This window comes from Monodon monoceros, unplaced genomic scaffold (assembly GCF_005190385.1).
Source record: "Monodon monoceros isolate NGI ecotype Baffin Bay Population unplaced genomic scaffold, NGI_Narwhal_1 Super_Scaffold_20, whole genome shotgun sequence".
NCBI lineage: Eukaryota > Metazoa > Chordata > Mammalia > Artiodactyla > Monodontidae > Monodon > Monodon monoceros.
In genome coordinates this window covers 85,431,009-85,502,715 of record NW_021703777.1, presented here as the reverse complement: position 1 = coordinate 85,502,715, position 71,707 = coordinate 85,431,009, and the positions used below count along the sequence as shown (strand labels likewise).

Below are 71,707 nucleotides of genomic sequence, written 5' to 3'. Positions count from 1 at the left end.
AGAGACTTACCCTGGTTCAGGAGAGAGGGAACATTTCCTTGAGGAACTAATATTTTAGCTGAGATCTCAAAGATGAAAGCGAATCAACCAGAGAAGTGCAAGCCTCTTAAGAGCAAATATCATGTTAATCTCATTGAACTCCCAGTGCCTGGCTCATGGCAAGGGCCCAGTAAAACTTTGTTGAATTAATAAGTAAGTGAATGAATGGTGAAAACCCCAGGGGAAAGTTTGGCATGTCTGAAGCAGGAAGTGTTGGAGTGAAAAATCTCAAGGTTTACAGCTGGAGGGGTAGGCGGGGGCTCGATCAGAAAGTCCCATAAACCATAAGAAGAGGTTTGGACTTTATCTTGGGGTCAAGGGGAAGCCACTAAAAATTAGGCAGAGCAACAAATGGCATGATCTGTGTTTTAAAAGGATCACTTTGGCTGTAAGATGGGATCAGAGGCGGACGGGAGGTTGGCGCGCAGCAGCTGTGTGATGGGGCAGGAGTGATGGCAGTCTGCTTCAGGGAGTGGAGAGATGAGGATTATCCAGGCAGAATGCATTGAGTCTAGAGGTGGATTGAATGGATTTGGGGTGAGAGAGAAAGCGAGGCGAGCCCTGGGCAGATGGTTTAGGAAGCTTACGGTTGGCGACAACATTCAGTGAAGCAGGAAGTTCTGGAGGCAGAGCAGGCTCGGGGTAAAGATGCAGTGTTTCTCGTCAGCCATGAGCTGTGCTGAATTTGGGCGGCCCTTGGGCCATCGAAGCGGAAATGCCCAACAGGCAGCTGGTGGCTGTGCTGGGCGCTCAGGAGAGACCTGAGCCAGGGGACATAGAGGGGACATTTGAAGCCATGGGAGTGGTGAGGTCACTGGAAGGATTGTGTAAAGGGAGAGGGGGACAGACTGAGTTATTTCACATTTTGCAACAGCCTTGGCCACAGTCAAGGGGCCTGCACAGCCCCACCCTCACACGTGGGATGCTACCTAAATCATAAACTGACTTTTCAGACTTGTTAAATGCTTTGACTAACACACATAATAGCTACCATTTACCGAACAACAAAACATGTATGAGGCACGCTGGCGTTTGTTAGCTGTGTGGCGTCAGGGAAATCACTTAGCCTCTCTGATTCTCAGTTTCCTAACCTTGAAAATGAGACTAAAAGCATCTACTTCGTAGGGTTGCTGTGAATGAGTTACTATATGTAGGCTCTTTGGACAGTTAATGGAACATCCTAAGCACTTATCTAAAAGTTACTCTTTTAGTATTTTATTATTGTTGCTATTTTATTCTTCCAATTTCTCTGCACAGTAGGAATCAGTAACATCATTTTCAGGATGAGGAAACAGAGGCTCAGAGAGGTAAAACAACTCGTCCAGGAGCTACCCTAACCTATAAGGACTCTTGGTCATAGGAGATGGAAATCCACTCCAGCTCACTGAAGTGGGGTGTATACCTGATGTCTCACGGAACCCAAGCACATGTTTTAACTGCAAATATCAATCAGGACTTCTTACTTGTAAACAAGAGAATGCAGCTCTGGTTTTGCAAAAATGAAAGGAAATTTAAAGGAAGAGTGATGGGGACACACAGAGCTTATGGCTGACTGCAGTTGGGGGCAAAGCCCAAGGCTGCCTGGAAAGACAAAAGCAGGAGGCCCAGCGGGGATAGCCTGGGCAGGCAGCCACCATCCAGTCCACTAGGGTGAACGGTCCCTGTCAGCCACTTGCCACTGTGTTTGTTCAGCTCAGGACATACGACCATACATGGCGGTCCCTGGGAAGAAGGATCTGGCTCCTCAACCAACACAGTGAGGCAGTGCCTGGAATGACGTGTCCCTGCAAGGTGACACAGTGGAGAGAGGCCACTCCTCCAAAGGAAACAGGGGCATAATTTGGAAGGCGATGGGTGCTGGATACTGAAAACACAAAAACCTGCTCTTTGCCAGCTCTTGCACATGAACTGACCAGAGACAGGATTGCCCACGGGACTGTCTCCAACTCCCATTTTGAGCCCTCTTTATATTTGTGCTTCGTTCATTTCTCGCTTTCCCTGAAAACTGACTTTCTCTGCATCCTAGGTAGAAAATGGCTGTCCACAGCCTCAGGATTTCTTGACTGGTCCAGCCACAGCTGGACTGAATCTCTTAGCACAATTTCAATTTTCCAGGCAAGGAACTGATTGGTCCAGCTCAAGTCAGTTGTCTACTTTGCTCCAATCAGTTGAGGCCAGAGGGGCGGAGACAGTCTGAACACTACCAATGTGGATTTGGAGAGGAGAGCACTTTGCAGGACAGGCTTGGGGACTTTCCCTAGGATATGGGTCCCAGTCTGTGGAATTTGTAAGTCCCTGCCTGTATTAAACTGCCTTCAATAGTAGTGCAATGCTTTGACGTCTCCAGGCCCACCTTGGGGGGCTGGCCTAGCCTGGGGTCATCTGTAGTACCGACAGTCTTCAGACAGCCTCGCAGCTCAGCAGGACCGAGATGGCAAGACACTTGTCCTGTGAGGCCAGAGGCAGAAGTGACTGCCTCATTGGTTGAGGCAGCCCCGGAGATGTTGGAGGAGGGTGGGGCGAGGGGGCCGGAGCATGTGCAGAATTTGGGACTGTGTGTTCTGTGGGAAGACGTACAAAAGGAATGAAGGCCCCGTTCCCTGCGTTGGGGAGCCGTGCCCCGGAACACAGCCAGGTAGGTAGGACTCCAGCTCTTGGGGTCCAAGACGGTGAATCCAGGGAGGGAGGAGACAGTCAGAGGACAAGCCCAGAATGAGGTGTGAGAACCCAGGAGGAGACTGAGGGACATCAGCCCAACTCCCCTACCACAGACTCAGAGGTTCCGGAATATGGTTGGTAACAGAGCCCGGACCTGCCCTTAGGTCTCTGGATTCTTTGCCTGGGACACTCCTCACCTCATAACACCATCTCTTGTGTTTTAGTTTAGAAAAATCCTTTATTCTGAGTTTCTCACCCAGCCAAAAGGAAGGACGTGATCTTCCCTCAGAAGGGCTGTGGGTCTGGTGTCACCTTGGATTCTATAGTTAATCCCAAATGTGAGCTATTGGCTGCGGTGTTCCTTTTTCCCCTCCAATGAACCGAGAGAGTGGTCAGGCCAGTTACAGCTCTTCTGCATTCTTCGGGAGCTGTCCTGTGAAGCTTGTTCTTGAGTCTGGATCATTTGGGGCCCTGAGGAAAACCTTCTGGGCCCACTGTCACTCCAGGTCTGTCTGTCTGAGATTAACAGAAACTCATATATCCGGGGAATCTGGAATGCGGCCCAAGGGGTGAATTAACCCGAGAGAGGGTGGTTCCCCTCGCCAGCCAGGGAAGGCTCTTCTGGGGGACCCACCAGAGATTTTGCTGAAACCGACCTCGTTTAGGGGCTAATCCACTCTGGGATTCTCTTGAAGATAATTCGTAAGTCTTCTTTTTGCTTTTTGAACTTTAATATTAGCATTTATTTTGGAATAGGTAGTAATGATATTCAGATGGCTCAAAGTTCAGAAGTGCAAAAGGGTAGGCAGTACGATGTTTCCCTTTTCCCCAGGCAGTCAGCTCCATCACGGAAAAGCAGCCAGAGGTAATGGGTAATTTGCATCCTCTAGGGGAGAACCTGCCTGATGAACACTAGCTGTTGTTGGTGTCAGGAATTTTCTGTAAGACAGTATGAGCTGGGGTTCATTCCTCCTGAATCCTAGCTGCTCTGGGCACCTCCCAGAGCTGCCGAGGGGCAGTGGGACGAAGATCAGCTCTGAGGGCAGGTGTGGGATCCCTAATCTGTCTCTCGCTCCTTGTGGGATCTCATCCAAGTCCTGGCCTTGCACTGATTGACCCCGTCTAAAAGATCTGGGGGCAATGAAAGAACCTCCTTTACAAGTGGGTTGGGAGGTTGAGAGGGTGACATGACGTCACATGCGTCTATGGGACATTCTCAGGCACGTGTGTTACACAAATAATTCTTTTTTTCTTTTTCTTAAACTTGAGTTTAAACTTCATTCTTTTTTTTAAGTTAACCATTTTATTTATTTATTTATTTTTGGCTGCGTTGAGTCTTTGTTGCTGTGCGTGGGCTTTCTCTAGTCACAGCGAGCGGGGGCTACTCTTCACTGCGACACGTGGTCTTATTGCGGTGGCTTCTCTTGTTGCTGAGCACGGGCTCTAGGTGTGTGGGCTTCAGTAGTTGTGGCACGCAGGCTCAGTAGTTGTGGCTCACAGGCTTAGTTGCTCCGCAGTGTGTGAGATCTTCCCGGACCAGGGATCGAACCCAGTCCCCTGCATTGGCAGGCGGATTCTTAACCACTGCACCATGAGGGAAGTCCCCACAAATAATTCTTGATATTACCTGTTCATGGTCTGACTTCCCCACTAGAACCCAGGCCCCTGCAGGGCAAGGCTGTGTCTGTCACCAGCACCACTGGACGCACTGTCCCCGGCACAGAGGTTGGTCCATGGCAGACACTCAATGAATCACCATCACTGCTAATATTTTGAAGCATTTGCTATGTGCCAGGCTCTGTAACAAGCTCATTACAGATGAGCTCACAATTGCCACTCTCTGAGGTAGTTGCTGCTCCATTCCTGCTGTGTAGATGAGGCCGTGGAGACTCAGAGAGGTTGTCCCTAGCTACAGAGCAGCCACACCAGGATTTGATTTCTGGCAGTCCAGGGCTGACCAACTCTTCCCAATTTTCCCAGGACCATCCTGGTTTGAAAATGGAAGGATCCACCTCCCAAAAAAGCAGAAGGTCCAGGCCAGGGTGAAATGAGTGAGATACTCACCTTGGGCACAAAGTTTAAGGCGGGGGCCGTACACTCGGTAATCAAGAGAAATAATATTTTAATGCAGCATTTTAAAAATAATCAAAATTAGTGTAAAAAATTCAAGATGAACAAAATAACACAATTTAAATAAAGAAAGGATCAGTGTCAGTGAGGGTCACTACTCCCCTGCTGAGGGAAAAGCATGAACTGCTCCAGGCAGGTCAATGGAGACAGGGAGGCCACCCCTTCTCCCCCTCCCACCAGTTGGGACCTGGGACCTGTCCTTCTGGTCTTACTTTGCTTTGGGCAGGTGGGCGGGAAATCTCTAGGAGAAGTAGGAGTAGCTGCTGCAAAGCAGAAGGAATGACTGGGCTTAGAGGAATTCCAAGAAGTGGTATTCCCTCCAAGAGAAGTGCATGGCTAGCAAGGGGAAGGCTGTAACAGGAGACAAGAGAGTGTTTTCTCTTAGCATCAGCGGGAGAGAGGACCATCTCTGTTGAGCAATGCTTCAAGAAGCCCGCTTGCTGTACAGGCTGCAGACCCAGAGCATCACTGACAGCTGGAGTCAGAGAAAAGGGAAAGCTGTTGTCCAACAGAGGAAAGGGCGCTGAATTGGAGCTGGGCTGGAGGATCCTGGAGGGGAGAGGGGAGACAGAGAAGGATGCTACTGTGGTAACTTGATGTGACCCCTCCCTATGACCTCCCATCTTCATCTTGAATTATATTGGCAACCATCACAAATTGTTGGGGGTGAGGTCTGTCACAGGACTGCAGAAGCCAGGGTATGTGCAGCCCCCAGTCCACTTCTGGACTTCGTTAACGTCGCATCTGCAGGAAGTGGATGCATTCTCTTGTTCTCGGAAGGTTGGCTCACCTGTGACTGTTAGCCGGCAATTAAGCAATTTCAGAGTGATTTTGCTATGGACTGGATGCCTATTTTTGTATCCACTTTAGTCCTCTGTAGATATGGGATATCAGTAGTTCTCTCCCAAGTTATTATAGTGGTTTTGCCACTTGGTAGAGATTTATGGAGCTCATTTTGGGGTGCTCAGAAAGTCAGTCTCTTGATTTTATCCCTGAACTTGTTTCTCTCTCATCCACCCTATCCCAGTAAACGGCATCACCATCTACCCAGCTATTCAAGCTAATTCCTGGCAGTCTCTGTAGATTTCTCTCTTTTCCTTCCATCCCATCCATCAGCGAGTCAGGTGGTCTTGCCTCCAAGCATGGTGGCCTAGGATGACCAACCACCCAGGCCAGGGATTTTTCCATTTTAGCACTAAAGGTCCCATGTTCTGGGAAACCCCTTAGTCCCAGGTCAGCTGGAGCAGTCGGTCACCCTAATGTGCTATGGCCACTCTAGTCCAGTTTGCACTACTGCATACTCTCCTAGCTGGCCTCCCTGCTTTGCTCTGGACCCACAGCCATGCTCCATACAGTGGCAGAGTAAGCTGACCCGGGATAGCACCTTCTGCTTGACACCCTCCAATGCACTTGAACCCACAGACAGCCCTCAGTACATCCTCTCAAGGCCTTGTATGATGGGCTGTGGCCTCAGTCTCACCTCTCTGGTACAGCACTTCCTCAGTCACCAAACTGGGACCACCACCTCATTATGACAAGTCCCATCACCCCACGCACATCTGCCCTCACTGTCCCCTCTTCCCAGGATGCTGTCCCCAGATCTCCACATGAGGCCTGCTTCTTATCATTCATGTCTTGGTGCAAATGTCACCATCTCAGAAAGGACTCTCCCACCACCCAGATCTATACTGGCCTCCCCCCAAAATTGTCACGCTTTATCCCATAACTCTGTTATATTCTCCTTATGTATGTGTCACTACTAAAGCAATTGTATGTGTTTTTGTTTATTTATTGCCTTTCACCTCCTCTCTGCTCCCCCCAAGACGAAACTCCTTGATAGCAGGAACTTTCTTTCCCTCATTCTCCCCAACATGTAGAACAGTGCCTGGCACACAGTCGGTGCTTAATAAATGAGTGGAAGCAGGGCCTCCCTTCACAGGTTTCAAATCTGCAGAGAGAATAGTTTCCATCCTCCAGGAGCTTTGAGTATTTAAGGGCTGGAGGACACAGCAGCAGAAGGAGGACATGTGATTAAGTATTATCTGAGTCGTTCAAAGGAAAAGAGGGTCCCCGAGTAGGCTGAGTCCTAAAGGAAAATGGGATTTCCAGAGGCAAAGTTAAGGACACTCCAAGGGCATTCCCACATGTGGAAGATGGAGGTGGGAACAGCTGCACACAGGAGTCTGCCCTTGGCTTGACTTTCAGAGTTTGCATAAAGTCACCAAATGCCTGGGTGATTAAATCTCTACTGGAGTAGCAGGGAGCCACAGAAAGCTCTAGAGCAATGTACCTGAGAGCTTTTTTGGAGAAAGTCACTCGGGATGGCAGGGAGAAGCATCGATCTGATGCAATACTGATGCTCCTGTGAGGACTGGGAGAAAGGAAAACGCAGGGAACACTCAGAGGGAAGAATCGCTAGGGTTTTGGGGGCAGTTTGGATCTTTGTGGCAAAGGGGAAATAAATAGCCAACTAATTACATAATTCTATTGATTCGCAATAGAATCAATTGGAATTGATCAATAGATCAGGCAGCTGCAGAAATCAATAGGCTAGGGAAAGCTAATAGAGAGATCAATAGAATTAGGTAAATGGTTGGAGTTTTTGGTAAAGAAGAGGGCCCATGAAAGGTGACAGCATCTGGGTTGCAGAGTAGAGAGGGATCTCTGTGGGAGGGACTGGTTTGGGAGGGTCTCTGATAAAATGGTTTTGCAGACTGTTGCATATGGGGTGCTGGTGGGGTGTCCAGGTGATGCTCCAGGGCAGCCTTAGGATCCATAGGGCTGGGAAAAGAGATGTACAAGTCACTCCTTCCACAGGGAGAGATTCTTAAACTTTTGGGGTCAAAGACCCTGTGGATATGAGAAAAGATGGGACCCAGTCCCTAGAAAAATGCACAGATCCATATACTCTGGAAAAACTTGCATTCAAGTTCAACTCAGTTGTCAAATGAGTGTTTTTTGTTTGTTTATCTTTTGTGTGCCCTAGAGACTGGCTTTTGTGTATGGAAAGGATTATTCTGAAAAGATTTCAGTCTTTATTTTTATTTTATTTATTTATTTTAAATAAATTTATTTATTTATTTTTGGCTGCATTGAGTCTTCTTTGCTGCACACGGGCTTTCTCTACTTGCGGCGAGCGGGGACTACTCTTCGTTGTGGTGCACGGGCTTCTCACTCTGGTGGCTTCTCTTGTTGTGGAGCACAGGCTCTAGGGCGTGTGGGCTTCAGTAGTTGTGGCACACGGGCTCAGTAGTTGTGGCTCGCAGGCTCTAGAGTGCAGGTTCAATAGTTGTGGTGCACGGGCTTAGTTGCTCCGTGGCACGTGGTATCTTGCCGGACCGGGGATCGAACCCGTGTCCCCTGCATTGGCAGGCGGATTCTCAACCACTTCGTCACCAGGGAAGCCCGATTTTTGTTTTTAAAATCTCATTTTAAATTTGTTCAAGTTTCAAATTTTGAAAACCCTTCTTTTTGCTCATCTTAAATTCAGTTTATAAATATCTTTTTACTATTTATAAATCTACCAAAGTTTAAACAACTAATTTTAAAATCACTTTATTTATATTTTAAGCTTCATTTATACTTGCAATATGTTTGGTTTCTTTAAGTTATTGCAATTGTCAAATATAACAAACCTTCCAAGATATTTACGTCATTTTTATAAATGTAACAAATTAAACCTTAAAATGATAGATTTTAAGTACTCTTAAGTGTTCCAATATGATTTACGAACTGAATAAAATTTCAGTTTTAGGGACTTCCCTGGTGGCACAGTGGATAAACTCTGCACTCCCAATGCAAGGAGCCCGGGTTTGATCCCTGGTCAGGGAACTAGATCCCACATGCCTACCGCAACTAAGAGTTTGAATGCCACAACTAAGGAGCCCACGTGCTGCAACTAAGGAGCCCACCTGCTGGAACTGAGACAAGGTGCAACCAAAATAAGTAAATAAATGTTATTTAAAAAATTATTTTTAAAAAAATTCAATTTAAACTCACAAGTCTAAATCAATTATGCAATTACCTACTTTAAATTAAAATCTCTGGGTTAACCTATTGAAAATACTAATATGCTAAATTGTATGTAACACTTCAAGATATTAAAAGAACAGATAGGTACAGATTATTTCTAAATTTATCACAGAAATGTTGCTATTCTAGGTTTGATTTACTTTGCAGCTCTTCTTAATTCTGAACCTCCCCCAGGGTTAATTTTGTTTACCCATCAAGGGAAAAAAATCCATGTCATTCCAGTCCTGAGCTTTTTTTCATAGTCATTATCTTACGGGCTCCAACAATCTAGAAGGAGTAATCCCAGGAATCTGTATCTCCACCCACATTGCTACATTTTAAGATTACATTCTTTAAAAAATCTGATTTGATTTCCTGAACTTCAGTTTTTGTGTTCTCAGGATACTTAAATACCTTTTCTGTTTAACCGCAAAGAAGACCTTGAACTTGATGGAATTCTTTCTTCTTTCACGTGGTCCACTCTGGTGGCACCCCACAGCTCACAGGTAGTACCAGAATGTCGGATGGGATCCCTCAAGGCTCTGCCGAGTCCACAACAACCTTGGGCCACGCCCGTGACAGCAGCAAGGCTGTAAGAGGCCCGCGCACCCCAACTTATGACCCCCAAGTGGGGTTGACATTGAATTTAGAGAAAGAAGAGAGGAGAACTTGTTCAAAGGGGATGAATGAGTCGTGGGGGGCAGGGGTCAACCAGCACAAATTGAGCCAGAACAGTGCAATGTCATAGAAGCCACAGTCTCAAGAAGGGAGCATTTATCAGAAATGTCAATACAACTAGAAAGGTTGAGATGGATGAGGACTTAAGAACAGAAATCGCTTGGATTATCAGAGCTTGGTTTCCAAAACTGACCATTAGCTGAAGCTTCTCTGGTCCCAGGCACAAAGGTCAGCAGCCTTGCAGGAGGATGTTTGGATATATTAGAATGCTTAGGTCCCACATACTATATTATAGTCCAAGAGGCAGCCTGAATGTTTCCACACAGGCTCCATATTGTCATATCAGGCATTTCAAATTTCTTTCAAACTCCCTTCATCTGTTACCCTGGGTTCTGGAAGAAGAAATTGATCGTTTGACCTTCCTTCAGGTCACTTTCCTATGTCTCTCTTCTTTTAAAAAATAAATGTATTTATTTATTTACTTATTTTTGGCTGCATTGGGTCTTCGTTGCTGCGCGTGGGCTTTCTCTAGTTGCGGCGAGCGGGGGCTACTCTTCATTGTGGTGTGCGGGCTTCTCATTGTGGTGGCTTCTCTTGTTGTGGAGCGCGGGCTCTAGGCACGCGGGCTTCAGTAGTTGCAGCACGCGAGCTCAGCAGTTGTGACTCGCGGGCTCTCGAGTGCAAGCTCAGTAGTTGTGGCGCACGGGCTTTGTTGCTCCGTGGCATGTGGGATCTTCCTGGACCAGGGATGGAACCCATGTCCCCTGCATTGGCAGGCAGATTCTTAACCACTGCACCACCAGGGAAGTCCCTCCTATGTCTCTTGAAGTGAGCAATTAATTAATCTTTACACTATGAGCCTCCTAAACAGGAGTAGAGACCAGTGCCACATAGTAGATGGAACAGAGAATTAGGGAATAAACTGCAGAGTGGCAGTCTCCATTCATTTTGAAGAAAACAGAAACACTCTAGCTTGGGATTTCTCAACCTTGGCACTAATCACATTTGTGGCTGGATCATTCTTCGTGGGGGGCTGTGCAGTGCAAGCTGTTTAGCAGCAAACCTAGACTCTACCCACTCCGTGCCAGTAGCATCCCCTCTTCCAGCTGTGTTTAGCGGGGGAGCTGGCATGAGCGGGGCTGTTGAACGCTGAGGTGGGAGCCGGGTAGAGTAGATTTAGAGAGGCTGAAGGCTAGGCTACATCTTGGCTTACCCTGTGTAATGCCTAATATCTTCCTCGTTCTCAGGTGGCAGCAGTTTCCAGCTCTTTCCAATTGCATCCTTCCCTTTACGAAGACAGCTGTGGTTTCCTTAAGTCCTGGGTGAACAGAGCTGGTCTCAGGGTCGGTGGAGGAGGGTGAGGTGTCAGGGGACCCCATGCTTGGTGGATAGTGATGAAGGAGGTCACAGTGATCCATCAAGCAGGAAGTAGAGCAAAGGGGAGAGTCCCTGTGCCTAGAATAACAGTGGTGTTCTTGTCTGTCACTGAGCTCCTCACTGGGGGACACCTGTTCAAGAGCTTGTGTCCCATTGGAGCAGTAGTTAATCTGGGTCTGAATTCTGATTGGACCGGAAACTAACTTTGTAACTTTGGGCCAACTATGGAAGCCTCTCTGAGCCCAAGCTCTTCATCTGTAAGATGGAGATTAAATGACTGAACTGCTTAGGTTATGAAAATTAAATGATGAGGCTTGTGGTTTGTCACAAAGTTTAGAGATGAAAAGCAATAGGTTTTGGTATCCTGGGTTCCTGTGCTTTGCCATTACTAGCTGTGTGATTTTAGGTACTCTGCAAAATGTGGATGGGATCAAGTTTATAAGTCGATGATGAAGATTAAATGAGATAAATCCAAACCCTGGGCCATCACATGTTACTCCACTCTTGGCAAATATGGTGATTTCAGGAGCCTCGGGGATATTCTATTTACTCAGCAGATGCTCATTCCCCACCTCCCCCAGGCAATGTGTGGGAAGGGCCTTGCCTGAGTTGGAGTCTTGGGGATGCCCCTGGCATTGCCTCCAGAATTACATGACCTCCTTTCCCCACCCCATCCTAAAGCTTTTGGAGATTTAGGATAGGAGGGGAGGGTAGTCCTCCTTAGGGTGTTCAAGGCCACCTCATCCTTCGGGAAGCACTCACAAGACCCTATTAACGCAGGAGAGAACCACCTAGCTCCCCATACACAGCTCTCTTTTTGCAAGATGCAGGGCAGTCTGGAGAGGGAGGGGGAGCTCTCAGCAAGATTGGGAAGAGGCATATGCAAGTTGTGGCCTGAATAACTTCAAAGAAAATTTAATGACAAAGAAAAATGCTCACAACATAATAAAGGGAAAAATAAGAAAATCAAAGCTTCTGTAGAGCGTGATAACTGTTCTACTAACATCTCCATAGCATCTCATTTCCATGCCAGTGGTGCCCAAGTAACCTTTGTTTGCAAGGTCCCCTAATCCAGTGCCATGTTTAAGTTACATATCAGCTCAGATTCTCCCAGTAGGCAGAGGGCAGCTTGAGAATAGGAAGCCTCACTGAATCTGAAGTTCTGAAATTGTCTTGCCTTCAAGTACATAAATCTCAGTAAAAGCTGGCTTTGGTTCAAAGTAGAGGATTTATACTAATATACCATCTGGTGCAGGGTGGGATGGGTAAGCCAAGGGCCATCACCTTGCCCCTCCTTCCTGACTGAAGTTTCCTCCAGATCTGCTCTTCTCCACAGTTGCCAAGCGCTTTTCTGTGTTTCAACAATTCAATCCACGTAGCCTCTACAGGGCCTCATAAAGAATTCCTATTTCAGGTAGGAAGATGACCCCTGTGCTAGGTTCAGAAAATCCTTGACCTTCCCTGGCTTGGCCCCAAATTGCAGTTACCCTGGACAAGTCACTAAAGTTTTGAACATCAGGTTGCCACAACATAATAAAGGGAAAAATAAGAAAATCAAAGCTTCTGTAGAGCGTGGTAACTGTTCTACTAACATCACTGTAGGCCATCTCATTTCCATGCCAATGGGGCCCAAGTAACCACATTTACATTTGTTTAATGAGGAAGGTCTCAAAGATCTTAAAGATCACAACTCTAACGTTCTCTGAGTTTTAAAATTTAGCCCCCACCCCTCCCTTGGTAGCCTGTTGAAGGATTCTGGTTTTGTCATCACAGTGGCATTTTTTGTTAGATTAGCTTTGATTGCATGTAAGCTTCTCTTTGCATGAATATTTTAGGGCAGGGCAAGCTCTAGCCATTTCGCCTGTAGCCCTACTACTCCCTTTCATCCTCCAGTGGCCACTCCTACATTGACCTGCTTGGAATGGAGCCATTTGAATATCATTTGTTTCGATAAAATTCATCAGATTCCTATTGGGTATCAGGAATTTACTAGACCCAGTGAACAAGATAAACCCTCCCTCATGGAACTTATGGTCTATAGACAATGGAGAAAGTAAAAAATATACAACAATGTTATGTGGTGATGAGCATGAAAAAAGGAAAACAAGACAAAATAATGGGTTAAATAGCCCCCAAGTGGTCAGGGAAGCTTTCTCCGAGGAGATAATATTTGAGCAGAGATCTGAGTGAAGCAAGGAAGCAAGTTGTACAATACCCGCGCCATGCAGGAAGAGGGATCAGCAAGGTCAGTGGCCCTGGGATAGGAACATATCCAAGTTTATAGAACAGCAGGAGGGCTGATGTGGCTGGAGTGAAGGAAATGAGGTTAGACCAGCCACATGTGGAAGGCCTGGGAAGACTTTTTTATTTATTTATTTTTTAACATCTTTATTGGAGTATAATTGCTTTACAATGGTGTGTCAGTTTCTGCTTTATAACAAAGTGAATCAGTTATACATATACATATGTCCTGGTATCTCTTCCCTCTTGCATCTCCCTCCCTCCCACCCTCCCTATCCCACCCCTCCAGGCGGTCACAAAGCATGAAGCTGATCTCCCTGTGCTATGCGGCTGCTTCCATCTAGCTATCGATTTTACATTTGGTAGTGTATATATGTCCATGCCACTCTCTCACTTTGTCACAGCTTCCCCTTCCCCTTCCTTGTATCCTCAAGTCCATTCTCTAGTAGGTCTGCATCTTAATTCCGGTCTTGCCCCTAGGTTCTTTTGACCATTTTTTTTTTTTTTTTTTAGATTCCATATATATATGTGTTAGCATACAGTATTTGTTTTTCTCTTTCTGACTTACTTCACTCTGTATGACAGACTCTAGGTCCATCCACCTCACTACAAATAACTGAGTTTCTTTCCTTTTTATGGCTGAGTAATATTCCATTGCACATATGTGCCACATCTTCTTTATCCATTCATCCGATGATGGACACTTAGGTTGCTTCCGTGTCCTGGCTATTGTAAATAGAGCTGCAATGAACATTTTGGTACATGACTCCTTTTGAATTATGGTTTTCTCAGGGTATATGCCCAGTAGTGGGATTGCTGGGTCATATGGTAGTTCTGTTTTTAGTTTTTTAAGGAACCTCCATACTGTTCTCCAGAGTGGCTGTATCAATTTACATTCCCACCAACAGTGCAAAAGGGTTCCCTTTTCTCCACACCCTCTCCAACATTTATTGTTTGTAGATTTTTCTCATGATGGCCATTCTGACCAGTGTGAGATGATATCTCATTGTAGTTTTGATTTGCATTTCTCTAATGATTAATGATGTTGAGCATTATTTCATGTGTTTGTTGGCAGTCTGTATATCTTCTTTGGAGAAATGTCTATTTACGTCTTCTGCCCATTTTTGGATTGGGTTTTTTGTTTTTTTGATATTCAGCTACATGAACCGCTTATAAATTTTGGAAATTAATCCTTTGTCAGTTGCTTCATTTGCAAGTATTTTCTCCCGTTCTGAGGGTTGTCTTTTCGTCTTGTTGTCTTGTTTATGGTTTCCTTTCCTGTGCGAAAGCTTTGAAGTTTCATTAGGTCACATTTGTTTATTTTTGTTTTTATTTCCATTTCTCTAGGAGGTGGGTCAAAAGGATCTTGCTGTGATTTATATCATAGAGTGTTCTGCCTATGTTATCCTCTAAGAGTTATATAGTGTCTGGCCTTACATTTAGGTCTTTAATCCGTTTTGAGTTTATTTTTGTGTATGGTGTTAGGGAGTGTTCTAATTTCATTCTTTCACATGTAGCTGTCCAGTATTCCCAACACCACTTATTGAAGAGGCTGTCTTTTCTCCACTGTGTATTCTCGCCTTCTTCATCAAAGATAAGGTGACCATATGTGTGTGGGTTTATCTCTGGGCTTTCTATCCTGTTCCATTGATCTATATTTCTGTTTTTGTGCCAGTACCATACTGTCTTGATTACTGTAGCTTTGTAGTATAGTATGAAGTCAGGGAGCCTGATTCCTCCAGCTCCATTTTTCTTTCTCAAGATTGCCTTGGCTATTCAGGGTGTTTTGTGTTTCCATACAAATTGTGAAATTTTTTTGTTCTAGTTCTGTGAAAAGTGCCAGTGGTAGTTTGATAGGGATTGCATTGAATCTGTAGATTGCTTTGGCTAATAGAGTCATTTTCACAGTGTTGATTCTTCCAATCCAAGAATATGGTATATCTCTCCATCTATTTGTATCATCTTTCATTTCTTTCATCAGTGTCTTATAATTTTCTGCATACAGGTCTTTTGTCTCCTTAGGTAGGTTTATTCCTAGGTATTTTATTCTCTTCTTGCAATGGTAAAATGGGAGTGTTTCCTTAATTTCTCTTTCAGATTTTTCATCATTAGTGTATAGGAATGCAAGAGATTTCTGTGCATTAATTTTGTATCCTGCTACTTTACCAAATTCATTGATTAGCTCTAGTAGTTTTCTGGTAGCATCTTTAGGATTCTCTATGTATAGTATCATGTCATCTGCAAACAGTGACAGTTTTACTTCTTTTCCAATTTGGATTCCTTTTTCATCTCTGATTGCTGTGGCTAAAACTTCCAAAACTATGTTGAATAATAGTGGTGAGAGTGGGCAACCTTGTCTTGTTCCTGACCTTAGTGGAAATGGTTTCAGTTTTTCACCGTTGAGGACGATGTTGGCTGTGGGTTTGTCATATATGGCCTTTATTATGTTGAGGTAAGTTCCCTCTATGCCTACTTTCTGCAGGGTTTTTATCATAAATGGGTGTTGAATTTTGTCAAAAGCTTCCTCTGCATGTATTGAGACGATCATATAGTTTTTCTCCTTCAATTTGTTAATATGGTGTATCACGTTGATTGATTTGCATATAATGAAGAGATTTGCATATAATGAAGATTGATTTGCATATAATGAATTTGATTGATTTGCATATAATGAAGAATCCTTACATTCCTGGGGTAAACCCCACTTGATCATAATGTATGATCCATTTAATGTGCTGTTGGATTCTGTTTGCTAGTATTTTGTTGAGGATTTTTGCATCTATATTCAACAGTGATATTGGCCTGTAGTTTTCTTTCTTTCTGGGAAGACTTTAGATTTTGTTGTAAGTGGGACGGGGAGACATGGGAAGGCTCAAGTAGGAAAGGACATGATATAGTTCATGTCAAAGATTTCTTTGGCCGCTGTATTGGAGAATAGACTGTAGAGGGATTGGAGCAGACCCATAAAGCCCATTAAGACACTAGAAATAATCCAGTGAGAGAAGAAGATGGGCAGGCTAGCATGGTAACAGAGGGGTGAGAAGTGATTGCCTTGGAGGTTTTTTGTTTGTTTGTTTGTTTTTTAATATATTGATCTGTATGAGTTCTTTACATATTTTGGATATTATCCCCCTTATTGGACATGTCATTTGCAAATATCTTCTCCCATTCAGTGGATTGCCTTTTCATTTTATTGATGGTTTCCTTGCTGTGCAAAAAGCTTTTTAGTTTGATGTAGTCCAATTTGTTTATTTTTGCTTTTGTTGCCCTTGCCTGAGGAGACAGATCCAAAAAGATACAGCTAAGACCAGTGTCAAAGAGCTTACTGCCTATGTTGTCTTCTAAAGTTCTTATGGTTTCAGGTTTTGATATTTAAGTCTTTAATCCATTTTGAGTTTCTTTTTATATATGGTGTAAGAAGGTGGTCTAATTTCATTCTTTACATGTGGCTGTCTAGTTTTCCCAGCATCATTTATTGAAGAGACTGTTTTTTTCCCCATTGTATATTCTTGGCTCCTTTGTCATAGATTAATTGACCATATAAGTGTAGGTTTACTTCTGGGCTCTCTATTCTGGTCTATTGATCTATGTGTCTAATTTTGTGCCAGTACTATGCTGTTTTGATTACTGTATCTTTGTAGTATAGTTTGGAATCAGGGAGTGTAATGGTCCCAGCTTTGTTATTCTTTTTCAAGATTGCTTTTGCTATTTGGGGTCTTTTGTGTTTACATACAAATTTTAGAATTATTTGATCTAGTTTTCTGGAAAATGCCATGGGTATTTTTACAGAGATTACTTTGAATCTGTAGATTATTTTGGGTGTATAAACATTTTAACATGAGTATGGAATATCTTTCCATTTATTTGTGTTGTCTTCAATTTCTTTCATCAGTGTCTTACAGTTTTAAGAGTACAGGCCTTTTACTCTTTGGTTAAATTTATTCCTAGGTATTTTATTGTTTTTAATGCAATTGTAACTGCTATTGTTTTATTAATTTCTCTTTCTGATAGTTTATTATCTGTGTATAGAAATGCAACGTATTTCTGTATATTAATTCTTATTTTATTTTAGAGTATAGTTGATTAACAATGTTGTGTTAGTTTCAGATGTACAGCAAGGTGTGTATATTAATTTTGTATCCTGCAACTTTACTGAATTCACTTATTAGGTCTAATAGTTTTTTGGTGGAGTCTTTAGGGTTTTCTATATATAGTATCATATCATCTGCCAATAGTGATAGTTTTGCTTCTTCCCTTCCAATTTGAATGCCTTTTATTTATTTTTCTTGTTTGATTGCTGTAGCTAGGACTTCCAATACTATGTTGCATAAAAGTGGTGAGCTGGGCATCCTTGTATTGTTCCTGATCTCAGAGGAAAAGCTTCCAGCTTTTCACCATTGAGTATGATGTTACCTGTGGGTTTGTCATAAATGGCCTTTATTATGTTGAGGTGTGTTCCCTCTATACTCACTTTATTGAAAGTTTTTATCATCAGTGGATGCTGAACTTTGTCAAATGCTTTTTCTGCATATATTGAGATGATATGATTTTTATCCTTTGTTTTGTTAATGTGATGCATCATGTTGATTTGTGAATATTGAATCATCCTTACACCCCTGGAATAAATCCCATGTGTTCATGGTGTATAATCCTTTTAATGTGTTGTTGAATTCAGTTTGCTAGTATTTTGTTGAGGATTTTTGCATCTATTTTTATCAGGGATATTGGTATGCAATTTTCTTTCTTTTTTTTTTTTGTGGTGTCTTTGTCTAATTTTGGTATCAGAGTAATGCTGGCCTCATAGAATGAGTTTGGAAACATTCCTTCCTCTTCAGTTTTTAAAAATAATTTGGGAAGGATAGGTATTATGTCTTTTTAAATTTTATGCTGTAAAGTTTTTGATCTGAGCAATTGAGTGACCCATTACTGAGATGAGTAAGACTGGGGGAGTCAGGAGTGCAGCTTAGGTCAGGTCAAGTTCGAAAGCCTGGCGAGATATGCCTATAATGGGAACTGTTGAGAGTCAGTTGGAAATTCATGTCTGAAGGTCAGGTAGGTCCAGCGGGGAGATAATGTATTTGGGAGTTGTCAGTATAGAGATGGCATTTAAAGGCATTTAATGACAAGGGCATGACCTGTGACCTAACGGTGGTCCTGACCAGCATTTTTAAAAAAAGAAAATAGATAATAAAAAATTTCAGTTTGTTGTACATAGTAAGGTTGGTCATTGTTTTGTGAAATATTTTATTTCAGTTGTGTTTGCGTACATGCACAAACTGGGTCAGGATATAAAATGTATTTCTTACTGTGAGTCATGGTCAAAAGTTTGAAGGTCATTGATCTAAGGGCTGAGTGGAAGAGAACTGAGGACTGATCCCTGGGACACTTTGACATGTAAAGGTCAGGAAAGGACTCCAACAAGCGACTCATGAGAAGGAATGACTGGTCATGATGTAGGAGGAACATTAAGAAAGAAGCTAAGCAATCAAACATTCGAGTCAGAGACAGGGTTCATGTGCCTCAAAAATGCTATCACAAGGTTAAGATGACCAAGCACTGAACATGGGATTAACATGGGATTAACAACATGGAAGGTGATGGTGATCTTGATAAAGCTCTTTTAGTGGCATACTGGGGGCCAAAGCCTCGCTAGAATGGGTTCAAGAGAGAATGGGTTGGAGGAAAGAAGTAAAGACAGAATGTGGATGACTCAAGGAATTTTGCTAAAAGAGGAGCAAGAGAAATGAGATGGTAGCTAAGAGGGGGTTGTGAGGTCAAGGAGGAGGATGGTTTCAAAAGATGGCAGAAAACCCAGCAAGTTGTATGCCAATGGGAAAGATTCCCACGTGTGTGCCAATGGGAAAAATCCCCACTGAGGAAAGAACTAAATGAGGCAGGTGGGGCTCGGGGCACTTTCAGGAAAGTTGTCCTGGAGCAGGTGACAGGGGAGAGGATCTAGTAAAGGGTTGTCTGGGATAGGAGCCAGGAGAGGTCAGCCATGGACAAAGAAGGAATGCAGAGTATATGGGTACAAAATTCAGGGAGATGAGTTAATTTGATGCAGGCATGGGAAGGTCTGTTCTGAGGGCCTCCATTTTCTCATCAAGATTAAAAACATGGGCTTCCCTGGTGGTGCAGTGGTTGAGAGTCCGCCTGCCGATGCAGGGGACGCGGGTTCGTGCCCCGGTCCGGGAGGATCCCACGTGCCGCGGAGCGGCTGGGGCCGTGAGCCATGGCCGCTGGGCCTGTGCGTCCGGACCCTGTGCTCCCCAATGGAAGAGGCCACAACGGTGAGAGGCCCGCGTACGGCAAGAAAAAAAAAAAAAAAAGATTAAAAACAGTATCATCAGCTGAGGGTGAGGTAGGGTATTAGGGATCCCTGCTCCCTTGCTCAACAGAAAATGAGAAAGCCCTCCGGTGGTCTGCAGCCTGTCCCTGGAACGCTGCCCACCTTCCTCCCCCGACCTGTGGCTGAATGCTTGGATGTCCATGTGGTGGCTTTAGCTCTGGTCTCACTTGGGGCTTAGTATCTGCTTTCCTATCAAAATCTCTCCCTAAGGCCCTGAATCTGCCGCTTATGCTCATCCGTGGTAAATAGTGAGGTCACCAAAAAGGGTGATTGTGGTTACAAACAGAATGAAGCCAGATCTGTGGAATGAGCCTGGCATGCAGGAGGTTTGTGGACCTCCAACACAGGCCCTAGTCCTGCCTCACTTTTTCGTATGAATTGGGAAAAGGTGCCCTCAATCTGGTGGCACACAGCCCCAGGCAAAAAACAAAAACAAACAAACAAAACCCCTCTGTGTGTAGGAAAATAAAAAAACTGGAAGGAAATGTACCCAAACTGTCATAGTGACTATTCATTGATAGTAACGTCCCTCCTTTTTTTGAAATTTCACAATTTTCACGCAACCGTAGATTCCTTTTATAATAGAAATCTTCAATAAATGTGTGTGTTTTTTTTCTTCTTTTTTTCTGAATATGAGGAGTGATTCAGGTTTTCAAACTGCAACTTGGAAATCCCAGGCGTTTCACAGAGCTCCCTCCCAAATGCTCCCCTGTCTCCCCTACCCCCCAGGTTATTAGGGCTGAAGGGAGATTGGGAGGAGGAAAGAGCATGGGAGGCTGGGGGATCAGATCATGCAATTCTGCTTTTATCTCTTTTATCTATTTGCACAGAAAAAAAAAATCACTGGAATGGATGATTTCTAAGGTTTGTTCCAAATTAAACATTCTGTGCTTCTGTGTTAGCTGTAAATTGTGGAGGTGATTGCAGTACTGCAATTTTATCTGAACAAAGGTTTCCATGAAGTTATACACAGGATGGTGCCTTAAATTCCTGGGAGAGAGGAAAGTGCTTTGACAGGTTCCCTGTGAGAGGACTGAGTAGGTACCACAGTGCATGGATCAGAAGGGGTTACTTTGGAAGTTTCTGGAAAGAATTGAAATTTGGCCGGATTACCATTAAGGGCTGGGACTACGTGACTTGTGCAGTGACCCCAAATTAGAAGAGGCTCACTTCCTGAAACAAGATGAGACTAGATTTTGTTTGCTCCACTGTGGCTGCCCACAGCTTTTTTCTGAGTTACATTCAAGGGTCCCACCTCCAGCAGATCAGAAAGGATGAAATAACAGCCAACGGTAGCAGTTAAAAATGGCAAACCTCCTTGCCCTTTCTCAGGGGTTATAAAGCCTCTAGCAAGGGAGGGAAAAGATCTCAATTTTACTGAGTTCCTATAAGGACAAAGAGGCCTTATTGTTCCTGGTAACTAGCGGCTGTTCCCAGGATAAAATCCTCTGGGATCGCCCAGTGCAAACATGGACACATCACAGGGGCAAGGAGCCCCTCCTCACCTTCTGCATTCTGTGATGGGAGAGAGCCAGGGGCAACCACATCGTCATTAGTAGTGGGAAGGCACTGGTGTTTTGGAGAGTCGGGGCAGGACTGTGATGTCTGTGATCAGGTGGGCACTTGGGGGCCTTCCTTCCTGAGATGAGCCAGGTTCTGATAAAAGGGGAACTGGCACAGAGACAGGCCATGACATTGATGGCATAGGACTGTCCTCTCATTTATTCATTCCACAAATGTCAATTTAGTTCTACTCTGAGCCAGGCACCCCTCCAGGTTTGGGGGACACAGCAATGAGTAAGAGAAAAATATCTGCCCTCATGCAGTGTATATTCTATTGTTATTAAGAACTAAGTTCTAGAAAGAGCTTAACAGTGAGAGGTAGTGAGAGGTACCTCAGGCAGAGGTAGTGAGCTAGCCAGCAGCTAATTTGCTGCATTTGGCCTGAGATGTATTTTGTTTGGCTCCTCCAGTTGAGTTTTTGGAGGGTTTTGCTTTTTTTAAAATTTGAACCAACCTCAAAAATTCTAAAATTTTAGCTAAAGGTCTTAATTTCTCGTTTCTGAGACGTGAGAGACATAGCAACACTGGTCCTCACTCCCAATAGCAACAGTCAGCTGAAGCTGAGTAGTGGCTGCTGCTTTTAGGAGGAAATAAGTGGGTCAGTTCATTATTCTGAGACCTTCTGTTACATCTGAGCTTTTTCACCGAAGACTCACCTGGCCGTGGCATTGGCTATCGGCCAGAGTTTGGGTTCGGGGAGTTGTTGCACTTCTATGGAAACTATACCCTGAGCCCCACTTTCTCATGTCTGCTTTGATTTTATTATTCAACAAATATTCACTGAGAACCAGATCCTATTCTAGGCACCAGGGACACAAAGACTAGTAAGGCACAGTGTTTGCCCGTCCCTGGGAGAGCTTTCCGGAGGAGGTGACAAGGGGAGAGAAGAGATGAGGCTGGAGGTGTAGGCAGAGCCATGGATGTTCTGCTACAGCCGACTTTGGGCTCTATCTTACAAGCTAGCCGTTCTCCAAATTATGTGCATACCAGAATCACCTGTATGACTGTTGAGCCACATCTCCTGACTTTCCCATCAGAAAATCTGGGGTGGGGCTGAGAAGCTGCATTGCCGAAAAGGTCCCAGTGCTGTGGATGCTGCTAGTCTGGGAACCACACTTTAGGAACTACTGTTTAAATGGCGAGGAGCTATTGTGAGTTCTCTGGTCTCTCCTGCCAGCTGGCCTGACTCTTGCTTTAACACCTTGGAAAGTATGAAACGTCCTTGGCTGTTGGAGCTGTGTCTGGTCCTGCTGTTAGACTGCTGCCCTGTGATTTAAATTCAGGTTAGCCCAGTGCATGGAGCAGCCTTTCTCTTTAGAAACCACTGGCTCAGAGATTTGTGCTGCCAGAAAACCAGGTACGGATAGGCCTCCTTGCTATGGTTTTGGAGCCGGACAGAGGCCAACACTGAGCTGGGTTGAGGCAAAGAAAACAAAAAAGAAAAGAAGAGAAAAGGAAGAAGGAGAAGGGGAAGGAGAAGGAGAAGGAGGAGAAGAAGGAGAGGAAGAAGGGGAAGAAGGGAAAGAGAAAGAAAAAAAGGAAGGAAGGAAGAAAGGGAGGGAGGGAGGAAGGAAAGAAGGAAGGAAGAAGGAAAGTAAGTCTAGGGGTAGAGAAAGAACATGTTAATTTCACAGAAAACCTCCAAGCTAGAATCTTACCAGGTGGAAGACGATGCAGGTATCAGTAAACTTTTGGGGTCCTGGAGAGAATGGAAATGTCTGCACTTGAACATGAGCGTGAGTCCCTCCTTGAGTTTTGTACTTTAAGTGCTTCATGCTTCCCCCTGTGCCAGGCCCTGGACAGAAGCATAAGCTTTGGAGTTAGGCAAACTGGATTTTTCTTCTCTAGTGCATAAACAATTAATAATTGAGGCACTGTGAGTATGAAATTAGATAATGCATGAGGACTAGATTTGGGGCTTGGAAGAAAGAGGCTCCCCACGCAGAACTAAAGATAAGAGGCACAATGGAGTCCTATTGTGTGCCAAGCTTTGTATTTGGCACTGTACATGCATCATTTAAGTTAGTCTTCATGACAATCCACTGCTGTAAGCTCTATGAGCGCAGGGATTAGGCCTTCATATAGAGCCTGACACATAGTAGGTGCTCCATAAAGGCTTCTTGACTGACTGCTGTGGGAAGGTCCCAGTCTCTCTGTTGGCCAGAGAGAAGTGTCAGAGGAGACCTCAAATTCCAGAGGAAAATAAAATTCAGAATAATTTGTCCCCCTAGGAGAGGTGGGAGGAGAAATTGGTTATGATAAATTAAATAACAGTGAAACAAAAGAGGGTAGCAGGGAATTTTAAGGGAACATTTACAACTTAAAAAATGGATTCAAGGCAAAAAAAAAAAAAAGGAAAGAAAGCTCAAGGTACTTAGGCCTGACTCACTAAATTGATAATTATATATTGTACCTACTATGTGTTCAGAATGTGTGTATAGTGTGGTAAGAAGGGTTTGAGAGCAAGAGAGGCCAGGGTTTGAGATCTGGACTTTGCTTCTATTTGTAACAGACCTTTAACAAGAAATAAATGGACTAATAGCTTTTCCCTGAGTCCCTACTATGTATTGGGCACTATGATAATACTTGATATTCATTAATTTACTAAACAACTTATAAAATATGCAAAGTTCTGCAAACTTAGGACCTGTTAGTTATTACTCAAGCAAAGCATCCAAATCTCTTAGAAGTATTAATACTAACAATCATTACTGTGGTTGATATCCTGTGTGTCAGACATGCAAGGCACTTTACATTCACCAGTTTCATAAGGTGTGAGTCTGTTACATCTGTGACTATAACTCTCTAGGGCTTATTTGTTACTAGGCACCAGCACAGTATCTGACTATTGCAAGCACTTAATAAGTGGTGCAATTACCAATTCTGCAAGGCTTCTTGATTAATTTCACATCTTATTTGAATCTTATTGAACATCATTTTATTTGAATACTCAAAACCACCTTTGGAGTGGGTTGAGTAGACATTATCTTCTTGTTGAGAGATGGAGTGACATTGCCCCAAATCTGAGAACTCAGGGATGGAGGCCTCAGGTCCAGCACCAATTTCTTTAAAAAGCATTTACTTTAAAAATCTCTGGTTACAAAAGGAAAATACGGTCTTGGAAACTATAGAAGGAAAGTCTTGTGCATCTAGTTTGCTTTTACCTGATGAATGCCATAGGTTTTTTTGTTTGTTTGTTTGTTTATTTATTTATTTATTTTTGGCTGCATTGGGCCCTCATTGCTGCGTGCAGGCTTTCTCTAGTTGTGGCGAGCAGGGGCTACTCTTCGTTGCAGTGCGCAGGCTTCTCATTGTGGTGGCTTCTCTTGTTGCGGAGCATGGACTCAAGGCACATGGGCTTCAGTAGTTGTGGCACGCAGGCTCAGTAGTTGTGGCACGAAGGCTCGGTACTTGTTGTTTCTGGGCTCTAGAGCGCAGGCTCAGTAGTTGTGGTGTACGGGTTTAGTTGCTCCGTGGCATGTGGGATCTTCCCAGACCAGGGCTCAAACCCGTGTCCCCTGCATTGGCAGGAGGATTCTTACCCACTGCGCCACCAGGGAAGTCCCGCCATAGGTTTTTAACTAGTGTTCTTTTCCCCTTCTAGTTGGTGACTAGGAAACTAAGAGCCAAAGTTGCCTTCGCTCCAGCGAGTATAGATCTGCATTTTGTGTTAAGTTGAAGCCCATGAGATTGGGGAAGATCTTTGATTTACAAAAATGGCAATTTCATATGGTTCCACTTAATACATAGCACCTGCCTTTTTTCCTGCCTCAATCTTACTTCCCCACATTTCTCTTTGAGCCTTCTTTCCCCCTTATTTCTGAATCAATTTTCTGTTATCTATTTGTAGGTTTCCTTAAATCCTTTTCGGAGCAGTATACAAAGAGATAGAAAATAAACTCACTCATTCCCACTATCAGAGATAGCTACTCTGAACATTTTTATGCATTGCTTTCCAGAATTTTTCTCTGCATATTTATACACATATTTAAGCAAAGTTGAGAACAGCCTACAGTTATGTCAGTCTGTCTTCTGTGCCTTTAACCATTCCCCATTTAAACCTGATTCTTTGAAGTCTAATGCTTTCTCACAACTATGTAGACATTTCCTGAATTCTGGCTGCATCGGAGGGGTTAGATACCCTGTCAGTGGGCCTGGCTGAACAATTCTAAAATTATCAACACTGTCACAGGCCCTGAAGAAGCTCCTAATGGATACAAAAGTTCTAAGTGGTTTTGTTCAGGTGTTATTTTTGGAGCCACTTTTTCAGGCTTTTATGGTACAATCCACTTTAGACCTTTTTCTCGCAACGGCTGCGGCCAGGACAACGCCAAGCTGCTTGTGCACTGCCCTCTGGGGTTGGTGCCCGAGCAGACAGGCTCAGAATGCAGCTGCCATCTCTCCAGGCCCAGTTTGGACAGCTGCGAGTCAAACAGGCATATTTGCCATCCCCTTCTTTTCTTGTTTCAGTCACTGGCAGCTTCCTAATGTTGGGGAATTTGGGATGAACAGGGCACGGCCAGGGGTTAGTTCTCCTATCAATCTAAGTGCCTTGGTTTTCCCAGGCCTGGTGACTCAGAGGGCAGGGCACTGAGCCAAGGAAGAGAAATGAGAGTCTGGCTCCTGGGTACCCATCTCTCATGGCACAGCTCTCTCCCGGGCAAGAGTGTCACTGTCGTCTCTCGGGAGCCTCTTTCTGCCACTTTCAAGAAAACCAGCCCCACTGAGTGGATTAGGAAACCAGCAGGAAGAAGCACCTGGAGGCCCAGAAGACAAGCCATATACATGACTGTTGGAAAGGGCACTCGGCCAAGGTCTGAACACCTGAGAACACATTCTGGCATCAGGATGAAAAGTGAATTGGCAGTCCATAAACCTGCTTTGTTTGACCTGCCCAATTTTGTTATTATTATCTTTTTTATTTTTAGTGGTAAATTTCACATGAAAAACTGGCCTCTCCAGGAAAGTCCAGAGATCTGGCAGTACCAGTGCCAGTGTCTCATGCAGCATCTGGAGCCGAGCCCCAGCCTGGGCGTTCCCTGTCCAGACTAGCACAGAACACACCTGTCTTATCCCTGCCTGGGGCCTGCCCCTGAGGGAGTGACTCCTGTCCCACTGTGTGCTCAGGCACTTTATCTGTGTCCTTAACAGCTAAGCAGCGGGACTGATGATGACCTCTAAAAACAGCAGTACCGTTTAAAGATAAGATATCTTACCCCTGGTGTGTCTTCCTCCTCCAAAGGCAGGGACATTGGGGTGGGAGGGGTTTGCTGGAAAGCAGGGACATTTGGGGAGGCTGCTAGATTTCTAGGAAATAAATCTTTCAAGAAGGAAACAGTGGGAGAGGACACTACTTATGGGCAAAAAAGTCTGAAAGCCTTTCTCTGTTAGCTGGTAAAGTGTGAGGTAGGTAACAGGGTGGGTGAAAGCAGGATGCATTTCAGAAGGAAGAGATAGGACAGCATCATTTCGGCACAGGCCAGGCTTCCCCTTAACATAACCTCAGGTTGGGTTGTTATATGCATGAGAATAGGTGCCCAAAGGGCTAGAGTTTGTGTTATTATAATTTTTTATGCATTTCAGCAGCTTTTCAGGTAAAGCCAAGGGCATGTAACTGATAGAAATGTTCCAAATGCACTTCCAATCCTTGTCAATGCACAAGTACACGTTTGGTAGAGATTATTGGGGATGTAGAGGGACGCCCCTGTTTTCTACCTATTGAACATAACAATATTTGTGTACGTGTATATGATGTTGAAACAGTCCAACTATCATACATTTGTGTAACTCTTTACAGTTACAAAGCCCTTTCCTTATGTTATCTTACTAAATTTTCATCATCTATGAGTTAGGTAAGGCAGGTCTAAATGTTGCCCCCATTTAACAGGTAAGAAAACAGAGGTTCAGATTAGATGACTTGTCCATGTCAATGAGTGACAGAATAAATGGATGGATGATGGATAAAAATGAAACTTTTATTTCTAATTTCAAAATTAGTATATATGGATATATATATATCCATAAGAATAAATTATTAAATCCTCAGATGATCTCTACTAAAGCTGGTATATGTCTTCCAATCTTTTTCTCTCCGTAGCTATTCTCTGCTTTTTCAGTAGTACCCCAATGGCTCACAGTTGGCTGGATATAAGGATTTCGTTATGTATGTAAATACAGCGTCTAGACTATATTATAGCATTATAATAGATGTCGATGTGAAAAAGGTTGTGAAGTTTGAAATCATTATACATTCATTTAAATGGTTTCCAATTATTTATCACCATAAGCATTGTCTTTAGGAACATCTAAATACATAATGCTTTGGGGAAAGGTCTTGAGGCCTAGGAGCTAAAGCAGAGTAGGAAACCATTTTTAAAAAATTAATTAATTAATTAATTAATTAATTTATTTATTTATTTTTGGCCGTGCCACACAGCTTGCGGGTCCAGGGATTGAACCCATGCTCCCTGCAGTGGAAGTATGGAGTCCTAACCACTGGACCACCAAGGGATACCTAGAAGATCATTTTTTAAATTTTATTTATTTATTTATTTATTTATTTATTTTTGGCTGTGTTGGGTCTTCGTTGCTGTGCACAGGCTTTCTCTAGTTGCGGCAAGCAGGGGCTATTTTTACGGTGCGCAGCCTTCTCATTGCGGTGGCTTCTCTTGTTGCGGAGCACAGGCTCTAGATGCACGGGCTTCAGTAGTTGTGGCACATGGGCTCAGTAGTTGTGGCTCGTGGGCTCTAGAGTACAGGCTCAGTAGTTGTGGCGCACGGGCTTAGTTGCTCCGCAGCATGCGGGATCTTCCCAGAGCAGGGCTCAAACCCATGTCCCCTGCATTGGTAGGCAGATTCTTAACCACTGCGCCATCAGGGAAGTCCCGAAGACCATTTTTAAGCCCTACTGTCACACTGTCAGCACTGTCTCCTAAGATAATACATATGCTCCCCTTTTTTTTTCCATAGCTCCACCCACATTGGGTTCTATACCTTTCATTTTCTGAAGGGTGTAGTTACACATGATGGGAATATGAGATGCCCTAAAGGCCTGTTAGGAGATCTTTCTGTGTGTGTGGGTGAGGTGCTTGGGAATCACTCACATCTCTTCCTTTGGCATCTCCAGCCAGGCCTCTTGGTCCCAGAATCAACGGAGAATAGAAGAGAGATGAAAGCCTCCTGGATGGCGTTCAGGCTAAAGTTCAAATGTGATCAAAAATTATATATTCTAAACTCTTTTTTTTGGCCGTGCCACGTGGCTTGTGGGATATTAGTTCCCCAACCAGGGATTGAACCCGGGCACTGGCACTGAAAGCATGGAGTCCTAACTACTGGACCAGGGAATTCCCTATTCTAAACTTTAAATCCTCTTCGTTAAAAAATGTTTAAGTCAAAAGTGAAATATTTAGGGAGAAATTTGGACCCCAATTCTAATCCCTCAGCCCAGGAAAAAGCTATCTCTTTGGAGGTCTACTGTTGAAAAAAGAAGCCATACAATAATCTGTGAAGGAAATAAAAATAGGGTGACAATGGTTGTGGACCAAGGAAATGCTCATAGAAACAGAGAAGGTCTCTGAGACCTGAATGATAAGGTGGAGTGTCCTTGTGAAAATCTGGAAGTGTTCCCAGCAAAGGGGATGGCAAGAGCAAAGGCCCTGGGGTAGGAATGAGTGATGGAAGCAGAAAGAAAGCCAGAATGTCAGGAAAGCCACCTCTTTCTCCATCTCCACACTGGTCTCCTGGCCACCACTCAGGCTGTGAGGCTAAGAGTGTGTGTGTTTGTGTGTGTGTGTGTGTGTGTGTGTGTGTGTGTGTGTATACACATACATACTTGTCCAGATTGGCACCAACTTGTTAGACTTATTCCTGATATGGTATGTCCTTTGAAAATGAGAGTTTAGTCCCCAGAGTTAGCAGAAGGAAATAAATCATAAAGATCAGATCAGAAATAAATGAAAAATAAATGAAGGAAACGATAGCAAAGATCAATAAAACTAAAAGCTGGTTCTTTGAGAAGATAAACAAAATTGATAAACCATTAGCCAGACTCATCAAGAAAAAAAGGGAGAAGACTCAAATCAATAGAATTGGAAATGAAAATGGAGAAGTAACAACTGACACTGCAGAAATACAAAGGATCATGAGAGATTACTACAAGCAACTCTATGCCAATAAAATGGACAACCTGGAAGAAATGGACAAATTCTTAGAAATGCACAACCTTCTGAGAGTGAACCAGGAAGAAATAGAAAATATGAACAGACCAATCACAAGCACTGAAATCTTCCAACAAACAAAAGCCCAAGACCAGATGGCTTCACCGGCGAATTCTATCAAACATTTAGAGAAGAGCTAACACCTATCCTTCTCAGACTCTTCCAAAATATAGCAGAGGGAGGAACACTCCCAAACTCATTCTACGAGGCCACCATCACCCTGATACCAAAACCAGACAAAGATGTCACAAGAAAGGAAAACTACAGGCCAATATCACTGATGAACATAGATGCAAAAATCCTAAACAAACTACTAGCAAACAGATCCAACAGCACATTAAAAGGATCATATACCATGATCAAGTGGGGTTTATCCCAGGAATGCAAGGATTCTTCAATATACGCAAATCAATCAATGTGATACACTATATTAACAAATTGAAGGAGAAAAAACATATGATCATCTCAATAGATGCAGAGAAAGCTTTCGACAAAATTCAACACCCATTTATGATAAAAACTCTCCAGAAAGTAGGCATAGAGGGAACTTTCCTCAACATAATAAAGGCCATATATGACAAACCCACAGCCAACATCGTCCTCAATGGTGAAAAACTGAAACCCATTTCCACTAAGGTCAGGAACAAGACAAAGTTACCCACCCTCACCACTATTATTCAACATAGTTTTGGAAGTTTTAGCCACAGCAATCAGAGATGAAAAAGGAACCCAAATTGGAAAAGAAGAAGTAAAACTGTCACTGTTTGCAGATGACATGATACTATACATAGAGAATCCTAAAGATGCTACTAGAAAACTACTAGAGCTAATCAATGAATTTGGTAAAGTAGCAGGTTACAAAATTAATGCACAGAAATCTCTTGCATTCATATACATTAGTGATGAAAAATCTGAAAGAGAAATTAAGGAAACACTCCCATTTTACCATTGCAAGAAGAGAATAAAATACCTAGGAATAAACCTACCTAAGGAGACAAAAGACCTGTATGCAGAAAATTATAAGACACTGATGAAAGAAATTAAAGATGATAAAATAGATGGAGAGATATACCATGTTCTTGGATTGGAAGAATCAACATTGTGAAAATGACTCTACTAGCCAAAGCAATCTACAGATTCAATGCAATCCCTATCAAACTACCAATGGCACTTTTCACAGAACTAGAACAAAATATTTCACAAGTGGTATGGAAACACAAAACACCCCGAATAGCCAAAGCGATCTTGAGAAAGAAAAATGGAGCTGGAGGAATCAGGCTCCCTGACTTCATACTATACTACAAAGCTACAGTAATCAAGACAGTATGGTACTGGCACAACAGAAATATAGATCAATGGAACAGGATAGAAAGCCCAGAGATAAACCCACACACATATGGCCATCTTATCTTTGATAAAGAAGGCAAGAATATACAATGGAGAAAAGACAGCCTCTTCAATAAGTGGTGTTGGGAATACTGGACAGCTACCTGTGAAAGAATGAAATTAGAACACTCCCTAACACCATACACAAAAATAAACTCAAAATGGATTAAAGACCTAAATGTAAGGCCAGACACTATATAACTCTTAGAGGAAAACATAGGCATAATACTCTGACATAAATCACCGCAAGATCCTTTTTGACCCACCTCCTAAAGAAATGGAAATAAAAACAAAAATAAACAAATGGGACCTAATGAAACATCAAAGCTTTTGCACAGCAAAGGAAACCATAAACAAGACGAAAAGACAACCCTCAGAATGGGAGAAAATATTTGCAAATGAAGCAACTGACAAAGGATTAATCTCCAAAATTTATACGGGGCTCATGCAGCTGAATATCAAAAAGCAAACAACCCAATCCAAAAATGGGCAGAAGACCTAAATAGACATTTCTCCAAAGAAGATATACAGATTTCCAACAAACACATGAAATAATGCTCAACATCATTAATCGTTAGAGAAATGCAAATCAAAACTACAATGAGGTATCACCTCACATCAGTCAGAATGGCCATCATCAAAAAATCTACAAACAATAAATGCTGGAGAGGGTGTGGAGAAAAGGGAACCCTCTTGCACTGTTGGTGGGAATGTAAATTGATACAGCCACTCTGGAGAACAGTATGGAGGTTCCTTAAAAAACTAAAAATAGAACTACCATATGACCCAGCAATCCCACTACTGGGCATACACCCTGAGAAAACCATAATTAAGAAAGAGTCATGTACCACAATGTTCACTGCAGCTCTATTTACAATAGCCAGGACGTGGAAGCAACCTAAGTGTCCATCGACAGATGAATGCATAAAGAAGATGTGGCACATATATACAATGGAATATTACTCAGCCATAAAAAGGAACAAAACTGAGTTATTTGTAATGAGGTGGATGGACCTAGAGTCTGTCATACAGAGTGAAGTAAGTCAGAAAGAGAAAAACAAATACCGTATGCTAACACATATATATGGAATCTAAAAAAAAAAAAAAAATGGTCATGAAGAACCTAGGGGCAAGACAGGAATAAAGACACAGACCTACTAGAGAATGGCCTTGAGGACACAGGGAGGGGGAAGGGTAAATTGGGACAAAGTGAGAGAGTGGCATGGACATATATACACTACCAAATGTAAAATAGATAGCTAGTGGGAAGCAGCCGCATAGCACAGGGAGATCAGCTTGGTGCTTTGTGACCACCTTGATGGGTGGGATAAGGAGGGTGGGAGGGAGGGAGACGCAAGAGGGAAGAGATATGGGGATATATGTATATGTATAACTGATTCACTTTGTTATAAAGCAGGAACTAACACACCATTGTAAAGCAATTACATTCTAATAAAGATGTTAAAAAATAAATAAATAAAATAAAATGGGAGTTTAGTGCCAGCGGCCTCAACTATTTATTTATTTTTTGGCCTCTGCTATTTAGAACCCAGCCCAGTAAGTATCAATATGTAAGGGAAAGTTTTCTGATTATCCTAAGTAAATGTTAAGTCTAGGTAGCAAAAGATGAATATGAATAGAACTTTCAGGCTTACTCACTCTTGCTTGACACACGGTTTCATTGACTGTTAGTGGAACAGATAAATAGATGTGGTGACCCGTTTTCTTATTCCACAACAGGTTAGAAATAGCAATGTAATAATGTTGGATGACGATGATGATAAAGTAGCGAGGTTACTGCTACATGTAGTTATAGTGCTAATTCAGAAAGTGCCTGTGAATGGCCTAATTGCCAACACCAGGCTACAAAGGAAGAAGAGAAAAATCACCAAAAAAGTATATATAGGGACTTCCCTGGTGGCAGGCACAGTGTTTACGAATCCACCTGCCAATGCAGGGGACATGGGTTCGAGCCCTGGTTCGGGAAGATCCCACATGCCGCGGAGCAACTAAGCCCGTGCGCCACATCTACTCAGCCTATGCTCTAGAGCCTGCAAGCCACAACTACTGAGCCCATGTGCCACAACTAAGGAAGCCCACGTGCCTAGAGCCTGTGCTCCTCAACAAGAGAAGCTGCCGCAACTAGAGAAAGCCCATGCACAGCAAGGAAGACCAAACGCAGCCAAAAATAAAAAGATAAGTAAATAAATAAATTTATAAAAAAATTTTTAAAAAGTATATATATGTGTGCGTATATATATATATATATATATATACACATACATACAGATATATACACACATACACATATGCACACAGGAAAAATTTTAAAGCGCAGTAGCAGTCTGGACCTATTTAGGATATAAAAACAGCTCTGAAGTGCTTAAGGAGTTATGGAATTGTCATTGGATTTCGTAAAATGATCATAAGTCAATAAGCCATGAGGAGGTGGTTATATTCAGTTTGCTCCCGGCAGGAAAGTCTGTGTGTTCTGTTTTAAAAGTTTATCACATAATTGGTGTTAGAGGAGGTAATAGAGAGGATGTGACCGCCATTTGACCCACGAGCTGGACCCAGGCAATTGGAGGCTCCTCACTCCCTCCCCTGTCCTTGGAATGTACATTCTGCCAACTGTTCCCACGGTGGGAACTGTTCCAAGGACACAGCCTTGGGAGAGTAAAGTGTTGTTGAGACCATCTGGGTGGTATATGGGACTGAGCCCATTTAAGGCTTCCATATAAACTTTCAAGATTCTGGAAGGTGGCTGCAGAAATCTACTTGTCCTGCAGCTGCCCAAGACAAGCCTCATATGTGAGTTCCCTAGCTTATTAAACCTGCCACCTATCAATCTGAAGGTGGCTGCCTCTTTGGTCTCTCCCTGCTCTCTGTGTATGGGGCCAATTGACGAACCAACAATTGGTTAAGCATCCTGGACAGAGCAAGCCACATAAAAGTACTAGCTCTGCTGATGACTAAACATTTATGTGACATAGCTAGTAAGTGGCTCAAACTTACTGGTTTTAAAAGGATTGGGCTTCCCTGGTGGCGCAGTGGTTGGGAGTCCGCCTGCCGATGCAGGGTACGCGGGTTCGTGCCCCGGTCCGGGAGGATCCCACATGCCGCAGAGCGGCTGGGTCCATGAGCCATGGCCGCTGGGCCTGCGCGTCCGGAGCCTGTGCTCCGCGATGGGAGAGGCCACAGCGGTGAGAGGCCCGCGTACCGCAAAAAAAAAAAAAAAAAAAAGGATTCAACTCAGTGACGTAACTCAGAATGTACCCTCTTCCCTGCTTTCCTCCCTAACACCAATGAAATTTTTAATTGTGATATATTCATAGAAAAAGATACACAGGATTAGTATAACTCAAGAATTTATCACAAAACAAACAGCTACAACCAAGAAGATTGTCAACACCTCAGAAATCCCCTAATGTTCCTTCCCTCTTACTCCCTCCTTCCCACCAAAGTGACCTTTACCTGACTTCTTTTTTTGGCAGTGCTGCGCAGCTTGTGGGATCTTAGTTCCCTGACCAGGGATCAAACCCATGCCCCCTGCAGTGGAAGGACCAAGTCCTAACCAGTGGACCACCAGGGAATTCCCAGTCTTTGCTTCTTTTCTTCAGAGTTTTACCACTTAACCATTGCATTACTGAACACTAAGATTTAGTATTGGCTGGTTTGGGACTTTTCTATAAGTAGAATCAAACAGTATGAACCTTTAGTTTTTTTTTTTAATTATTTATTTATTTATTTATTTATTTATTTATGGCTGCGTTGGGTCTTCGTTGTGGCGCGCGGGCTTTCTCTAGTTGCAGTAAGCGGGGGCTACTCTTCGTTGTGGTGCGCGGGCTTCTCATTGCAGTGGCTTCTCTTGTTGTGGGGCACGGGCTCTAGGCATGCAAGCTTCAGTAGTTGTGGCATGTGGGCTCAGTAGTTGTGGCTCGCGGGCTCTAGAGCTCAGGCTCAGTAGTTGTGGCACATGAGCTTAGTTGCTCTGCGGCATGTGGGATCTTCCCGGACCAGGGCTCGAACCCGTGTCCCCTGCATTCTTAACCAGTGCGCCACCAGGGAAGTCCCAAACTTTTAGTTCTTTAACTGAACATTATGTTTGTGAGATGAGACTTATCCGTTTAGTTCCATGGAACAATAAATAAATTGTTCATTTTCATTGAGGCATATTATTTGACAACTTTTGACTACAAAAAATGTCAATTTCCTAATAGTATTTCATTGTAGGAGTGTTTCACAGTTAATATTCCATTCTATGAATGGAAATGGACATCCAAGCCATTTTGTGGGCTATTTTGTGTATGCATTTTGGTGAACATAGGTGCACCTTTCTCTTGGGCAGAGGCCTGGGAGTGGACATATATACACTGGGTTTAAATCTCACCGTGGTTCAATTTGCATTCCCCTCAATTGTGATAAATAAACCTTTAATGTGTTTATTAACTATCTTCATTTGTGAAGTCCCTGTTGTAGTCTTGACCATTTTTCTTTTTTTTTTTTGGCTGCGCCACGCGGCCTACAGGATCTTAGTTCCCTGACCAGGGAGCGAACCTGCGCCCCCTGCAGTGGACGCATGGAGTCCTAACCACTGGGATGCCAGGGAATTCCTGATCATTTTTCAATTGGATTCTTTTTTCTTGATATACAGGCATTCTTTACATATTTTGGAATAAGCTTTTAGTCAGTTATATGTGTTCCAAATCTTTCCCTTGATTCTGGTTGGCCTTTTCACTCTCTCAAATTATCTTTTTCTTTATGGTTAACGCATCCTGTATTCTACTGAAGAAGTCTTTTCCTACCTTGAGTTCATGACTGCCTATTTTGTCTTCTAGAAGTCCTATTGTTTTGCCTTTTACCTCTAGATAAATTCCTGTGTGGCGGAGGCAGGGTGTGGGTGTATAGGTGGAGAGTATTTCACTTGTTCCCATTTGGATATCCATTTATTGCAGATTTCCTTTACCCTACTGCTCTGCAATGATATTGTTGTAAGGCAAGTATCCATATGTGTTTCTGGGTTCTCTGTCTTCTTTCATCCCTTTCATCACACAAGTCCTCTGGGCAACCAAATATCCGTATAGTATAAGGAAAATGAGGTAAGAAAGTAGCAAAAAACTTTGTTGATTCTGTGATTGAAATTGGTTAACTGGGTTAAGATCTTAATTCTGCCACCTACTAGTCCTGTAACATTAGGGTAAGTTGTTTGACTTCTCTGGGGCCCCGTTTCCCGGCCTTTATATCTAGCTCGTCATATTATAAGGATTAATGACTTTGTATATGTAAAATGTTTACAACAGTAATTGCACACAGTAAGCACTCAATAAAGGACCTTAAAAGTCCTCATCATAAGAAAAAAATCTTGTAACTATGTATGGGGATGGATGTTAGCCAGACTTACTGTAGTGATCATTTCACTTTTTATGCAAATAGTGAATCATTGTGTTGCACACCTGAGACTAATATAATGTTATATGTCAGTTATACCTCAATTTAAAAAGTAAAAAAGCTACTAATACACACCACATTAGGCTGAATGAGTCAAGTCTTTCACAAGAGAGCACATAGTCTACAACTCCCTTTTTTTGGAGTTTGAGAACAGGAAAAACTAATCTCTGGTGGAAAACAGTTGTAAGTGTCATGTCTTTTGGGGAGGGAGAGTTTAGATTTATTGATTGGGAAGAGGTATGAGGAGATTTCTTAGGATGGTAGAAATACTCTATATCTTGATAGGAGTTTGAGTTTCACAAGCATACGTATTTGTCAAAATGTACAATTCACATTCATTTACGTAAATTTTACCGAGAAAATAAACCAGAAAGAAATACTGAACTCTGGTTAATAATATGCATGCTGAAGAATTTATCGCTGAAGTAAACTGATGAAAAATTAAGCCAGAATAGTGAACTAATAGAAGAATTGATAGATGGACAGATATGTAATGAAAGCAAGTAGTATAGTAAAATATTACTAAATCTAGGTAGTATGTATATAGGTGTTCAGTGTAAAAATATTTCCACTTTTCTGCAGTTTAAAAATGCATTTCCTCTTGGTCCAGTAGTTAGGACTCTATGTTTCCCCTGCAGGGGACATGGGTTTGATCCCTGGTCGGGGAACTGAGATCCTACAAACCGTGCAGTGCAACCAAAAATATAAAAAATTTAAAAAAAATTAAAATGTTTATAATAAAAGCATAGGTAAATGGAACACATGTATAGGTAATGTAAATTACCCTACATATGTAAAATATTATAAATAAATGTAAAATACTTGGCTGTGGCCAAAAAAAAAAAAAAAGTCATGATCTCTAATCTGCAGTTTAAAAACCCATTTAATGCCCTAACCTGATGTATAAAATCAAATTTATTCCACTTACTACCAATATTTATACATTTTTACAGTAAAAATATCAACAAGTTTGATTACAGGATGCTTGCCCAGGTCCCATTAGAGTATCTGCATCTTTCTAAAAATGTAAATTCCTAAATTCTGAAATACATCTGGCCCCAGAGACTCAGTAAGGGATGTGGACACATATTAGCTCAGAGTGTTGTAGCTTTGGGCAAGACACTATGTGATCTCTAGGTGGGCCTCAGATCCACCTTCATAATATCGTGGCATTCAGTCAATTCTACTTTATAGGACAACAGCAGGCAAACAAGGTTATGCTGAAGGAAAGTAGTTTATAAGCTTACGGGTAAACATGGGCTGTACTTTAAAATGCTAAATGGTGATAGTATCAGATTTGGAACGAAGATAGGAAAATATGTTCCGCTAAAGGGACAGATTCTAGAGTTATATGCACATACGCCACCCACCCTTTCTCTTCACTGTACAAAGTAATACGAAACCCGACAATCCCAAACTAGAATCAAACAGATATCATCCCTGATCTATAAATGAAATCCCTTCCCATTAAAAAAAAAAAAAAAAAGCCTCCTGATTGAAACAGCATTTTGCCTTTTCAACTGGAACATGAAAGGGAGACCTGAGACCTTCTCCAAGTTTTTGAAATTCCCGTCTGTCAGCTCCTTGTTGGGAGTGATATGAAGGCAATGTGAACACAGTTAGATCCATACCCCATATAAAGCCCACAGTTACTGGGGGAGGCTCAGCAGGATGAATGTCCAATTAAGGCCTGCCCTAATTGGGAAGGGAATTAAGCCCCGCCCCGCCTGCCCCAGATGAATCTGCAGCCTGCCTAGGGCTGGAGGCGGAGCTGAGCCCAGTGAGCACCTGCCAGCGCCTATCACTGATGGACTCTGCTTCAGAAGTCACTCCCTGGAAGGGTGCTGCTCGCTCACTGTCTCCAAGGGCCGGCTTTTAAGACCAGCGCCCGCTGGCAAAATCATTATCCCTCTAATAAGAACAGGCTGACCTGATTTGATTTCTAGTGCCCACTCTCCAAGCAATATGTCTCAGCCCTTGGACTGATGTGACCAGCATTTGAGTCTGTGGAGAATGACCTCAGAGTCCCAAGGTTCCAGATAAGTCTAATCAAAGCTTCCCGCTCATCTCCCAACTCGAGAGGTTCCCAGTGAAACTTTTAACAGTTAACGTGTACTGAGGACTCTTCCTGTGCCAAGTACTGTTCTATGTGCTAGAAATATTTTAGCTCATTTTCACAGAGAGGGTTCATTATTTCCATTTTACAGACAAGCAAATGAAGGCAGGGAAAAAGCAAGGGGCAGAACAGGAAACTGGTCTCAGGCAGTTTGACCCCAGAGTTAGTATGTGTAACCACTGACTTCTCAGCCTCAGGGAGAGCCTTGCTCTGTGGATTCCTGGAAGCAGCACTCCTGACTTTTTTCCCCTTATGGTGGGGAGAGCTCTTGGTTTTGGAATGAAACCAACCTAGTTCCAATGGGGCACTTCCACTATTTGTTGTGAGCTACTGGGCAACTCATAAACTTGCTAAGCCTCCCTTTCCTCGGATGTAAAATCAAGACCAGTTGGCAGCGGGAGAGTGCCTGGGTATTGGAATAAAACCCAAGTTTGATCCCGGCTCAGCAAATCCTGAGTAATCCTATGTCATGCTCACTACCCACTCTAACCTCAGCTGGAAAGGGAACCACTCTTACCCCAAGGAAGGCATTGTGTGGGCCCTGGAGGAAGTGTTTGCTCCACACATAAATGAGCTGCTGCTTTGATAAGTGTCATGATGGGCTCTCCCTGGGACAGGTCTTCTCAAAGCCAGTATGGAGAAACATGTGTGGTCACAGAGGGAATACAGGGCACAGCGGAAGGTGAAATAAGGGCTACGGTTTGCCACAGCCGGGACAGGCAGGCAGGACGTTCTGGCGGTGAGATCAGCCCTCCTCACCTTTCTCAGCCTGGCTAAGCCAGCACCGACCTGTCGCAGACCCAGGGCTCCAGCTGGCCAAGTGTCTGACTACTGACTCCAAGCTACTAGGGCAGAAAGCATCCCGGAGCCTGATAAGGCGAACAATCCTGGCTTTGTTTGGAAAGATTTGTCCCTGAGTTTCCAGTTGGCTTCTATCTATGTCTCAACGTCTCTGACCTCTTCAGCCTTAGAGGAGCTAAACTAGAAGGTTCAGGTTCTTGGGGAGGAGGAAGCCGGGGACAGGGAGACCCCCTAAACCGCCTTGGCTGGGATCTCGGGCGGCCTGCGACGGGGCGGGGCGGGCGTGCAGCAGCCGGGGGCTCTGGGCGCGGGGACATTGGCCGCCTTTCGGGAGCGGGGGGGCCGTCTGAGCTTTCTCCCCGCAGCCCGGCCGCCTCTTTCCTCGTTGCAGCGGGCGAGGTCACGATGGGCTCATTAAGCCGGAGGGTAAGTAGTGCCGCGGCGGCGGCCGCAGGCGGTCCTGGAATGTGCGAGGGGCGTGATGACTGCAGCTGCCGCCGGCTTTTTTGCGCAACACCTTCCTGATATATATCAGCGCGCCGCGCTCCACCTGGGTGCCTGCTTGGGTCCATTACCTGCGCAGAGTGCCGGTGAGTACCGCCGCTGGGGTCAGGGCGCTTCCTCCTCTCTTCTGGCTCTTGAAAGAACCTTAATTCACTTTTAATTTACTTAATTCTTTTAGATCTCCCTCTATCCTGACCTCAAGGAACTTCGCTGGCTTTGGGCTTGGAAGAGAAAAACATAACCTCCCCCAGATTTTCAGATTTTTCTTTTTCTTCTTACTGTTTCTACTTACTGTTGCCGCTGTTATTATTTCAGCTCCTATGACTACACTCTTAGTAGTGGCATACTTGGGGATTCCTACCCCGTAGAATCAGGACTAGTGGGCTCTCTTTTTGGTCATTAACTAGCTGTGTGATCTGAGGGAGGTCCCTGGACCTCAGTTTCTCCCTCTTTACAAGAAGGGGAACAGAATGGTCTGTCTTTTCTGCTGTCTTTCCTTCGCTGAAAATTCCAGGTTTGGGTGGCTGTCCAGTGATGCCGTGCCTCCCCCAGTGTGACTTCCACGTGCTACTGTTCTAGTTTGCAGGGTTATTTATCTAAAGTGACTTGCAAGATACAGTCCTGGTTTGCTGGTCCCATCGGGGCAGGCAGCATCAGACAACCTTCTGCTTGTATGGAAAACAGAGCCCACAATTTTTCAGTGTTTTCGGAGTCAAGGTACCAGGCTGGCGGGCTGGGGAGATGTGTGTAAGGTGTGGTTGTGTGGGGGGAGCTCAAGCATCTCCAGGTCAGAAAGGGAGGCATGTGGAGTGGAGTTAATTCAGTCTTCAGATTCCCTGGGTAGCTGGTGCTGAGGTGAAGAGAGTCTCTCCTTTTTCCTTAATGAGAAGGCAACTTTCTCCAACTTGTTGGTTTCACGGAGGTGGCTTGTGGATTTCATCACTTCAACTTTCTCAAACTTGCTGGTTTCACGGAGGTGGCTTGTGGATTTCATCACTTAGAATCCCCTCTTCCTGCCTGTTTAGGTTCACCGAGAGATTTGTGTTAGCTCTGCTTGCTCCAGCCCTGTTTGACTTTTTCCCTTCCTGGCTCCTGTGCTGGAATTCTTTAACCTGTTGTCAGTTGAGTGTTCTTGAAAAAGTTGTGCCTCATGGCAGTAACCATTGTTTCAGATTGTTAAGTGTCTTTGAATCTCTCGCCCCTGCCAGGCCAACTAGCTGATAATGATCTCTTTCTCTATTTTTGTAACTTTGGGAACTGCATGCTTTGTAAAGGTTTGGGTGTTAAACTGCCCCCCTCCAAAATCCACCCTAAGTCACTCAACTGTTTCACTGAAACAAGTCCCCAGTGGCAGGAGGATGGATGTCTGGGTTATTGCTGTTAGACTGGAGTCAGACATAATTGTAGCCTGAATTCACTTTAATGAAGAAAACATCTTCTCAGGATCAGTGATTTAGAATAAAATTTTAATTTTTAGCTACCTTCCACCCCGCCTTCCTCCCGCCTTCCCCCCAACTCCACCCTGGGGACAGAAAGGCAGTATCAGCTGGGAGTAGTCAGGGCATCCCAGAGAAGTAATTCATCCCAGTGAATTTAAAAATGCAAAACAGTACAGAAAGAAGGCTGCAAAAAGATTGCAAGATGTTTATAGATGCTTATCTTTTATAAATTAGCCCTTTTAAACCTCTGCCCCCCCAATTACAAAATAATTGATATGGTTATAAGTTAATTGCAGGATTTATTTTAAAATATCATAAATACAGATTGGAAGCACACTATGAAGGGGGGTGTGGTTTGGTAAGAGGGCCTTAGTTTAAAGCAGTAGCGTAAACATCTTTTTAAAATCCTATTAGTGCATGTCTTCAAAAGTCTAAAGCCTTTCATCAAGGTAAAACTGACCCAATTGATTCTCTGTCTCACATGCCTCCCTCCTCCACCACTGTGTTCTCTGGGGATTATTTTGCTTTGTGATGGCTAGAGGAAGCTGAAGGAAAGTAACCACTGCCCTCTTGGGAATTTTTGAAGTCTTGGTCATTCTTTCAAAGTATAAGGTAATATTTCTTGAGCACATTGAGAACATTGGAGTCAGAATACCCAAGCTTGAGTTGTCTCTGAAGGCTTAGTGTGATTTGAAGCAATTCATTTCTTTGTGCCTCGGTTTCCTTTTCTGTAGAATGGGGATAACATTGGTACTAAGGTATAAATACTTCAAGCAAATTGACAGGAATACATCAAGTGCTTGTGAGATTCAACAGGTTAATTTGTGAACAGGGCTTACTGCAGTGCCTGACACAAATCACTCAGTAAGTATTTGGCTGGGAGACACTGTCTACACTGCCCTGCGTGCTGGGAGCTCAAGGTCATTCTCCCTGTGCTTGTGGAGGCCACAGCCCGGTGGGAAAATGCCTGCGTATTGAGGTCTCTCAGCAGGAGGATGCCCCGGGCCTCCTTCCTCCTCTCCCCACTTCTTCAGATGGCCTTGAGCTGCTGCTGTTCTGATTGCAGGTGGCCCCAGAACAGGTCCTGGTTGGAGAGGCTCAAACAATGCAGAGCATAGGGGTTGGGTGACTTCCAGGTGCCCTACATTGCCCTGCTGCCCAGGTCTGAGAAGGCTGAGCAGTTTATTTTCCTTGGCCTACAAGAGTCCCTCTTGGCATTGGGTACACATGTGGATGCAGGAAATTGAGCCCAAAGAGTTATCAATACAGCCAGCTCAATTATAGGGAGGAGCTTGGGGCGGGGGCAAGGGAGCAGATGTGCAGTCATAGTCACTGATCTTGTGCCTGGGTATTAGTACCAAACTGCCAAAAGGGATGACTTCACCCTTCTCTCCTTTTGGCAGGTAGCAGGAGAGTGCTAGAGTACAACCTTGGGGGAAGGCGGGGAGAGGGAACAGCTGAATCGGAGGAATAGGGATGGGAGAAAACCTTTGGAGAGGAACACAGGCTCCAAGGACCCCTCGGGCCCCCAAACCCCTTCCCAAGGGAATCGGGTTCCAGACAGGCTAGTGTCTGCCACACCCCTGGGAGTAGTGGCCTCAGATTCAGGCTACATCTTCTGTCTGGCCAGTGCCTACTAAAAGTCTTGGCATATGCCAAATCCAGGCCTCTGCTATGCCTGAGCCTTTTGTAGGGAATCAGCAGCCTGCCGTTAGAGCATCTTAGCTGGCATTTCCAGCTCTCTGAATGACTAGGCAAGAGTGACCGCTGCAGAGGTGTTGAGCCCAGCCAGCTATCTCAGACACCTTCAGAGCCCCATTGAGCCTGGACCTGAGGCGCCTTGCTGCTTTGATGCGGCCCAGAGCATAACTGCTCCTTCCTGTCTTGGCGCCTGGCTGAGAGTTCTATCGAAAGCCTCTCCGGCTTTGGAACCAGCAGTCCTGGGTTGAAATCCTGACTAACCCTAGGTAACTGTGGACTTTTTTTTTTTTTCGGCCGCACCGTGGGGCATGTGAGTCCTTAGTTCCCTCAGCAGGGATCGAACCTGCACCCCCTTCATTGGGAGCGTGGAGTCTTAACCACTGGACCACCAGGGAAGTCTCACTGTGGGACTTTTAAAATTTTTCTGTGCCTCAGTTTCTTTGTAAACTGGAAAGAAGACTTCCTTATTATAAGATTTAATGAGGTCACAGATCACATAGGACACTCCCCATGGCAAAACAAACGTTAGATCCTTTTTTCTTAGGTGCTTTGGATTCATTTGTCAGCACAAATATTTACCGAGGTCCACTCAGCTGTGCACTGAGATGAAGAGCGTATGCTCTGGGGCAAAGTGGAGTTGAGGCTGTTCATTGTTTGTGATGCAATTCATTTCACAAAGTTCTGAGTGATCACTCTGCCAGGCACTGTGCTCGGGACCTCACCTACACTCATTAATCAATTAGTCTCACAACAGCTCAGTGAATATTCTCCCCATTTTTGAGATGATGAAACCGAGGCTCAGGGTCACACACAGTGAGTGGCAGGGCTCTGCAAGGCCCTCACCTACTGCATGGTTCTCTCTCTCCCGGTGCTATGTGACAAGCAGTGCTATGTGACAAGCGCTAGGGTATCAGCGTACTGAACAGCTGCCTAGTCTCGGGACTAATCATGGGCCGTTTGCTCCAATCCCTCCTTTACTGCAAATCTGTGGGGTGAGCCTACTTGGAGCGCTGGGTCTTTGCTGGCTGGGGAGTCCGGGAGAATGGGGCTCCACAGCCACGCTGCGTAATGCAATGGTTGGGTGCCAGGTGGCCTGCGTTTCCCCACTTTCCAGGTCCTGAGAAGAGCAACTTGAGCTGGGGCGTGGTGGTGCGGAGGTGCGGGGTGGGGGAGGGCTGGGAGCCGGCGAGCGGGGGGGGGGGGGGGGGGGGGGCGGGATGTCCTGGGTGGGGGGGGGTGACTCCTCGTTGCCTGCCCCTCTGGGGGACAGTGCTTCGGTGTGTGGACCTGCACCTCCTCTCCTTACCTGCAGGCGACTAGCACGGTGAATGCCCAGTGAGTGATGGTGGAGTAGATGAATGTACCAGGAAATGAAGAACAGTGGTCCCTCGGTGTCTGCGGGAATTGATTCCAGGACTTTCCCAGAGTCCCGTGTATAAAATGGTGTAATATTCGCACATAACCAATGCGATCCTCCCATATACTTTAACTCATCTCTAGACAGATTATTTATAATACCTAATACAGTGTAAATGCTATGTAAATAGTTGTAAATACAACGTAAACACTATGGAAATAGTTGCCTGTGTGCTGGAAATTCAGCTCTTGCTTTTTGGAACTTTCTGGAATATGTTTTTTCCCCTGAATGTTTTCCATCTGTGGTTGGTTGAATCCGTAGATGCAGAAGCCAAGGATAAGGAGGGCCTACTGAACTGGATGAGGAGAAATGATTGCTTCATCAGGGAAAATGTGTAAAGGGGATTTGGGCTTCTGACAAATGGCTGAACTTGGAGTAGGGGAAGCAAGATTTCCAGGAAGGAAGAGTAGAGAATTTCATTAGAAAGTTGCCTTTGCTTCTTGGTGACGCTGATTAATAGTAAATGAGGACCCAGGACCTGGAGGGGAAGGAAGCCAGCACAGGCCTCGCACGGAGGAAGCATTCAAGGTACCCTAGCTTGTGGGATCCCTTACAGCCATATTCTACTCCTTTCTGTCCAGTTCAGTGGAAATGGGTGTCTGCCCGTTCTGTTGCTGGTATTATGGTGAATTACCTGGATGTCAGACCATAGACGTGTCTGTTTCTGAGTTCGCTAGACGCTTTGTTCACTTCTTGAAAGAAAATGATTCTGATCAGTCAGAAATCCAGTCACCGGAAACAGTTTAAATAATAGCACCTTACTGCTGATGAGAATTTCCCAGGTGGCACTGCTGTGACATCCTGGTTGCAGCTTCTCGATACAGTTGCTCCATCCAGCAGATCTTGGCCAACCCAGCTTGCATATGGTAATGAGGAACAGCGCTCATCAGTAAGATTCAGGCTTGATTTGTTTCCTGGTCATGATCAATGTGGGTCTAGGACACAGCAGACCTTCTAGGGTTTCCCTCAGCAAACCCTATATGTTGACTCCTCCATTCACAAATGTACAGTACCTACTATGTGTAGTCTACTGAATGCTGGGAGGAAAATCCTAACAGGGTTTCTGCCCTCTAAAACTTAAATTCTAGTTGAGAAGGCAGTATAAGTGTGCATAAATGATAGGAGAACAACTCTAGGGTGAATTAAGATTATAAGAGAGAGAAAGATGGTAGAAGGTGGCAATTTCCAAATTTTTCCTTCAGAATGCCCCCAAGAGCAGAGACAGATATTTAAATCCTTGGAGGTCTGTGAGTAAGCCCAGAACAGCCAGTTGCAAGCTCAAAGCAGTTTTCTGTGTTCTGTTTTCTTTCCTTTAATTTTTAATTATACATCTTGCATTTTGTACTATAATATGTCCATGCTCATTTTAGTATGATCCTTGATAATCACACAAAGTTTACAATATGTCAGTCACTGTTCTGAGAGTTTTTAAAACATGACACACTTGATCATCACAATAACCCTTCACAGGATTAGTCAAATGTAAATCGTCCACTGGTCACATTATTTAACATGCCCTTTGCCCCAATTGTGTGGGTTAAAGCAGTGCTCCAGGAAGATATGTCTGTCACAGCCAAAGATATTGGGGATATGGCCCATAGCCTCACTGACAGGTGGAGCTGTGTTTAGAAACTGGCTCTGTCACTCACCTACTGGGTGACTTTGAACAAGTTGCTTAAACGTCTTGGAGCTCCAGTTTTTTCCCATTTGTAAATGGCGATGCTCACGACCCCTTTCTTGCCCGAAGACTAAATGACATAATATACGTCAAGCACCAGCACAGCCCCTGGCACCTCTTTGGTACTCATTAAAGTGATAGTTGTTATCAGAAATCAATTGAAAGGTATTGCAGTGATGTGTGATGGAGTGCCAGATGAGTCACACCAGTAGGACACATGCTTGAGTGGCTGCAGGAGACTCTGGATTCAAACTGACCTGTGTCCAAGGCTCTACCATGTGGGACCTTGGGCAAGTTATAAGTCTCCTTGTGCTTGAGTTTCTTCATCTGTATAATGGGAGAATAAAAACACCTCCCCGCATGGGTGGCAGTGAGGTGGGGCACAGCCTGGCTCAATAAGTATTGGCTTTTGCTGGCGAGGCAGGTCCCAGCATACTGCTCAGAAAGTGCACGAGGCCTGTTGTGTGTCAGGCCCTGTGCTGGGTGCTTCTTAAGCTGAAAGGAAAGACCTGGCCTATGCCTTCCTGGAAGCCAATGACTGCGGGATGTTCCTTGTGATCGCAGAAGTGCGTGCCATGCGCTGCAACTGCACGGGGGAAGTCGAAAAGTTCCCTGGGCCAAACAAATTCACGAAATCCTCTCATGATGGGGACTCATAGAATCAGCTTCTTTTAACTTCTAGCTTTGTCAGTATGAGTGACAGTAACAATACAGGTGTCCTGAACCATTTTACCTTTGTGGGTTTGGGGGTTGGGCTGCATCTCTTAAAAGAATATGGAAAGTTCAGATAGAAGAAAATAATCACAGACAATCCTATCACCCACTCTGAACCCCATGGAACATTGCTGGTTCCTTACTGAGATCATACTGTGAATGGGACATAAACGTGCCTTTTAGTCACAATTCATCTAAAACATTTTCCTGGGTTCTTTTTTGTTTTTTGGTTTGTTTTGCTGGTTCTTCATAACATTTTTAATGGCATGCTATTATGCTGTATGGATGTACCATAGTTAATACAATAGTTTCCCGTTTTTATTTTCCACCCTGTAAGTTATAGCGCATTTTGGCCTGTATCACATTCATTCATCAACCAATATTTATTGGGCACTGTCAATGTCCCAGGTGGAGCTGTAGACACTGAGGATGCAGTTATGAGTAAGACAAAGCCCCCTCTCTTGGAAGGGCTCACATTCTGGTAGGCAGGAGATAGATCTATTGAAGAAAAATAGGAAAGGAAACGAATAGACAAAGGTTCTGGGAAACCCTCTCCAAAGAGGTGATCAGAGCAAAGCAGGTCGTTTTGATTTTCCGAGGAAAACAAAAAAGGTTCCTAGAATCTTTTTTTTTTTAATTTTATTTTTTTATACAGCAGGTTCTTATTAGTTATCCATTTTTCCTAGATTCTTAATTCCTGGAAGTGAAATTATCGAGTCAGAGATGTTTGAAAAATGTAGGGCATTTGAGGCATTTCGCCAGCTGCTTTCCAGAGCTTCAGCTGTGCTTATTTCACTGCATCTTCTCCAGAGTGACATATTATACTTGAATTTTTATTTATTTTTTGCTAATCTGATAGTTGAAAGTTATCTCACTGTTTTGGTTTGCATATCTTGGGTCCCGATGAGGCTGAACGCCTATTCTGTAATAAGTATTTTAGCCGCTTGTACTTCCTTTCCTGTGAATTGTTCGTTCCAGTCCTTTGGGCAGCATTGTCTGGTGTGTCAGGACAAGGACTGCGAGTAGTGGACGTCCTGGCTTGTCGGGAGCCAGGCTTCCGCTCCATGGAACTGAGAAAGGCTTTGTTGAGAAAATGGGTTATGAGGAAGTGTCTATCAAAGGCTGGGAAGAAGGTAGTACTGACGAAGTGTCGTTAATCCAAGCAGCATGGCATAGTAATCATTGCTACTATTTACCGGACACTTTCTAGGCATCGCTATTAATCTCATAACCCTGCAAAGCATGAAGAATTGTCCCCATTTTATAGATGGCTCAGAGGCATAAAGGGACTTGCCTAAACACACACCCACTGAGAAGTGGCTCCTGTGGGTTTTGAACCAGATGTAATGTGTCATGCTTCTCATAGAAGACCCAGTAGCAGGTAAAGCAGGTAGAATGTGTATCAGTGTATACATAGACATTAAGTCCACTGGATGAGGTTTGGCGCAGATCTGCAGTTGAACTTGTCCCTTAATGAGCAGCAGGTGGGGAGCCCATTGGAGGGTTGTGAGGACTTGGTGGTACCACAAGTTGATGAAGATGAATGGGTTCGTGTTCCCTTTCAGACTAAGGGAGAGAGTCAAGACAGAGGCCAAGACGGACGTTAGAGCAATCAAAGGAAGATAACTGATGTATATAGATTTGTGGCTTTGGAAAAATTGGAAACAGTGGTTTGACTTAGTGACAGCCTGGGTGAGCGATTGAGGGAGGCCTACAGAGGTGTGAAATATGATGCTTAAGGGTCCATACTTAGAAGGTATAAGGACGAAATCCCTTAACTCCTCCAAATCTTTGCAACCACTGGCCCTTCTTGTCACAGAAACTGAGTGTGCCTCCTTTCAGTGGCTACTTCTGTAAGCTGTTTTCCCATCCACAGACCATGGCTCCTTGGCCTGAGTTGGAAAATGCCCAGCCTAACTCGGATAAATACATCGAAGGGGTCGCCGGTCAGCAGTCCACCACACCCGCAAAAGGCAAGGAGACCGGCAAAAGTAAGTGCCACCCCTCCAGCCCTGGGCTGGCCCCCTGGGAGGACACCAGGAGACCCAGGCTTGGTGTCTCATTCCTCATCGTCTTCCCTGCTTGTTTGGGCAGATGACACCGACACCCCTGTCACCAAGATTGAACTTCTGCCCTCTTATTCTACCATGGCACTGATAGAGGAGCCCACAGTGGTCGAAGACCCCTGGAACCTGCCCGAGCTTCAGGACACGGGGATCAAGTGGTCAGGTAAACGAGGCCAGCCGGGGCAGGCGGAAGGGGACTGCCCGTCGGCAAGGGATTGAGGTTACCAGCTTCACAGCGTCACCTCCTTCGTGTCGGCCTCTCCCTTCCATTGTTTGAGCAAAGGTCCTGGCTAGGGGATGCCACGCAGCTTAAGAGTCAAGCATCCTGTGGTGACCGGGGGATGTTTTTGTTCTTTCTTTCATTCATTCAACAAACGTGGGCCGGCACCAGGGTTATAACCAGTCCAGACCCTGCCCTGATCTTTATAATCCGTTCCGTGCTGAACCAGGTCCCAGGCACTCTTCAGTGCCGCAGACGCAGCAGTAAATAGATGAGGCCCTGCCTCTGAGAGCCCCGGGGGCCGGGGGAGAGGAGTCCCCTCACCTAAATGTGGGCAGCAGGGAAGGCTTGCAGAAGACAGACCCTACAGACAGAACAGCTGGGGTGCAAGCAAATGCTGTACTTCTTTTCCAGGCAGGGTGTGAGGTCTGTGCAGATCAGACAGCTGGGAGGGTAAAGGAGCTGGGAGCAAGTGAGAACCACTTTAAAAGTGAGGGTCGAAAACAGCCACCAAGGAGGTAGCCTTCCAGGATGTATGAGGGCCCAAGCCGTCCCAGATGGAGTCTGTGATGGCTGCCTTGCAGCCACTTTGTAGAAAGTATTCTGTGTGGTTCTGAAGGTGCTTAGGACAGCCATTATCTCTGACCCCACCCTTAGCGAGGGGCAAGTGCTCTTAACGGCTCATCAGTGACCCGGGTTCAGCCCAGCACAAGCATGTACCCGGCTTGGCCTGTGTGTGCCCCAGGGCCCACTGGCCCCTCCTCCCAGAGCCAAATGCTTTAGAGACATTTCACCACAGGTTTCAATTAAATGGAGTACAGTGGTAATTGCTTTGAAAACTGTAGCCGTGGACACATCCCATCTCTAGGTCTTGTGATCCATAAGATTACAGCTGCCTGGCTGGGAGGGGAGGTGGGGGAGTTCCGAGCTCATTGTCAAACTTCTCAGTGTTTCGGACACTAAAAGCCTCCATGCCTTTTCCCCTCCCCCAGAGAGAGACACCAAAGGGAAGATTCTCTGTGTCTTCCAAGGGATTGGGAAATTTATTTTACTTCTGGCATTTCTCTACTTCTTCGTGTGCTCCTTGGATGTCCTCAGCAGTGCCTTCCAGCTGGTTGGAGGTATGGATGGAAGAGGTCAAAGGTCTGGGTTGGGGGCGGTGTTCTCATTGAATTTGGTTTGGAAAGTCACAGCTCAGCAGGCCCCCTCCAGCTGCAGCCTCCTGGAGTATTTTAGGACTGGAAGCCACCTCAGATCATCTTGTGAAGTCATGCCCCCATTTTACAGAAAGGAAAACTGAGGCCCATGAAAGAGCTATGACTGGCTGGCTGAAGTGGCTTAGGCCAGAGCCAGGGCTAGAGCTGAGGCCAAGCGATCAGCTCCATGTGTTTGTCTATGAACACTGGACAGGAAGCTGTTTGACCTAAAGATTTATCTGAGGGATCCTTGCTGTCTTTGGGCTTCCCCACCTGAGGGGATTATTGAATAAGAGTGTTCTTAGGCTAAAGCCACTGCTAAAAATCAAAGCTGGCCCTTTGCTGGAGAAGGATAGGGGTGGGGTCCTGTGCTAGGGGACCTGCATTCAGAGCAGTTGCCTAAACACCTCCCACCACTGAGTGTGGCTATGGAGGGTGAGGGGACCTGGAAGTGTAATCACCATACACTTGGTCACCTGTGCATCCCTGATGGGTGACAACAGTAAGAGCCAACACTTTGAATGCCTACTGAGGTAGGCACTTCCAGGGGCATTGTCTTAAACATTCCATCCCAAAAGTCCTTCCCACTTACAGAGGAATAGGCCAAGGCTCAAGAAGGTCACCGCCCCGCACTGAGTTTCACAGCCATAATTGGCACAGTGGGATTTAAACTCAGATCCGGTGACATGGAAGACCATAGGTTTCTGCACCCCTTTCTTGAGAACTCATCTTTGTGACCTGGGAAAGTGTGAGGAGCAGACGGACTTGATGGATGCCACTCTGGTCCCCCTGGTCCAAGGCAGCATCAGTAAGGGGCCTTGCACTCTATCTCAGACAAGTCATTCCACTTTCCGTTCTCTGGGCCTCAGTCTTTTTTAACCAATGTATTGGAGGGTGGATTGATGGTCTCAGAGGCACATTCTCAAAAATGACACTCCTAGAATTCAATTATAGGCTGGGGCTAGGGGCTGGGGTTTAAGGGGGTAGATAGAAAAGAATGAGAAGATCCACTTGGGTAAATCTTCTGATTTGGGAATATATCCCAGAGACAAGAATGAGGGCATCAGGAGATGCACTGGCACTCATCGGGCCAAGTACAGAGTTGAGGCCAGGTTCATGAAAAGAGAAGACTAGAGGGGGACTTGCTGATGAAAGTGGTTGAAGGATGGGAGGGTGTAGGGTGAAGGGACAAGAGGAACAGGGGTGGATGGGGAACTAGGTCACAGAGGCAGAGTCAGGGCAGCAGAGAAGCACTGGGGAGAAGCCCGAGGAAGCAAGATGCCCAAGATAAAAGTCTGGAGGCTGGTACCTATGGCCAGCTGGTCTTGACCGGAGACTTCTGTTACTCAGCACCCACCTAACCCCCATCACGTGGCCATGGGTTTGTTTTTCAGGGAAGGTGGCCGGGCAGTTCTTCAGCAACAACTCCATCATGTCCAACCCTGTGGCGGGGCTGGTGATCGGGGTGCTAGTGACTGTCCTGGTTCAGAGTTCCAGTACCTCCTCGTCCATTGTCGTCAGCATGGTGGCCTCCTCATGTGAGTCCAAGGACCCATGAGCCCAGATAACATTTCAGGCATTTCCCTGTTCAGCTGGGGAGGCTGGGATTTACTCTGAATGTATCCGGGCTTATCACCATTACCATATTATCTTGTCTAACTATGATGTGTTCGGCTTAGATCATAGGCAGTCTCCTGTTTCCCTTCCCATGGCTGAGTCTGAAAATTGGCCCCAAAGCTTGAAGACTCAATTCTGAATTCTCTAGAACTGGGTTATCCTGTCCAGCAGCCACTAGCTACATGTGGCTATTTCATTTCATTTCATTTCATTTCATTTATTTATTTTTTGCGGTACGCGGGCCTCTCACTGTTGTGGCCTCTCCCGTTGCGGAGCACAGGATCCGGACGCGCAGGCTCAGCGGCCATGGCTCACGGGCCCAGCCGCTCCGCGGCATGTGGGATCCTCCCGGACCGGGGCACGAACCCGCGTCCCCTGCATCGGCAGGCGGACTCTCAACCACTGCGCCACCAGGGAAGCCCCCTATTTCATTTTATTTAACCTTAAATTCAGCTGCTCAGCTGCAAGAGCTGTATTTGAAGGGATCGGTAGTCATATGTGGCTAGCGACTGCCATATTGGACCACATAGATTTAGAACATTTCCATCACCGCTGTCAGGGCTAAGAATAAAACCGTGTAATCACATCACACACTGGCTTTGGGGCAACTGAGCTTGGGGAGCTGACGTTCCAAACTTGAGCCTGTTCAACATTTGCCCTGGCTAAGTTGAGACAGACCCTCTGGGGTGGACAGTTTGAACTGGTTAATTTTCAGCCCAAACCAGCATTTTAGCTAAAATTAACTAGAACTTTTGGAGGCCAAATTAGAAAAAGTTATTCATTACTTCTTCAAAATACTTTCATATGTTAGAACATGTGGCAATATATTAATTTTGTTAGAAAAAGAAATCATACTGCCATAAATTTGCCATAATAAATACACAAGTCCTACACATTGTTTGTTGGTCTCTTTTAAGCTACCCTTGCATCTGTAATAGGGAGGACAGAGGAATTTAGAAAGAAACTTTTAAACTGGGGTCCACAAAAGGGCTTTATGGAGACTCTGAATTCCCTATAATTAAGTGCTGAAATTTTTTTTTATTTCACACTGTTTGATTTTATTTTTAATCCATAGGAATTAGAAATTGAAACTGAACAATATTTTACAGAAAGTAAAATTTTTTACTTATTTTTTTATTTTTTGGTACATGTGCATTTTTCTATAGTGAGCTGTCCAAGCTTTTGTCAGATTCACAGCGAGGTACAGACCCTAAAGAGGTTAAGAACTGATGCTTTAGGGGATTGCCAGCCTGAATGTGATCGGCTTGCCTTGGGCCACACCAGGAACATGGCCACGCTGCCTTCCTCAACTTACTAACTTGATAACTTACTGTTTTCCACCCTCTAGTGCTGAATGTGCAGGCTGCCATCCCCATTATCATGGGGGCCAACATTGGGACCTCCATCACCAACACCATTGTGGCGCTCATGCAGGCAGGAGACCGGAGTGAGTTCAGAAGGTAGGAGGCTCAGCATCAGCCTTTGCCACCACCCGTTGGGGTTGACCAGGTTGTCCTAACTACCGTTAACATTAGAGCATGTTTCTTATCCCTAGACCTCTTTAGAAATAGACACAGTGGAGTATGGCTGGGGTTGGGATCACATACTTATCAGTTGATTAAACTCAGCTCCCTGATATGCAGGGCTGGGATAATAGTATCTATCACTGCCGTGTTGTCTAAAGGAGTTAACACAATCATACAGGTAAATGCTCATCAAGGTGCCTGGCACACAGTCAGGGCTGCCTGAATACAAGTCCTCGCTAGAAGCTTGACCTGTGGTGTAAAACAAGGCCAGTTAGAATAGGATTTACTGTCTCACTTAGAAATAATTATTACCTCCTAAAGCTTCCATTTTTGGCCAGCTCAACCCATGCCACTTTTTCTTCTTCACTCACATGCCAATAAAGGCAACATAGAGCCTCTGTGAATGTGTAAGATCTAAAAATGGGGCAGGATAAATACAGGCAAAGGAAACCCTTTTCTTCCAAAAGTTTCATGTGAAAATTAAGCACATTTCCCAGCCTCTCTTCTAACTGGTGATGGGCTTTTTCCACAGCTTGTTAAAATAGGGAAGCAGTCCCCATCCAAAAAAACCAGACACTCTAAATTGAAAAAATACGTGCCCCAAATGGTCATATCATCATTATTTACCAAGATATGGAAGCAACCTAAGTGTCCATCAAGAGATGAATGGAGGAGTGATGTGCACACGCGCGCGCGCGCACGCACACACACACACACACACACACACACAATGGAATACTACTCAGCCAGAAAAAAAGAAAGGTTTTGTCATTTGCAGCAACATGATGGACTTGGAGGGCATTTTGCTAAGTGAAATAAGTCAGACAAAGAAAGACAAATACTATATGATATCACTTATATGCGAAATCTAAAAAATACAACAAACTAGTGAATATAACAAAAAAGAAGCAGATTCACAGATATGAGAACAAACTAGTGGTTACCAGTGGGGAAAGGGAAGGGGGAGGGGCAAGATAGGAGTAGGGGCGTAAGAGGTACAAACTATTAGATATAAAAGAACCTGCAGGGACGTATTGTGGGGAATGTAGCCAATATTTTATAAGAGCTATAAATGGAGTATAGCCTTTAAATATTGTGAGTCACTGCATTGAACACCCGTAGCTAATATAATATTGTACACCTTCCACTGTGGCATCAGACAAATGACTGGCTGGCTGGGGGTCAGCTAACACCATCCCTCATCCATGGGTGGCAGTGGATGTCCTCAGAGACATTCATTTTCCCTCAACCATGGCTAAAGTCTGGACCCTGAAGAAATGTTCTGAGGTCTAAGTAATAATACACATTACCCAGGGTGTTTGCTAATTCGATCTTCTCAAGAAGCTAAGCAGACTTTTCTCTGCCCCATTTTATTAATATAGGAACACAAAGAGGTTAAGTAACTTCACTGAGGGGCATAGCTGGGGCTCGATCCAGGTTTTCTTATTGGAAATTTTGGGTTCTTTTCACTGTTACGCTAATTTTTACCTCTGGATGTATAAATATACGATCTATGGAAGTGCCTGCGCATAGGGATATAATTGGCCTAGCTCACCCCCTGTTTGGGATATTTAAATAGATTGCTTTCAGTAACATCTTTGGAAATGTGTATTATTCTTTCCTGGATAGATTACTATATCAAACACACCTGTAAGGCTCTTTAAACATTTTGCCAAACTACAAAGAAATATTTGTATCACTTTGCATCAGCAGTGTATGAAAATGTCTTAAATCACCCTCTCCAGGACGAGTAAGCTAACTTTGTAAAATATTAGTTAAAGTGGTATGCGAAAATCTGTACGTGCAAATAAATAAATTGCAAATTTCTTTTATTACTGGTGAAGTTAAGCATTTCCCCCTACGTGTTTAATAGCTTCTGTCCCTTCATGTCCCATCTTCTATTTGTTTTGGGTATTTCTTGACATGCAGAGTTTTTTTAAAGGAACATTTTTTCATTGAGGGAAAAAAACTACAGAGTTTTTTTTTAATCTGGAGATAGGTAAGATGGAATTCAGGGGGAATCAGTGAACCTTCTCCGGTAGATGCAAATTGTAGTATATATTAGCTTTGTTTTCTGTAGAGACTGTTCAAATATTTGATCAAAGTCTCAAGATCTTACAGTTAAGAATTCAGTTGTGTAGAAGGCTCTGATGGTAACCTTCATACTGGCCCCTGCCTTTCCAAAATGAAGATCGTCTTCCATATGCATGATTTGAAACTGGTCTTGATGAAGTTTTCTCAAACAGTGCTCCATGAACTAATAATTGCAGCCAAAACACATCTAGTTCCCTTTTCCCCAAGCAGAGCAAACTGTGTACTGTCTGATCTGGTGGGAAAGGTTCTGCCGGACAGTGGGAGACAAGGGTCCTGGACCCAGTGCTTCTGCAGTGGTCTTCAATTCCTGCGTGCTCCCTGGCCTTCAGTTTCCTCATCTGTTGAATGGGGATCTTCATACCACTCACTTTGGGGATTGCTGTGAGAACAAAAGTGAGAGTGTACACCTCTATGCACTCAGATAGGTGGCACCTGGCCAGTGATACAAGTGATGACCTGCCTAGATGGTGCCCAGTCGCTTGTTGACTAATCTGGCTCGGGATGGGGTTCGCCTCCTGCAGGGCCTTTGCAGGGGCCACTGTCCATGACTTCTTCAACTGGCTCTCTGTGTTGGTGCTTCTGCCTCTGGAGGCTGCCACCCATTACCTGGAGCGCCTGACCAACCTGGTAGTGGAATCCTTCAACTTCAAGAATGGAGAGGATGCCCCAGAGCTTCTGAAAGTTATCACAGATCCCTTCACGAAGCTTATTATCCAGGTAACTCGCCTTCCTGCAGAGAGGGAAAGGCCCCAACACCCTCCCCTGCTCCCCCCTCACCGGGCTGGGATGGAAGAGATGGAAGAGGGTCTGTAAAAACTGCCCTTTGGCTGCCTCTGAAAAAAGCCAAGGGAGGCAGAACTTCAGGGATACCCGATGAGATGGAGTAATTGGCCTTTATTATCTCCTTGATTTCAACAAGTGTATCATCTTTATTAGGATGGGGGCAGGTGGTGGGGGTGAGCGCTTCTCTAGACACAAGGACTCTCTACTGGACACCTGGGCGCTTTGTTCCCACTACTGGCCTCAGCACCCGTGGGCTCACTGATTCAAGTAGCACCCTGCTCCCAGCCAAAGAGGAAGAGTTTACTGCCTTTCCTTCCATTTCACCCCTCTGCTCACTAGGGTCTGTCCATATTATTAAAATAAATGAAAGAAGTCTTTGTGGATGTTGCCTTGGGGAGAAGGGGTCAGTTTGGACCTTGCCCTTTCACTCTTACCTTCTGTTTTTCTTCTGGCCTTCAGTCATCTGATGAATATCTACTGCATGCTTCTTAGATACGGGTTCATTGTTCATACAGTCATTCATTTATTGAGCACCCACTGACATCTGGGTGCTGTGCTCTGCCCTGAGAGTGCAGACAGAGTGAGTCCCAGCTCACGCCTTCAGTGCAGTTCACACCCTCACAGTCCGGTTCACAACCTCAGCCCCTTTTAACAGCTTAACACCTGTCCCACATCAGTTCTGAGAACGTGCTGACTCTCTTCTGTCCGTTGCCTTCCTCAGCTGGATAAAAAAGTTATCAACCAAATTGCAATGAATGATGAAACAGCCAAAAACAAGAGTATGATCAAGATTTGGTGTAAAACTTTTACCAGCATGGTAAGTTTCTGAGAATATTGCTGGGTGGGTGAACGCTTGTGTCTATACTTGATAAAGCAAGATCTTGCATTTAGATTGGGCATATAAAAGGTAAGGGGAAAGAAAAATCAGGGATTCCTGAAAAATCAAAACTAGCCAGTGAGAATCCTTAAGTCCTTGAATGCTAGATGGGATGGACAGACATTATACAGTAGGACAGACAGAACCAGCCCACATCATGGACCCATTATTCCTGGCTTGTTATTTTCATGTCTCCTGGCTTACCTCTGGCTGCCTCCTTGCTTGCATTTATGGAGGGACCCATGGAAGCAATTCATCATACTTACGGTGCACGAATTGTTATGGGTCTCCCCTGACGCCTCGCATTTCCTGCCATTCCCCACCAGAAATGAGTGGTATGGACTATACATAGCATTTCTCATGTTTGCCACCCAGACTGAGAGGAATGTCACCGTCCCCTCGCCTGACAACTGCACCTCTCCTTCCCTCTGTTGGATGGATGGTTTGCACACCTGGACCATCAAGAACGTGACCCACCAGGAGAACCTTGCCAAGTGTGAGTGAAACTCACAGAGCGTCAGCTGCCAGGACAGGCTGTCTGGGGTGATGATAGGTGTTTCCTATCTGTGTGGAGCCCCAGTAAGTGAAGGAAAGAAGGGCAGTGAGATTCACTGAACACCAGTCCTACACTGGCCAATGAGCTGTGAGCTTTCACAGCAGAGGAAACTAAGGCTTAGGGACAGGGGACAGGCCCAAGGTCCCCCCGTAAGGGGCAGAACTAGGACTTGGTATTCAGTTCCTCTGGCAGTTCCAGACGGATTCAGAACTCCTCAACAGATACCAGAGTGGTCCTTCTGTGTGCTTCAGTATCCCTTTGGCAGCACCTCTAGGGAGATGACAGCCTGATTTGAAGGAGATGTGGGGCACACACACAACACATTCACCCTCAAGTCATGAGTCCCTACGGTACAGCAGGCCCCATATAGCAGAGCTATAGCACTGAACAAAGCAGTGCACTTGCATGATGCTCCAGTTCCTTAAGAAGCTATACTGTTGTCTCTGGACTCTTTTATGGCCCTGACGTTAGTTCTTCTAATTATTTATTCCTTACATACCCATTTGCATATCTCTGCTTCTCCTCCTCTCCGTGCACCCCACATTAATTCTGAGCCATATACCTTAATACTCCAGGTGTGCTTTACCTCACAGAATCAAGTGAACGTATCACCTCTCGTGTTCTAGGTTCTATACATCCATTGATATAAGCATGTTTTTCTGGAATCATCATGGGGACACACAGGGATTTTTAAAAAACACAAAGAGTTTGATAATTAACAATAGCTCCCACTCTGACTTGCCCATCCTACCCCACCTTGCTCCTCAAATACTTTGTTGTAGGCATCCTCATTATCATGAGTAAAACACAACATGGGATTTAGAGGCAGAAGAATGGGGCTGGAAACCTGGGTCTGCCCCTGGATTTCACTACATCTTCACCCTCATGAGATCCCATCGGCCAGAACATAGCCTCAGGGCTACACTTAGCTGCAAGGGAGGCTGGAAAGTGTGGTCTTTATTCTGGGCTGCCTTGCTGTGTGTCAAGCTGACAACCAGGATTCTGTTACTCTGAGACGGAAGGATGCTGGGGAATAAGCAGCAATCTGTGGCTGTCAAGGGTTCCATGCCCTCCTAATGAGGGCATTCTGTGGTCTCTCCAGGCCAGCACATCTTCGTGAATTTCAACCTCCCGGATGTTGTCGTGGGCACCATTCTGCTGGTAGTCTCCCTGCTGGTCCTCTGTAGCTGCCTGGTCCTAATTGTCAAGCTCTTGGGCTCTGTGCTCAGGGGGCAGGTAGCTGTTGTCATCAAGAAGACCATCAACACTGGTAAGCACACTGCCCCCCATTCTGGACCTTCTAGGGTATAGTGTGTCACTGTGGTCCCTCCAGGGGCGCTCCTTTTGGTTCTCCTCTAGCAGTGGCCTCTGCATGGAGTTTCTCTCTGGGCTCTGCTAAGTTGCGGAAGTTAAGATGCCACTCACTCTTGAATCTTCCTTAGTGTCTTGGGTGGAGCCTGGGAAGAAGGCACAAGCTTCCATCAGATGTTTGCAAGGTCCTGAGAGAGAGCCAGCTCAAATCCAGAGAGCTGTGAGATAGGCCTTCCTTCCTGGCAGTTTCCCTGTTTGCCCAGGACTTTACTGGGTCTGTCAGGATACCTTAGGAAAAGGTTAACAGAAGTCCACCATGGTCCCTACTTCGCTTCGACTCTTGGGAAGAATATGTGGTGCTGGATAAATACGTCAGCATTTTGAGGCAGGCAGTCAGACTCCATTGCTGAGAATGGCATCCTGGCCAATGAAAATATACCCTGTAAACTCTCCCTGTGAAATGGGGCCGAGGATATCTACCTCTCAGGGTTGTCATGAGGGTGAGCTGAGTACCCGTGCCCTGGATGCTTGCCGGCTGTGCGCGGCCTGATCCTGTGCTGATGGTGCCGAGGGTGGGGTCTATAGGGCTTCCAAGCTGCTTCATATCCTCACCGCTCTTTTAGGTGGAAACAAAGGTGGAGGGCATGCAGCGTTGGGAGACCAGGACAGGAGGAAAGATAGAGGTCTGAATGCTCCAAGTGCTTTGTCGTTATTCAGCTGCTGTAGCAAATTCTTGTAGGCTGGGTGGCTTAAACAACAGAAATTTAGTTTTTCACAGTCCTGGAGACTGGGAGGTCCATGGTCAGGGTGCCAGCACAGTTGGGTTCTGGTGAGGACCCACTTCCTGGTTTACAGATGGCCGCCTTCTCACTGTGTCCTCACATGGAAGAGAGAGTGGAGAGGAAGCAAGCTCAGCCTTCTATAAGGGTACTAATCCACTCATGAGGACTCCAACCTCATGACCTAATCACCTCCCAAAGGCCTCACTTCCTAATACAATCACATTAGGGGGTCGGGGTTTCAACATATGAATTGCGGGAGGGGGGAGTGACACAAACATTCTGTCCATAACAGATGGGTTCAGCATTTAGAACTCCAGTGAAATGTATTTTTGTCTTCATAACACGTACCCACATCCTTGGTTCTACCATCTGAATATGCAAGGTGAAAGGATGCTGAAAATCCAATCTGCAATTTCAGACTTGGTATGGGGTGGGGAGGATTTTACACAACCTGGTATGGGATGGGGAGGATTTTACAGAACCTCAACCTCTGGCCAAGCCGTGCCCCCTGGGTCCTGTGGAGATGCCAGCTGGGCCTCCAACCCATGCCTTCCCCAGAAGGATTGTGACGCATCTCTTATCCTCTGCATTCCAGATTTCCCTTTCCCCTTTGCCTGGGTGACTGGCTACCTGGCCATCCTTGTGGGGGCGGGAATGACCTTCATCGTTCAGAGCAGCTCTGTGTTCACGTCTGCTATGACCCCTCTGATCGGTGAGTTTCTCCCTGGGTCTCCATCTGGCCGACATTACCATCTTCTGTCATCCTCTGGGGCTAATGCTGTGGGCTTTGTATTTTCCCCCCCCCCCCCCCCGCCAGGTATCGGTGTGATATCCATTGAGAGGGCATATCCACTCACGCTGGGCGCCAACATCGGTACCACCACCACCGCCATTTTGGCCGCCTTAGCTAGCCCAGGCAGTACTTTGAAGAGCTCGCTCCAGGTCAGGAAATGCTGCATGGGGCAGGGGCTCTGTGGGTGGGATCCAACCCTATCCATGGTCTTGTAAGCAGATGGTGTTTAACCAAGAAACCAAGCCAGGCTTTTCTCTGTTGTGTCCAAAACTGTGATGTGGAGGAGCCACGGAGAGACAGATTTGAGAACAAAGCCATCTACTCTTTAGAGTGGTAGTCAGACTCCCATCACCAGTGGTTGTTTAGACAAAGGCGGGGTGGCCATTTTACTAGAGGTGGAATGGGTATTCAGGAAGCATAGATACCACTTCCCGTCTCCTTGCCCTCCTCTTGGTGGACTCTGACTGGGCGCTGGGAGATCACCTGTGTCTTGAGCCTGGCATTGAGAAGAATCAGGGGGACCTGCCTAGCCTGGATCAACTAGGTGCCCTTGGGCAAGATGACCTTTGGTGTTTGAATCACTGTGCCACCATTTACACATGAAGTGCCCTTAGGTGACCTAACCTTTGAGCATCAATTCCCTCGTCTGAAAAATGGGAACCATAACCCCTGTCTCATTAGGATTATTATAAGGATCTGATGAGGCACTGTCTAAAGCCATGCTGTTGATAGAAATATAGAGTGAGTATAGAATATGTGAACCACCCACGAAATCTGAAATTTTTTAGTAGCCACAGTTTCGAAAGGTAAAAAAGGAACAGGGAGATTAATTTTAATAATGTGTTTGATTGAACCCATTATCATTTCAACATGTAATTGATCTAAAAATATGGTGATATCTTACATTCCTTTTTTGGACGAAGTCTTTGAAATCCAGTGTGTATTTTATGCTTATGCCACATCTCAATGGATCGTGGCTAATGTATCCGACAGGGCTGGTCCAAAGCCCTTAGCATCATGCTTGGTACCTGGTGGGCACACCTAGCAAAGTGCAAAGTGCATGGCCTCTGGAGACAGGCTACCTGGGTTTGAATCTCATCTCCCACCTGTGTGACTCTAGGAAAATAGCTTGACCTCTTGGTGCCTCAGTTTCCTCCTACAGGAAATGGAGATAATGTTGCCAACTCAGGGTATGTTTTGAGGATTGACGTAATCCATAGAAGTGCTTGGAGTTGTCACCTCCCCCGTAGTAAGCGCTCGACAAACGGCAGCTGCCGCCGCCGTTATCTCTATCAACTGCAGCCACCTTTCCTTGTGTCCCCTGCCTGAAGCAGGGCCGCTGAGCCAGGAAAGCCAGCTACCCTGCACACCTTCCCTCTGCCCCACCAGCTCTCAACAGCTCAGCTGGAAGCAACAGTGTCAAGGCACTGGGTGGCAGCCGGCACATTCATGGAGTTCATTGTTAGATTTGGCCTAAAGGACTTCAGGCCCTGAAAACTGAGCTGTGATTCAGCCTGTCACCTCCCTTACCCCCCCCCCCCCCCCCCGCCACATAGTAGGACCTCAGGCAATATGGGTCCCACTCTGGGCTGAGCTATGAAGACGAGGAAGACTCAGGCCTCCGCTGCTAGACGACGCCCTCTTCTCCCCGACCCCACTGTGCAGCAGACCCGTTCACCTGTCCAACCTCTTGCGTTTCAGATTGCCCTGTGCCACTTTTTCTTCAACATCTCAGGCATCTTGCTGTGGTACCCAATCCCGTTCACCCGCCTGCCCATCCGCCTGGCCAAGTGGCTGGGCGGCATCTCAGCTAAGTACTGCTGGTTTGCCGTCTTCTACCTGGTCACCTTCTTCTTCCTGATCCCTCTGGCAGTGTTTGGCCTCTCGCTGGTCGGCTGGCCAGTGCTGGTGGGTGTGGGAGCGCCCATCATCTTTGTGGTCTTTCTGGTGGTGGCGGTCGGGCTCCTGCAGTCCCGCTTCCCGCGCGTCCTGCCCCACAAGCTCCATAACTGGAACTTCCTGCCGCTGTGGATGCACTCGCTGAAGCCCTGGGACAAGCTCATCTCCATGTTGACCGGCTCCTGCCAGAGCCTCTGCTGCCGTATCTGCTGTCTGCTGTGTGGCTGCCCCCACTGCTGCCATTGCAGGAAGTGCTGCTGCTGCCCCCACTGCTGCCGTTGCAGCAAGTGCTGTGAAGACCTGCAGGAGGTGCAGGACGTCCCCATTAAGTCCCCCGAGGCTTTTGCTAACATGGCCATGGACAAAGAGGCCCAGGACGGGGTCTCCAAGTCCGAGGTGGATGCCTCGGGCACCAAAACCATTTCCAGCATCACAGCCTTGTAGGTAGGAGCTGCCTGGAGGCCGGAGGAGGACCCCACCTCCACCTCTTCCTCCACCTCGGGAGGATTTGTTCCCCGTTGAGAAATGACATCCGTCCCGACTCTCATTCCCTGGCCCAGCGTATCAGCCCGCACAGTAGTTTCACCTCAGCCCCATGCTCCCTGGGTCTTCCAGGCCTGGAAAGGCACAGAACAACACTGAAGAGAATTAGATAGTGAAACCTGGCCAGAGAGGTGATCACACCCGCTGCCACACACAGCTGGGTTGGTCAGTAGGACTTTTTTTCAGACCATCCCCTTGCAAAGGAAAAGCCCCAAGGGAGGAATTTATGGCAGCTTCTTTGTCAAAGGTGCATATACACGAACACTTTTCTTTATTATGATCCAGCTCAGACTTCTCTGTTTTACCAAAGACCAGCTTCAACCAAGAGCAGTTGCCCCCATGTGTCCCAGAGCAGCCCGATTCAGGGGAAATGGTGTAATTGTTGGGGACTTGGGTGAAGACCATAGATGTGGGCCTTTCCCCCTTCTCAGTGCTCCCCACGTCCCCTGTCAGGGTTTTCTCACCCGGGCAGGGAGGGTTAGTCCCAGTAGTTTACCTGCTGTGCCCTCAAGTCTCCAGGATGGGAGCCACATCTGAGCTACAGAGAGGGTCTCAGAGAGCTTTGGCTCACCCGGCGCTCCAGTCATAAGAAGAGAGTGGTCCTATCCCCGAGCTGGCAGATGGAGGATGAGAGCTGGGAAATGGGGAACATTTGGGGGAGATGTTTCATCTGCCACAAAGGCCTTGGGTGCTTCTTAACCTGGCTAATTTAGAAACCAAATTGGCAGACATTCTGGCTAAAGCTTAGTGCTGATAAAAATCATCCCTGCTGAGTCTTTCGGAATAAGATATACAGGTTCTGAGTCCCCTCCACTGTGCCCCCTTGAATCATAGGAAGCACCTGAGCATGGAACAGCTCTGTGCCTCTCTGTCCTGTGCAAGATGACTGTCTGGGTCAGCTTTCGGTGGTCAACTTCTGTCCATACATCCACCCACCTGTCCACCCATCTAAGCCAGGACCTCTTTCCCAGCATTCTCTCATACTCCCATAGATAGAAGAACTTTAATTTTCTGCCCGCTCTCCATGCCTGCAAAGCTCAAAACTGAGGGCAGAAACCAGGGCACGTCATCAAGTGGCAGTGGGGTCCTTGTGTGTCTGTGGGACCAAGAAGTGTGCTCCTTCTGGTCCCAGATGCCCTCTCTGTGCCTTCAAGAGCCCCCTGTGGTATGTACACCTCCTCTTTCCCTTGCTTCTCATCCTCAACAACCCCAGGTCTCCCCAGAGACTGAGTGAGCTTCAACCAAGTCTGGGAAAAGGGGTCAGTGCAGACGTGCTCCCAGATCCTAGCTTCTCCATCACTCTCATAGGTTGAAGTACCAAACTGAACCTTCCCCTGACCGTCCCTGTGTAGATATGGATTCCCAAACAGAGCCATTGATACTCTATATTTATACTCATGCAATGTGCAGCATTTTTCATAAGTTATATAGTAAATAGTTCTGTGATTTGTGTCATGAAGCGCTCTCATTTGGAAACAAGGCTGGCTTCTACTAAGAAAGACCAACTTTGTATATTTCGTAATCCTGCCTTTTAAACTGCTTCTGCAGCCACACCCGTGTCACACAGCCTGTAAATATGGAAGTTAAACCCGGGCAGGGCTGTGGCCTTCTTTGTACTCTGATGATTTTTAAAAATTGGATCCTTGTACCTGCGCTGATTTTTTTTTTTTTTTTTTTACTGGTCGTGGGAAATGAAAAATAAAAAATGATAATCAAACCCAAAGTGAGCAGGTTGCTTTCAATTACAGGGAAATGAGAGCCTCCTGGATCTATTTCCTAAAAATTTGAGGTCTTTCTCATTTAATATCACTACTGACCAGCAGCAGCTATATAATTTGTGGAGCCCCTCGTTCAAAAAGTGGGAAAAGTGCCGTCATAAGTACTAAAAATATCAAGCTTTCCTTTCTTCCACGGTTTCTCTCTTGATTTGTCTTTTTAAAAAATTGCTATTTAATGCTATTCTAAGTTGAAATTTAGAAATTATTAGCATGAATTTTTTTGCTTTAAGATCTTTATTGGAGTATAATTGCTTTAGAATGTTGTGTTAGTTTCTGCTGTATAACAAAGTGAATCAGTTATATGTATACATATATCCCCATATCCCCTCCCTCTTGCATCTCCCTCCCTCCCTCCCTACTCCACCCCTCTAGGTGGTCACAAAGCACCCAGCTGACCTCCCTGTGCTATGCGGCTGCTTCCCACTAGCTATCTATTTTATATTTGGTAGTGTAGATATGTCCATGCCACTCCCTCACGTCGTCCCAGCTTTCCCTTCCCCCTCCGTGTCCTCAAGTCCATTCTCTACATCTGTGTCTAGGTTGATCAGAACCATTTTTTCTTTTTTTTTTTAGATTCCATATATATGTATTAGCATACGGTATTTGTTTTTCTCTTTCTGACTTATTTCATTCTGTATGACAGACTCTAAGTCCATACGCCTCACTACAAATAACTCAATTTCGTTCCTTTTCATAGCTGAGTAATATTCCATTGTATATATATATGCCACATCTTCTTTATCCATTCGTCTGTCGATGGACACTTAGGTTGCTTCCATGTCCTGGCTATGGTAAATAGAGCTGCAATGAACATTGTGGTACATGACTCTTTCTGAATTATGGTTTTCTCAGGGTATATGCCCAGTACTGGGATTGCTGGGTCATATGGTAGTTCTATTTTTAGTTTATTAAGGAATCTCCATACTGTTCTCTATAGTGGCTGTATCAATTTACATTCCCACCAAGAGTGCAAGAGGGTTCCCTTTTCTCCACACCCCCTCCAGCATTTATTGTTTGTAGATTTTTTGATGATGGCCATTCTGACTGGTGTGAAGTAATACTTCATTGTAGTTTTGTTTGTTTGTTTGTTTTGGTTTTGTTTTGTTTTGTTTTTTTTGGAGTACGTGGGCCTCTCACTGTTGTGGCCTCTCCCTTTGCGGAGCACAGGCTCCGGATGCGCAGGCTCAGCGGCCATGGCTCACGGGCCCAGCTGCTCCGCGGCATGCGGGATCTTCCGGGACCGGGGCACGAACCTGTGTCCCCTGCATCGGCAGGCGGAGTCTTAATCACTGCGCCACCAGGGAAGCCCCTCATTGTAGTTTTGATTTGCATTTCTCTAATGATGATGTTGAGCATTCTTTCATGTGTTTGTTGGCAATCTGTATATCTTCTTTGGAGAAATGTCTATTTAGATCTTCCACCCATTTTTGGATTGGGTTGTTTGTGTTTTTGATATTGAGCTGCATGAGATTCTTTTATATTTTGGAGATTAATCCTTTGTCAGTTGCTTCATGCAAATATTTTCTTCCATTCTGAGGGTTGTGTTTTCATCATGTTTATGGTATCCTTTGCTGTGCAAAAGCTTTGAAGTTTCATTAGGTCCCATTTGTTTATTTTTATTTCCATTTCTCTAGGTGGTGGGTCAAAAAGGGTCTTACTGTGATTTATGTCATAGAGTGTTCTGCCTATGTTATCCTCTAAGAGTTGTATAGTGTCTGGCCTTACATTTAGGTCTTTAATCCACTTTGAGTTTATTTTTGTGTATGGTGTTAGGAAGTGTTCTAATTTCATTCTTTTACATGTAGCTGTCCAGTTTTCCCAGCACCACTTATTGAAGAGGCTGTCTTTTCTCCATTGTATATTCTTGCCTCCTTTATCAAAGATAAGGTGACCATATGTGCGTGGGTTTATCGCTGGTCCTTCTATCCTGTTCCATTTATCTATATTTCTATTTCTGTTTTTGTGCCAGTACCATACTGTCTTGATTACTGTAGCTTTGTAGTATGGTATGAAGTCAGGGAACCTGATTCCTCCAGCTCCGTTTTTCTTTCTCAAGATTGCTTTGGCTATTCGGGGTGTTTTGTGTTTCCATACCACTTGTGAAATTTTTTGTTCTAGCTCTGTGAAAAATGCCATCGGTAGTTTGATAGGGATTGCGTTGAATCTGTAGATTGCTTTGTGTACTATAGTCATTTTCACAATGTTGATTCTTCCAATCCAAGAACATGATATATCTCTCCATCTGTTTGTATCATCTTTCATTTCTTTCATCAGTGTCTTATAGTTTTCTGCATACAGGTCTTTTGTCTCCTTAGGTAGGTTTATTCCTAGGTATTTTATTCTTTTTGTTGCAATGGTAAATGGGAGTGTTTCCTTAATTTCACTTTCAGATTTTTCATCATTAGTGTTTAGGAATACAAGAGATTTCTGTGCATTAATTATGTATCCTGCTACTTTACCAGATTCATTGATTAGCTCTAGTAGTTTTCTGGTAGCATCTTTAGGATTCTCTCTATGTAGTATCATGTCATTTGCAAACAGTGACAGCTTTACTTCTTGTTTTCCGATTTGGATTCCTCTTATTTCTTTTTCTTCTCTAACTGCTGTGGCTAAAACTTCTGAAGCTGTGTTGAATAATAGTGGTGAGAGTGGGGATCCTTGTCTTGTTCCTGATTTTAGAGAAAATGATTTCAGTTTTTCACCCTTGAGAACGATGTTGGCTGTGGGTTTGTCATATGTGGCCTTTATTATGTTGAGGAAAGTTCCCTCTATGCCTACTTTCTGGAGAGTTTTTTTCATAAATGAGTGTTGAATTTTGTAGAAAGCTTTTTCTGCATCTGTGGGGATTATCATGGTTTTTATCCTTCATTTGTTAATATGGTGTGTCACATTGATTGATTTGTGTATATTGAAGAATCCTTGCATTCCTTGGATAAACCCCACTTGATCATGGTGTATGATCTTTCTAATGTGCTCTTGGCTTCTGTTTGCTAGTATTTTGATGAGGATTTTTGCATCTATGTTCATCAGTGATATTGGTCTGTACATTTCTTTTTTTGTGACATCTTTGTCTGGTTTTGGTATCAGGGTGATGGCGGCCTCATAGAACGAATTTGGGAGTGTTCCTCCCTCTGCTATATTTTGGAAGAGTTTGTGAAGAATAGGTGTTAGCTCTTCTCTAAATGTTTGATAGAATTTGCCTGTGAAGCCATCTGGTCCTGGGCTCTTGTTTGTTGGAAGATTTTTAATCACAGTTTCAATTTCAGTGCTTGTGATTGGTCTGTTCATATTTTCTGTTTCTTCCTGGTTCAGTCTCAGAAGATTGTGCTTTTCTAAGAATTTGTCCATTTCTTCCAGATTGTCCATTTTATTGGCATATAGTTGCTTGTAGTAATCCCTCATGATTCTTTGTAATTCTGTAGTGTCAGTTGTTACTTCTCTTTTTCATTTCTAATTCTATTGATTTGAGTCTTCTCCCTTTTTTTCTTGATGAGTCAGGCTAATGGTTTATCAATTTTGTTTATCTTCTCAAAGAACCAGCTTTTAGTTTTATTGATCTCTGCTATTGTTTCCTTTATTTCTTTTTCATTTATTTCTGATCGTAGCATGAATTTTTATGTTCCTCCTTATATTGTGTGGTGCCAGATTTAAATACAAGCAAGAACTTTTTAACTCAAATGCAGTATTGCTGGAAGCACACAACTCATATGTTGTGGCTCATTCACATATTTTGCTCCCACCAGCAGGGACACTGCACAAAACTCACTCAATTTTTAAAATTTCTTTTCTTGTTTGTGCATATTCTACTGACATTCCTCACCTTAGTGATGAGTAAGGAAGCAATGCAAGGGAGAAGAACTCCTGGATGTCCTTTCCTTCTGCATCAACATTTTCAACCTTGAGTGGATTGCTAATGCAGGAAAGTAACATGAGTGAGGAAGGATGTGATAGGGCTTCTTAGTTATTTCTTTTGTTGTATTTGGACAAAATTCTGGTTTGAATGAAAAGCATGATCTCTTGGGGGCCCCTGCTTGATCAGTTGTAGATGTAACACACCTGTAGTTTGAGTCTTACCGTACTCCCACTTGTTGTGGGTCTACTGGAGTTCTGTACTCATGAGGCTTTGCAAATGCTCTATGCAAATGAGTGGGGTGGCAAAGAACTGTGGGCACACACCATGCCCATTTGCCTCTGCTCACACGCATGTTCCATTGCCCTATTGGACTTAACTTGCAAAACTAACTTAAAAGATAAAATTGTCAAGAATTTCAGGACCCCAACAGCAGAGCATTTCAGCCAGGAATGAGCCCCTGCTGTGTGACTGCATGCTCAAGAAGCTGGCCCTGCCCGCCACCGCATGCCAATCAAAGTGTTAAGGAAAAGTTGACTTAAATTAAGGAATGTGAGCGAGAAGACTATAAATTGGTAGGAACTCTCTAGGGCAGCTGAAGCATGTGCAGAGGGCTGGGTCAGCACCACAGAGTGATGCTGAATTGGAGGTTGGGATCATTTGAAGAGTTGTGTTCCATCTCTGGTTGTGTCATTTACTAGTAAACCTACTAGCCTTTCTCAATGTCAGTTTCTTCTTCTGGAATATGGGACAGAAACCCTTGGTTTCCTATGGTTATTAAAATGAGGCAATGTATATAAACTTTTAGCCCTGGGGTTGGTTTACTCCAAGTGCTTGGCATATAGTTATGCCTCGAAAGTGTACTGGACTAACACGCATGGCAGTAGTACAAGACACACTTCCCACACTTGTTTGCATTTTTCTTGAGTATTTCCAAAGTGTCATACCAAGTTAAGAAAGTTACTATCAAACCCAAGCCACAGATGCCGAAACTGGCCTTGGATTCATTATTAGGATGAGCTAGACTAGTGTCATGCGATGAGTCTCCAAATGGACCTGGGTCAGTTGAGGACAGGGCTGCAAGCAGGTGGGGGAGGGGGAGACAGGATGCAAAGAACACTTAGCCTTTAGGAAATTGTTGTATTGTCCTCTGACTGACTCACTTTCTAGTACCAATCAAGGACATGGTAGTGGGCATTGTTTTACAAGGATTTTTACATTATTTTTGTTAAAAATCCAATAGTTGGAGAGAGTTTATAACTGTCGACATTGTCGTTTGCCCCATCCCTCCACATATTCCTGTTTGGTTCCCCAGAGGCTACCCTTTCCAATTCTTATAGTGCTTTCTTCTGGAATATTGCTCCATAACCATCATATGATTATAATGGCTTTTTCTTAATGCATCTAGTCCTGTTTTTTGGTCTATGAGATTTAGCTTTCACACCATCCCTTCACTGCTGCTCATTTTCCAAACCAATAATCAATATTTATATTATTGTGATGATATGATTATGATAAATTATAGAACTAAATAGTGAACTAACATTATTTTCTTTCTTGAATTTAGAATAATTCAATAACACATCAGTGCTGTCTTATCTGTAAATATTTTTTCTTTATTGTTCCAAAGTTCCTGATTACATTTTGATTTCTTTTCTTTTCTTTTTTAAAAACTCTTATCCTCTTGACTCAGTCTGGAATAGTGATTGTGTCTGCCTTTCAAACAGCTGTCACCTTGGGCTTTGCCACTCTCCTTAAGTCCAGTGCTTTTCCTGAACTTCATTTTCAAGCTTCCCTTCTTACTATGTCTGTTTTGGTTTAATCCCTTCAGAGAATGTCTCCTATGTCCGGCCTGGAGTGGTAGGGCAGACCTACAGTTCTACCAATTGTGCATTATTTACTCATTCGCTTCAGCTCAGTGTTATCGCTGTGTCATATTAGAATAAATCATCCTCCTCAGGTACAGGCTAACTTATTGGCTCTGAATAGAGGATAAATTATGCTGCCATGATATAAAATTATGCTTCCCCAGGAAACTCCCTGGTGGTCCAGTGGTTAGGACTCAGTGCTGGGGCCCAGGTTCGATCCCTGGTCAGGGAGCTAAGATCCTGCAGGCCACTTCACACAGCCAAAAAAAATAAATAAAATAAAATTATGCTTCCTTATTGGGTCCAAGTTCATTACATAGGATCCAAAGGGGTTCTGAGATCTGCCTGTTAGTGCTGAGGTTTTAGTTTTACATTCTTCACTGGAGTCTTAGGAGTCAGTAAATAATGTCCCTTTTGTCCCTTACAGAATTTGAAATCAATTGAAAAATAAGACAGAAGATAGAATTATGGAGATGAAAATATCCATTTTATTACTAAGGAAGCTGCTTGTAAGACATGACTTTTAGCTCTGCAAAGGGGGAAAAATCTGGCTAACATTCCACTCTGGAATTAAACCAATTTATTAACCCAGCTACAGGCAGATATAAATGCCACAGGTGTCCCCCATGGGGCGTTATCAAACCCCCAAGGCCAGCTCCCTAGTCCTCACAGGTGCCCTGGTCCTCAAGTGAAGTATCTGTGGGACACATCATGAGTCAAGGCAGCAAGCCGCTCCCCAAACACCCAGGGCTGAGGTGAAAAGGAAAGCGTGTTTCTTCCCCCTGGAGTTTTAGTCCCAATTAACCAAGAGGGAAGCTTTGCTCAGGGAATGTGTACATTCCTTGCCTTGATCCTACCCCTGGCTCTCCTCATTCTGTCTGAAAACAGTAAAGGAATCTTATTCCTTCTTTGTTCTTATGACTCTCATTTTTGCTCCTCAAGATAACTTCCTTGAGGAAGGACGGTATTAAGAATCTAGGTGTGGTAGAGGGAAAATATTATCAGGGGACTTTTTTTAGATAGAGCAGGAAGTTACAGTAGAAGCAGGTCTAGTAGTTGGTGGCCCAGGTGGAAGCTGAGGAGTGTTGGCTGTGACCATTAACTCCTGCTCTCCACCCCCCTCACATGCTTCTGTCTGAACGCTGGTCCAGACTGGCTTGCTTCCTCTCTCACTCAGGCCTGTGAGGTGGCTTCGATGGAACCCTCAGAGAGCGAGCAAGGAGTGTCCCGCAGTTGGGGACGCGTCTTATGTCAGAAAAAGTAGCTGGTGGCAGCAGAGAAAAAGGCTGCGTCTGAGAAATAACTGCAGTCCCCTCTGACAGACAGTTGAATGATGTCCAAGATGGTTCACTCACATAGCTGCTGGCTGCCAGTCTAGCTGGGACTGTCAACCAGAGTGCCATAGTTCTCTTTCATGTGACCTCTCCATGTAGCTTGGGCTTCGCAAAACATGATGACTGGTTCAAAAGGGGAATGTGCCAA

General features: G+C 44.7%; 1 protein-coding gene across 1 annotated transcript; it reads left to right on the top strand.

The window, feature by feature from the left end:
* The first annotated feature begins 39,484 nt into the window (after positions 1 to 39,484).
* Positions 39,485 to 64,332, top strand: SLC34A2 (solute carrier family 34 member 2). The gene is made up of 13 exons (XM_029235438.1): positions 39,485 to 39,603; positions 48,343 to 48,457; positions 48,561 to 48,695; positions 49,745 to 49,873; positions 51,343 to 51,486; positions 52,914 to 53,025; positions 55,707 to 55,902; positions 56,690 to 56,785; positions 57,221 to 57,341; positions 58,504 to 58,671; positions 60,090 to 60,206; positions 60,312 to 60,436; positions 61,989 to 64,332. The coding sequence occupies exons 2-13, from the start codon at positions 48,346 to 48,348 to the stop codon at positions 62,628 to 62,630; spliced, it is 2,097 nt and encodes a 698-aa protein (XP_029091271.1). The 5' UTR covers positions 39,485 to 39,603; positions 48,343 to 48,345; the 3' UTR covers positions 62,631 to 64,332.
* Positions 64,333 to 71,707: the final 7,375 nt, after the last annotated feature.

What these genes read in the sequence shown, in the direction of transcription:
- SLC34A2 (XM_029235438.1), top strand. Translation starts at nt 48,346, where the DNA reads ATGGCTCCTTGGCCTGAGTTGGAAAATGCCCAGCCTAACTCGGATAAA. An exon ending in TGCTATGACCCCTCTGATCG is followed by an intron (nt 60,207 to 60,311) that starts GTGAGTTTCTCC and finishes CCCCCCCGCCAG; the next exon opens with GTATCGGTGTGATATCCATT. An exon ending in CTTTGAAGAGCTCGCTCCAG is followed by an intron (nt 60,437 to 61,988) that starts GTCAGGAAATGC and finishes CTTGCGTTTCAG; the next exon opens with ATTGCCCTGTGCCACTTTTT.